Source organism: Lolium perenne, chromosome 3, assembly GCF_019359855.2.
Source record: "Lolium perenne isolate Kyuss_39 chromosome 3, Kyuss_2.0, whole genome shotgun sequence".
NCBI classification, from domain to species: Eukaryota; Viridiplantae; Streptophyta; class Magnoliopsida; order Poales; family Poaceae; genus Lolium; species Lolium perenne.
In genome coordinates this window covers 350,942,641-351,014,729 of record NC_067246.2, presented here as the reverse complement: position 1 = coordinate 351,014,729, position 72,089 = coordinate 350,942,641, and the positions used below count along the sequence as shown (strand labels likewise).

General features: G+C 44.9%; 3 protein-coding genes across 5 annotated transcripts; 1 reads left to right on the top strand and 2 right to left on the bottom strand.

The window, feature by feature from the left end:
- The first annotated feature begins 26,712 nt into the window (after positions 1 to 26,712).
- Positions 26,713 to 29,485, top strand: LOC127346233 (uncharacterized). Its single transcript, XM_051372784.2, has 3 exons — positions 26,713 to 27,186; positions 27,303 to 27,446; positions 28,527 to 29,485. The coding sequence occupies exons 1-3, from the start codon at positions 26,855 to 26,857 to the stop codon at positions 29,152 to 29,154; spliced, it is 1,104 nt and encodes a 367-aa protein (XP_051228744.1). The 5' UTR covers positions 26,713 to 26,854; the 3' UTR covers positions 29,155 to 29,485.
- A 15,302-nt stretch (positions 29,486 to 44,787) lies between these two features.
- On the bottom strand, positions 44,788 to 48,865 carry LOC127346234 (uncharacterized). Of its 3 annotated transcripts, XR_007879407.2 has the most exons (5): positions 48,459 to 48,865; positions 48,127 to 48,284; positions 45,577 to 46,989; positions 45,345 to 45,504; positions 44,788 to 45,139 (listed from the first exon to the last, which is right to left on the bottom strand). XR_007879407.2 is itself a non-coding variant. In XM_051372786.2 (4 exons), exons 1-3 carry the CDS (start codon positions 48,707 to 48,709, stop codon positions 45,384 to 45,386), a joined length of 489 nt encoding a protein of 162 aa, XP_051228746.1. In that variant the 5' UTR covers positions 48,710 to 48,865; the 3' UTR covers positions 44,788 to 45,139; positions 45,345 to 45,383. The 3 variants fall into 3 exon arrangements, 1 of the variants encoding a protein (XP_051228746.1); XR_007879406.2 differs by lacking the exon at positions 45,577 to 46,989 and having other exon boundaries at positions 48,459 to 48,864; XM_051372786.2 differs by lacking the exon at positions 45,577 to 46,989 and having other exon boundaries at positions 45,345 to 45,463.
- Positions 48,866 to 50,402: 1,537 nt separating this feature from the next.
- On the bottom strand, positions 50,403 to 52,033 carry LOC139838338 (putative F-box/LRR-repeat protein At3g58880). The gene is made up of 2 exons (XM_071827747.1): positions 51,086 to 52,033; positions 50,403 to 50,750 (listed from the first exon to the last, which is right to left on the bottom strand). Exons 1-2 carry the CDS (start codon positions 52,031 to 52,033, stop codon positions 50,403 to 50,405), a joined length of 1,296 nt encoding a protein of 431 aa, XP_071683848.1.
- Positions 52,034 to 72,089: the final 20,056 nt, after the last annotated feature.

The window sequence follows — 72,089 nt, the reverse complement described above, 5'->3', positions numbered from 1 at the left end:
CCAGGGGTAGACTACTCACACATCACTCCGGAGGCGACCATGGCGGCGTAGAGTCCTCCGGGAGATGATCCCCCTCTCCGGTAGGGTGCCGGAGGCGATCTCCTGAATCCCCCGAGATGGGATTGGCGGCGGCGGCGTCTCAGTAAGGTTTTCCGTATCGTGGCTCTCGGTACTGGGGGTTTCGCGACGGAGGCTTTAAGTAGGCGGAAGGGCAGGTCAGGAGGCGGCACGAGGGGCCCACACCACAGGGCCGCGCGGCCAAGGGGGGGGGGGGGCCGCGCCGCCCTAGGGTGTGGCCACCTCGTGGCCTTACTTCGTCTCCTCTTCGGTCTTCTGGAAGCTTCGTGGCGAAATAGGACCCTGGGCGTTGATTTCGTCCAATTCCGAGAATATTTCGTTACTAGGATTTCTGAAACCAAAAACAGCAGAAAACAAGAATCGGCACTTCGGCATCTTGTTAATAGGTTAGTTCCAGAAAATGCATGAATATGACATAAAGTGTGCATAAAACATGTAGATAACATCAATAATGTGGCATGGAACATAAGAAATTATCGATACGTCGGAGACGTATCAAGCAACACACCAGTAGCACTGGCTCTTGCATAAAGCAAGGAATACTCACAGTAATCATGCCAGGTGACATAGGCGTCCCCAATGGGCCTGCCGAAGATGGTACTGAAGGAGATATGCCCTAGAGGCAATAATAAAGTGGTTATTATTTATATCTTTATGTTTATGATAAATGTTTATATATCATGCTAGAATTGTATTAACCGAAACATTAGTACATGTGTGATATGTAGACAAACAAGAAGTCCCTAGTATGCCTCTTAAACTAGCTTGTTGATTAATGGATGATTAGTTTCATAATCATGAACATTGGATGTTATTAATAACAAGGTTATGTCATTGTGTGAATGATATAATGGACACACCCAATTAAGCGTAGCATAAGATCTCGTCATTAAGTTATTTGCTATAAGCTTTTGATACATAGTTACCTAGTCCTTATGACCATGAGATCATGTAAATCACTTATACCGGAAAGGTACTTTGATTGCACCAAACACCACTGCGTAAATGGGTGGCTATAAAGGTGGGATTAAGTATCCGGAAAGTATGAGTTGAGGCATATGGATCAACAGTGGCATTTGTCCATCCCGATGACGGATAGATATACTCTGGGCCCTCTCGGTGGAATGTCGTCTAATGTCTTGCAAGCATATGAATGAGTTCATAAGAGACCACATACCACGGTACGAGTAAAGAGTACTTGTCAGGAGACGAGGTTGAACAAGGTATAGAGTGATACCGAAGATCAAACCTCGGACAAGTAAAATATCGCGAGACAAAGGGAATTGGTAATGTATGTGAATGGTTCATTCGATCACTAAAGTCATCGTTGAATATGTGGGAGCCATTATGGATCTCCAGATCCCGCTATTGGTTATTGGTCGGAGTGAGTACTCAACCATGTCCGCATAGTTCTCGAACCGTAGGGTGACACACTTAAAGTTGGATGTTGAAATGGTAGCACTTGAATTATGGAATGGAGTTCGAATATTTGTTCGGAGTCCCGGATGAGATCCCGGACATCACGAGGAGTTCCGGAATGGTCCGGAGAATAAGATTCATATCTAGGATGTCATTTTATGTGAAATAAAATGTCGCGGAAGGTTCTATGGAAGGTTCTAGAAGGTTCTAGAAAAGTCCGGAAGAAACCACCAAGGAAGGTGGAGTCCACATGGGACTCCACCACCATGGCCGGCCAGCCCTAGATGGGGTGGAGTCCCAAGTGGACTCCACCATAGGGGCCGGCCACCCCCCACATGGGAGGTGGGAATCCCACCTTTGGGTGGGAGTCCTAGTTGGGCTAGGTTTCCCCCTCCTATGGAAGGTTTTGGTTTCGGGTCTTATTCGAAGACTTGGACACCAACACTTGGGATCCACCTATATAATGAGGGGCCAAGGGAGGGGGCCGGCCACCCCAAGACCATAAGCTGGCCGCCCCCCTTGAGTGGCCGGCCACCCCCTCCCAAACCCTAGCTTTGCTCCTCCACTCCATATTGCCCGCGTAGCTTAGCGAAGCTCCGCCGGACTTCTACACCGCCACCGACACCACGCCGTCGTGCTGTCGGATTCAAGAGGAGCTACTACTTCCGCTGCCCGCTGGAACGGGGAGGTGGACGTCGTCTTCATCAACAACCGAACGTGTGACCGAGTACGGAGGTGCTGCCCGTTCGTGGCGCCGGAACCGATCGTGATCAAGATCTTCTACGCGCTTTTGCAAGCGGCAAGTGATCGTCTACCGCAGCAACAAGAGCCTCCTCTTGTAGGCTTTGGAATCTCTTCAAGGGTGAGACTCGATACCCCCTCGTTGCTACCGTCTTCTAGATTGCATCTTGGCTTGGATTGCGTGTTCGCGGTAGGAAAATTTTTGTTTTCTATGCAACGTTATCCTACAGTGGTATCAGAGCCGTGTCTATGCATAGATGGTTGCACGAGTAGAACACAATGGTTTGTGTGCGTTGATGCTCTTGTTATCTTTAGTTTGAGTACTTTGCATCTTTATGGCATAGTGGGATGAAGCGGCTCGGACTAACTTTACATGACCGCGTTCATGAGACTTGTTCCTCGTTCGACATGCAACTTGTATTGCATAAGAGGCTTTGCGGGTGTCTGTCTCTCCTACTATAGTAAAGATTCAATTTACTCTTCTATTGAAAACATTAGTATCAACGTTGTGGTTCATGTTCGTAGGTAGATTAGATCTCTCTCGAAAACCCTAAACCACGTAAAATATGCAAACCAAATTAGAGACGTCTAACTTGTTTTTGCAGGGTTTGGTGATGTGATATGGCCATAATGTGATGATGAATATGTATGAGATGATCATTATTGTATTGTGGCAACCGGCAGGAGCCTTATGGTTGTCTTTAAATTTCATGTTGAGTAGTATCTCAAAGTAGTTGTAATAGTTGCTACATGGAGGACAATCATGAAGACGGCGCCATTGACCTTGGTGCTACGCCGACGATGATGGAGATCATGCCTGAAGATGATGAAGATCATGTCCGTGCTTTGGAGATGAAGATCAAAGGCGCAAAGACAAAAGGGCCATATCATATCACATATGAACTGCATGTGATGTTAATCCTTTTTATGCATCTTATTTTGCTTAGATCGCGACGGTAGCATTATAAGATGATCCCTCACTAAAATCTCAAGATAATAAAGTGTTCATCCTTAGTAGCACCGTTGCCAAGACTTGTCGTTTCGAAGCATCTCGTGATGATCGGGTGTGATAGAATCAACAAGTGCATACAACGGGTGCAAGACAGTTTTGCACATGCGGATACTAAGGTGGCCTTGACGAGCCTAGCATGTACAGACATGGTCTCGGAACACGTGATACCGAAAGGTAGAGCATGAATCATATGGTTGATATGATGAACACTTTGAGTGTTCGCCATTGAAATCACACCTTGTCTCGTGATGATCGGACATAGGTGCGGTGGATTTGGTTCGTGTGATCACTAAGACAATGCGAGGGATATTGTTTTGAGTGGGAGTTCACCTAGGGTTTTAATTATGTTGAATTAAAATTTGAACTCAATTTGTCATAAACTTAGTCTAAACTATTGCAAATATATGTTGTAGAGATGGCGTCCCCAATCAATTTTAATCAGTTCCTAGAGAAAGAGAAACTTAAGAGCAACGGTAGCAACTTCACCGACTGGTTCCGTCATGTGAGGATCTTCCTCTCTGGCGGAAATCTGCAATTTGTGCTTGATGCACTGCTAGGTGACCCTCCTGCAGAAGATGAAACCGATGAAGTAAAAGCTGTTTACGCGACTCGGAAAACTCGGTACTCTCAAGTTCAGTGTGCCATCCTGTGCAGTCTGGAATCCGATCTTCAAAAACGTTTTGAGCACCACGATCCTCATGAGTTGATGAATGAGCTGAAAGCTATATTCGAGACTCATGCGGCCGTGGAATGCTATGAAGCATCGAAACATTTCTTCAGCTGCATGATGGAAGAAGGCAGCTCCGTTAGTGAGCACATGCTCGCCATGACCGGGCATGCAAAGAAACTCAGTGACTTGGGAATAGTGATTCCTAACAGACTGGGGATTAATCGTGTCCTTCAATCACTGCCACCAAGTTACAAGAACTTTGTGATGAACTACAATATGCAGAACATGAACAAGGAGTTACCTGAACTCTTTGGCATGCTAAAAGCTGCTGAGATTGAGATCAAGAAAGAGCACCAAGTGTTGATGGTCAACAAGACCACCAGTTTCAAGAAACAGGGCAAGTCTAAGGGAAAATTCAAGAAGGGTGGCAAGAAAGCTGCCACGCCTCCTATGAAACCTAAGAACGGCCCTAAGCCTGATGCTGAGTGCTATTACTGCAAGGAGAAGGGACACTGGAAGCGTAATTGCTCCAAGTATCTGGCTGATCTGAAGAGCGGCCTTGTCAAGAAGAAGAAAGAAGGTATATCTGATATACACGTTATAGATGTTTATCTCACTGGTTCTCGTTCTAGTACCTGAGTATTTGATACTGGTTCGGTTGCTCATATCTGTAACTCGAAACAGGAACTAAAGAATAAACGAAGACTACTGAAAGATGAAGTGACGATGCGCGTTGGAAATGGATCCAAAGTCGATGTGATCGCTGTCGGCACACTTCCTCTACATCTACCTTCGGGATTAGTTTTAAGCCTAAATAATTGTTATTTTGTACCCGCGTTGAGCATGAACATTATATCTGGATCTTGTTTAATGCAAGACGGTTATTCATTCAAGTCTGAGAATAATGGTTGTTCTATTTTTATGAATAATATCTTTTATGGTCGAGCACCACAAAAGAATGGCTTATTTCTGTTAGATCTCGATAGTAGTGATACGCATATACATAACATAGATGCTAAGCGAATTAAACTTAATGATAATTCTACTTATATGTGGCACTGTCGTCTTGGTCATATTGGAGTGAAACGCATGAAGAAACTCCATACTGATGGATTACTTGAATCACTTGACTTTGAGTCACTTGATAGATGCGAAGCATGTCTAATGGGAAAAATGACAAAGACTCCATTTTCTGGTATGATGGAGCGAGCTACTGACTTATTGGAAATCATACATACCGATGTATGTGGACCAATGAGCATAGCATCGCGCGGTGGTTATCGTTATGTTCTAACCTTCACAGATGATCTGAGTAGATATGGGTATATCTATTTCATGAAACATAAATCCGAAACTTTCGAGAAGTTTAAGGAATTTCAAAGTGAAGTAGAAAATCAACGTAACAAGAAGATCAAATTTCTACGATCTGATCGTGGAGGTGAATATCTGAGTTATGAGTTTGGCATGCATTTAAAGAAATGCGGAATACTTTCACAATTGACACACTTTGGAACACCTCAACGAAACGGTGTGTCCGAACGTCGTAATCGAACTCTTTTAGATATGGTTCGTAGTATGATGTCTCTTACTGATTTGCCGTTATCATTTTGGAGTTATGCATTAGAGACAGCCGCATTCACTTTAAATAGAGCACCATCAAAATCCGTAGAAACGACACCGTATGAATTATGGTTTAATAAGAAACCTAAGCTGTCGTTCCTGAAAGTTTGGGGTTGCGAAGCCTATGTAAAGAAGTTACAACCGGACAAGCTAGAACCCAAAGCGGAGAAATGCGTCTTCATAGGATACCCTAAGGAAACTATAGGGTACACTTTCTATCACAGATCCGAAGGCAAAATCTTTGTTGCTAAGAACGGAACCTTTCTTGAGAAAGAATTTCTCACTAAAGAAGTGACTGGAAGAAAAGTAGAACTCGATGAGATTGATGAATCTATACTCGTTGATCAGAGTAGCGCAGTACCGGAAATTGTACCTGTACCGCCTACACCGGCAACAGAGGAAGCTAATGATAATGATCATGAAACTTCGAACGAGGAAACTACTGAACCTCGCAGATCGACAAGGGAACGTGCCACTCCTGATTGGTATGATCCTTGTCTAAATGTCATGATTGTGGATAACAATGATGAGGACCCTGCGACATATGAAGAAGCGATGATGAGCCCAGATTCCAACAAATGGCAAGAAGCCATGAAATCCGAAATGGGATCCATGTATGATAACAAAGTATGGACTTTGGTAGACTTACCTGATAGCCGAAAGGCTGTCGAGAATAAATGGATCTTCAAGAGAAAAACAGATGCTGATGGTAATATTACTGTCTATAAAGCTCGACTTGTCGCAAAGGGTTTCCGACAAATTCAAGGAGTTGACTACGATGAGACTTTCTCACCTGTAGCGAAGCTAAAATCTGTGAGGATTTTGTTAGCAATAGCTGCATTTTTCGATTATGAGATTTGGCAGATGGATGTCAAAACGGCGTTCCTTAATGGAGACATTGAGGAAGAGTTGTATATGGTACAACCCAAAGGTTTTGTCGATCCTAAAAATGCTGACAAAGTATGCAAACTTCAGCGTTCAATCTATGGACTGAAGCAAGCATCAAGAAGTTGGAACCGACGCTTTGATAAGGTGATCAAAGACTTCGGGTTTATACAGTGTCATGGAGAGGCCTGTATTTACAAGAAAGTGAGTGGGAGCTCTGTAGCATTCCTGATATTATATGTAGATGACATATTATTGATCGGGAATGATATAGAACTATTAAGCAGTGTTAAGGGTTATTTGAATAATAGTTTTTCAATGAAAGACCTTGGTGAAGCATCGTATATATTAGGCATCAAGATTTATAGAGATAGATCAAGACGCCTAATAGGGCTATCACAGAGTACATATCTGGACAAGATTCTAAAGAAGTTTAGAATGGACGAAAGTAAGAAAGGGTTCTTACCTATGTTACCAGGCAAGGTATTGAGTAAAACTCAAGGACCGGCTACGGCAGAAGAAAGAGAAAGGATGAGTAACATCCCCTATGCCTCGGCAGTAGGATCTATCATGTATGCCATGCTATGTACTAGACCGGATATAGCACATGCTGTTAGTTTGACTAGCACATATCAAAGTGATCCAGGAATGGAACACTGGACAGCGGTCAAGAATATCCTAAAGTACTTGAAAAGAACTAAGGATATGTTTCTTTGTTATGGAGGTGACCAAGAGCTCGTTGTAAACGGTTACACCGATGCAAGTTGGAACACTGATCCTGATGACTCTAAGTCACAATCTGGGTACGTGTTTATATTGAATGGTGCTGCAGTAAGCTGGGCAAGCTCGAAGCAGTGCACGGTGGCGAAGTCTTCAACAGAATCAGAGTACATAGCGGCTTCAGAGGCTTCATCAGAAGCGGTATGGATGAAGAGGTTCATTGTAGAGCTCGGTGTGGTTCCTAGTGCATTGGACCCATTAATCATTTATTGTGATAACATGGGTGCCATCGCCAATGCACAAGAGCCAAGGTCACACAAGAGGCTGAAACATATCAAGCTGCGTTACCACTCGATTCGCGAGTACATCGAAGATGGAGAAGTAAAGATTTGCAAAGTACACACTGATCTGAATGTAGCAGATCCGTTGACTAAAGCTCTCCCTAGGGCAAAGCATGACCAACACCAGAATGCCATGGGTGTTAGGTATATTACAATGTAATCTAGATTATTGACTCTAGTGCAAGTGGGAGACTGAAGGAGATATGCCCTAGAGGCAATAATAAAGTGGTTATTATTTATATCTTTATGTTTATGATAAATGTTTATATATCATGCTAGAATTGTATTAACCGAAACATTAGTACATGTGTGATATGTAGACAAACAAGAAGTCCCTAGTATGCCTCTTAAACTAGCTTGTTGATTAATGGATGATTAGTTTCATAATCATGAACATTGGATGTTATTAATAACAAGGTTATGTCATTGTGTGAATGATATAATGGACACACCCAATTAAGCGTAGCATAAGATCTCGTCATTAAGTTATTTGCTATAAGCTTTTGATACATAGTTACCTAGTCCTTATGACCATGAGATCATGTAAATCACTTATACCGGAAAGGTACTTTGATTACACCAAACACCACTGCGTAAATGGGTGGCTATAAAGGTGGGATTAAGTATCCGGAAAGTATGAGTTGAGGCATATGGATCAACAGTGGCATTTGTCCATCCCGATGACGGATAGATATACTCTGGGCCCTCTCGGTGGAATGTCGTCTAATGTCTTGCAAGCATATGAATGAGTTCATAAGAGACCACATACCACGGTACGAGTAAAGAGTACTTGTCGGAGACGAGGTTGAACAAGGTATAGAGTGATACCGAAGATAAAACCTCTGACAAGTTAAATATCGCGAGACAAAGGGAATTGGTAATGTATGTTAATGGTTCATTCGAGCACTACTGTAATCGTTGAATATGTGGGAGCCATTATGGATCTCCGTATCCCGCTATTGGTTATTGGTCGGAGTGAGTACTCAACCATGTCCGCATAGTTCTCGGGCAACCGTAGGGTGACACACTTAAAGTTGGATGTTGAAATGGTAGCACTTGAATTATGGAATGGAGTTCGAATATTTGTTCGGAGTCCCGGATGAGATCCCGGACATCACGAGGAGTTCCGGAATGGTCCGGAGAATAAGATTCATATATAGGATGTCATTTTATGTGAAATAAAATGTCGCGGAAGGTTCTATGGAAGGTTCTAGAAGGTTCTAGAAAAGTCCGGAAGAAACCACCAAGGAAGGTGGAGTCCACATGGGACTCCACCACCATGGCCGGCCAGCCCTAGATGGGGTGGAGTCCCAAGTGGACTCCACCATAGGGGGCCGGCCACCCCCCACATGGGAGGTGGGAATCCCACCTTTGGGTGGGAGTCCTAGTTGGGCTAGGTTTCCCCCTCCTATGGAAGGTTTTGGTTTCGGGTCTTATTCGAAGACTTGGACACCAACACTTGGGATCCACCTATATAATGAGGGGCCAAGGGAGGGGGCCGGCCACCCCAAGACCATAAGCTGGCCGCCCCCCTTGAGTGGCCGGCCACCCCCTCCCAAACCCTAGCTTTGCTCCTCCACTCCATATTGCCCGCGTAGCTTAGCGAAGCTCCGCCGGACTTCTACACCGCCACCGACACCACGCCGTCGTGCTGTCGGATTCAAGAGGAGCTACTACTTCCGCTGCCCGCTGGAACGGGGAGGTGGACGTCGTCTTCATCAACAACCGAACGTGTGACCGAGTACGGAGGTGCTGCCCGTTCGTGGCGCCGGAACCGATCGTGATCAAGATCTTCTACGCGCTTTTGCAAGCGGCAAGTGATCGTCTACCGCAGCAACAAGAGCCTCCTCTTGTAGGCTTTGGAATCTCTTCAAGGGTGAGACTCGATACCCCCTCGTTGCTACCGTCTTCTAGATTGCATCTTGGCTTGGATTGCGTGTTCGCGGTAGGAAAATTTTTGTTTTCTATGCAACGTTATCCTACAGGTACCTGATACGCGTACAGCACGCGTCCGTTGGAAACCCCAAGAGGAAAGTGTGATGCGTACAGCGGCAAGTTTTCCCTCAGTAAGAAACCAAGGTTTATCGAACCAGTAGGAGCCAAGAAGCACGTTGAAGGTTGATGGCGGTGAGATGTAGTGCGGCGCAACACCAGGGATTCCGGCGCCAACGTGGAACCTGCACAACACAACCAAAGTACTTTGCCCCAACGAAACAGTGAGGTTGTCAATCTCACCGGCTTGTTGTAACAAAGGATTAGATGTATAGTGTGGATGATGATTGTTTGCAGAAAATAGTAGAACAAGTATTGCAGTAGATTGTATTCGATTAAAAGAATTGACCGGGGTCCACAGTTCACTAGAGGTGTCTCTCCCATAAGATAAATAGCATGTTTGGTGAACAAATTACAGTTGGGCAATTGACAAATAGAGAGGGCATGACAATGCACATACATGATATGATGAGTATTGTGAGATTTAATTGGGCATTACGACAAAGTACATAGACCGCTATCCAGCATGCATCTATGCCTAAAAAGTCCACCTTCAGGTTATCATCCGAACCCCTTCCAGTATTAAGTTGAAAACAACAGACAATTGCATTAAGTATGGTGCGTAATGTAATCAATAACTACATCCTCGGACATAGCATCAATGTTTTATCCCTAGTGGCAACAACACATCCACAACCTTAGGGGTTGCTGTCACTCCCCCAGATTTAATGGAGACATGAACCCACTATCGAGCATAAATACTCCTTCTTGGAGTTAAGAGTAAAAACTTGGCCAGAGCCTCTACTAATAACGAAGAGCATGCAAGATCATAAACAACACATAGATAGATTTTTAATCAACATAACATAGTATTCTCTATCCATCGGATCCCAACAAACACAACATATAGCATTACAGATAGATGATCTTGATCATGTTAGGCAGCTCACAAGACCCGACAATGAAGCACAATTAGGAGAAGACGACCATCTAGCTACTGCTATGGACCCATAGTCCAGGGGTGAACTACTCACTCATCACTCCGGAGGCGACCATGGCGGTGAAGAGTCCTCCGGGAGATGATTCCCCTCTCCGGCAGGGTGCCGGAGGCAATCTCCTGAATCCCCCGAGATGGTATTGGCGGCGGCGGCGTCTCTGGAAGGTTTTCCGTATCGTGGCTCTCGGTACTGGGGCTATTATCGACGAAGACTTAAGTAGGCGGAAGGGTAGGTCAGGAGGCGTCACGGGGGCCCCACATGCTAGGGCCGCGCGGGCCACCCCTGGGCCGCGCCGCCCTAGTGTGGCGGCGCCCCGTGGCCCCACTTCGTCTCTCCCTCGGTCTTATGGAAGCTTCGTGGCAAAATAGGCCCCTGGGCATTGATTTCGTCCAATTCCGAGAATATTTCCTTACTAGGATTTCTGAGACCAAAAACAGCAGAAAACAGCAACTGGCTCTTCGGCATCTCGTTAATAGGTTAGTGCCGGAAAATGCATAAATATGACTATGCATAAAACATGTAGATATCATCAATAATGTGGCATGGAACATAAGAAATTATCGATACGTCGGAGACGTATCAGCATCCCCAAGCTTAGTTTCTGCTCGTCCCGAGCAGGTAAACGATAACAAAGATAATTTCTGGAGTGACATGCCATCATAATCTTGATCATACTATTGTAAGCATATGTAATGAATGCAGCGATCAAAACAATGGTAAATGACATGAGTAAACAAATGAATCATATAGCAAAGACTTTTCATGAATAGTACTTCAAGACAAGCATCAATAAGTCTTGCATAAGAGTTAACTCATAAAGCAATAATTCAAAGTAAAGGTATTGAAGCAACACAAAGGAAAATTAAGTTTCAGCGGTTGCTTTCAACTTGTAACATGTATATCTCATGGATATTGTCAACATAGAGTAATATAACAAATGCAATATGCAAGTATGTAGGAATCAATGCACAGTTCACACAAGTGTTTGCTTCTTGAGATGGAGAGAAATAGGTGAACTGACTCAACATAAAAGTAAAAGAAAGGCCCTTCGCAGAGGGAAGCATTGATTGCTATAGTTGTGCTAGATCTTTGGTTTTGAAAACAAGAAACAATTTTGTCAACGGTAGTAATAAAGCATATATGTTATGTAAATTATATCCTACAAGTTGCAAGCCTCATGCATAGTATACTAATAGTGCCCGCACCTTGTCCTAATTAGCTCGGATTACCTGGATTATCATTGCAATGCATATGTTTTAACCAAGTGTCACAAAGGGGTACCTCTATGCCGCCTGTACAAAGGTCTAAGGAGAAAGCTCGCATCGGATTTCTCGCTATTGATTATTCTCAACTTAGACATCCATACCGGGACAACATAGACAACAGATAATGGACTCCTCTTTAATTCGTAAGCATTCAACAATTATTAATTTTCTCATATGAGATTGAGGATATTTGTCCAAAACTGAAACTTCCACCATGGATCATGGCTTTAGTTAGCGGCCCAATGTTCTTCTCTAACATTATGCATGCTCTAACCATTCTAGCGGTAAATCTCCCTTACTTCAGACAAGACGGACATGCATAGCAACTCACATGATATTCAACAAAGGGTAGTTGATGGCGTCCCCAGGAACATGGTTATGGCACAACAAGCAACTTAATAAGAGATAAAGTGCATAAGTACATATTCAATATCACAATAGTTTTTTAGGCTATTTGTCCCATGAGCTATATATTGTAAAGGTGAAGAATGGAAATTTTAAAGGTAGCACTCAAGCAATTTACTTTGGAATGGCGGAGAAATACCATGTAGTAGGTAGGTATGGTGGACACAAATGGCATAGTGGTTGGCTCAAGGATTTTGGATGCATGAGAAGTATTCCCTCTCGATACAAGGCTTAGGCTAGCAAGGTTATTTGAAACAAACACAAGGATGAAGCGGTGCAGCAAAACTCACATAAAAGACATATTGTAAACATTATAAGACTCTACACCGTCTTCCTTGTTGTTCAAACTCTTTACTAGAAATTATCTAGACCTTAGAGAGACCAATTATGCAAACCAAATTTTAGCAAGCTCTATGTATTTCTTCATTAATAGGTGCAAAGTATATGATGCAAGAGCTTAAACATGAGATTTTAGAATTACTACATGTATCATTTTCCGTTTCCAACCATATAACAATTTAACGAAGAAGATTCAACCTTCGCCATGAATACTATGAGTAAAGCCTAAGGACATATTTGTCCATATGCAACAGCGGAGCGTGTCTCTCTCCCACACAATGAATGCTAGGATCCATTTTATTCAAACAAAAAAAAACAAAAACAAACCATCGCTCCAAGCAAAGTACATAAGATGTGATGGAATAAAAATATAGTTTCACTAGAGGAACCTGATAATGTTGTCGATGAAGAAGGGGATGCCTTGGGTATCCCCAAGCTTAGACGCTTGAGTCTTCTTGATATATGCAGGGGTGAACCACCGGGGCATCCCCAAGCTTAGAGCTTTCACTCTCCTTGATCATATTGTATCATCTCCCTCTCTTGATCCTTGAAAACTTCCTCCACACCAAACTCAAAACAACTCATTAGAGGGTTAGTGCACAATTAGAATTCACATGTTCAGAGTTGACACAATCATTCTTAACACTTCTGGACATTGCACAAAGCTACTGAAAGTTAATGGAATCGAAAAATCCATCAAGCATAGCAAAATAGGCAATGCGAAATAAAAGGCAGAATCTGTCAAAACAGAACAGTTCGTAAAGACGAATTTTATTGAGGCACCAGACTTGCTCAAATGAAAATTCTCAAATTGAATGAAAGTTGCGTACATATCTGAGGATCACTCACGTAAATTGGCATAATTTTCTGAGTTACCTACAGAGAATTAGGCCCAGATTCGTGACAGCAAAGAAATCTGTTTCTGTGCAGTAATCCAAATCTAGTATGAACCTTACTATCAACGACTTTACTTGGCACAACAATGCACAAAACTAAGATAAGGAGAGGTTGCTACAGTAGTAACAACTTCCAAGACTCAAATATAAAAATAAAAGTGCTGTAGTAAAAACATGGGTTGTCTCCCATAAGCGCTTTTCTTTAACGCCTTTCAGCTAGGCGCAGAAAGTGTGTATCAAGTATTATCAAGAGACGAAGTGTCAACATCATTATTTGTTCTAATAATAGAATCAAAAGGTAACTTCATTCTCTTTCTAGGGAAGTGTTCCATACCTTTCTTGAGAGGAAATTGATATTTAATATTACCTTCCTTCATATCAATGATAGCACCAACAGTTCGAAGAAAAGGTCTTCCCAATATAATGGGACAAGATGCATTGCATTCAATATCCAAGACAACAAAATCAACGGGGACAAGGTTATTGTTAACGGTAATGCGAACATTATCAACTCTCCCCAAAGGTTTCTTTGTAGAATTATCAGCGAGATTAACATCCAAATAACAATTATAGATTTTCTTAGGCATAACGGAAATACTTGCACCAAGATCACATAAAGCATTACAATCAAAGTCATTGACCTTCATCTTAATGATGGGCTTCCAACCATCCTCTAGCTTCCTAGGAATAGAAGTTTCGCGTTCTAGTTTCTCTTCTCTAGCTTTTATGAGAGCATTTGTAATATGTTTCGTGAAAGCCAAATTTATAGCACTAGCATTAGGACTCTTAGCAAGTTTTTGTAAGAACTTTATAACTTCAGAGATATGGCAATCATCAAAATCCAAACCATTATAATCTAAAGCGATGGGATCATTGTCCCCAAGGTTGGAAAAAATTTCAGCAGTTTTATCACAGGCAGTTTCAGCAGTTTTAGCAGTTTTAGGCAGTTTTTCGTGTTTTGCATTAGAAGTGGAAACATTGCCAACACCAATTATTTTACCATTAATAGTAGGAGGTGCAGCAACATGTGGAGCATTAGCATTAATAGTGGTGGTAATAGTCCAAACTTTAGCTATATTATCTTCTTTTTCATTTTCTTCTTTTTCCCACCTAGCACGCAATTCGGCCATCAATCTTATATTCTCATTAATTCTAACTTGGATGGCATTTGCTGTAGTAACAATCTTATTATTATGATTTTCATTAGGCATAACTTTTGATTTGAAAAGATCAACATCAGCAGCAAGACTATCGACTTTAGAAGCAAGTATATCAATTTTCCCAAGCTTTTCTTCAACAGATTTGTTAAAAGCAGTTTGTGTACTAATAAATTCTTTAAGCATAGCTTCAAGTCCAGGGGGCATGTTCCTATTATTGTTGTAAGAATTCCCATAAGAATTACAATAGCCGTTGCCATTATTATAAGGATATGGCCTATAGTTGTTACTAGAATTATTCCGGTAAGCATTGTTGTTGAAATTGTTATTTTTAATGTAGTTTACAACATGTTCTTCTTGAGCAACCAATGAAGCTAACGGAACATTATTAGGATCAACATTAGTCCTATCACTCAAGGAAGAGGTTTCTTCGACAGAAATTACCTTCTTACCTTGTGGAGCTCTTTCCGTGTGCCATTCAGAGTAATTAATCATCATATTATCAAGAAGCTTTGTTGCTTCGCCAAGAGTGATGGACATAAAGGTACCTCCAGCAGCTAAATTCAATAGGTTCCACGAAGAAAAATTCAGTCCTGCATAAAAGGTTTGGATGATCATCCAAGTAGTCAGTCCATGGGTTGGGCAATTTTTAACCAAAGATTTTATTCTTTCCCATGCTTGTGCAACATGCTCATTATCCAATTGTTTAAAATTCATTATGCTACTCCTTAAAGATATAATTTTAGCAGGGGGATAATATCTACCAATAAAAGCATCCTTGCATTTAGTCCATGAATCAATACTATTCTTAGGCAGAGATAGCAACCAATCTTTAGCTCTTCCTCTTAATGAGAAAGGGAACAATTTTAATTTTATAATGTCACCATCTACATCCTTATACTTTTGCATTTCACATAATTCAACAAAATTATTGAGATGGACAGCAGCATCATCAGAACTAACACCAGAAAATTGCTCTCGCATAACAAGATTTAGTAAAGCAGGTTTAATTTCAAATAATTCTGCTGTAGTAGCAGGTGGAGCAATAGGTGTGCATAAGAAATCATTATTATTTGTGATTGTGAAGTCACACAACTTAGTATTTTCAGGAGTACCCATTTTAGCAACAGTAAATAAAGCAAACTAGATAAAGTAAATGCAAGTAACTAATTTTTTTTGTGTTTTTGATATAGCAAACAAGACAGTAAATAAAGTAAAACTAGCAACTAAATTTTTTTTGTATTTTGATTTAGTGCAGCAAACAAAGTAGTAAATAAAATAAAGCAAGACAAAAACAAAGTAAAGAGATTGGAATGTGGAGACTCCCCTTGCAGCGTGTCTTGATCTCCCCGGCAACGGCGCCAGAAAATCTGCTTGATACGCGTACATCACGCGTCCGTTGGGAACCCCAAGAGGAAAGTGTGATGCGTACAGCGGCAAGTTTTCCCTCAGTAAGAAACCAAGGTTTATCGAACCAGTAGGAGCCAAGAAGCACGTTGAAGGTTGATGGCAGCGAGATGTAGTGCGGCGCAATACCAGGGATTCCGGCGCCAACGTGGAACCTGCACAACACAACCAAAGTACTTTGCCCCAACGAAACAGTGAGGTTGTGAATCTCACCGGCTTGCTGTAACAAAGGATTAGATGTATAGTGTGGATGATGATTGTTTGCAGAAAACAGTAGAACAAGTATTGCAGTAGATTGTATTCGATTAAAAGAATGGACCGGGGTCCACAGTTCACTAGACGTGTCTCTCCCATAAGATAAATAGCATGTTGGGTGAAAAAAAAAACTTGGGCAATTGACAAATAGAGAGGGCATGACAATGCACATACATGATATGATGAGTATTGTGAGATTTAATTGGGCATTACGACAAAGTACATAGACCGCTATCCAGCATGCATCTATGCCTAAAAAATCCATCTTCAGGTTATCATCCGAACCCCTTCCAGTATTAAGTTGAAAACAACAGACAATTGCATTAAGTATGGTGCGTAATGTAATCAATAACTACATCCTCGGACATAGCATCAATGTTTTATCCCTAGTGGCAACAGCACATCCACAACCTTAGGGGTTGCTGTTACTCCCCCAGATTTAATGGAGACATGAACCCACTATCGAGCATAAATACTCCCTCTTGGAGTTAAGAGTAAAAACTTGGCCAGAGCCTCTACTAATAACGGCGAGCATGCAAGATCATAAACAACACATAGATAGATTGATAATCAACATAACATAGTATTCTCTATCCATCGGATCCCAACAAACACAACATATAGCATTACAGATAGATGATCTTGATCATGTTAGGCAGCTCACAAGACCCGACAATGAAGCACAATTAGGAGAAGACGACCATCTAGCTACTGCTATGGACCCATAGTCCAGGGGTGAACTACTCACTCATCACTCCGGAGGCGACCATGGCGGTGAAGAGTCCTCCGGGAGATGATTCCCCTCTCCGGCAGGGTGCCAGAGGCGATCTCCTGAATCCCCCGAGATGGGATTGGCGGCGGCGGCGTCTCTGGAAGGCTTTCCGTATCGTGGCTCTCGGTACTGGGGCTATTGTCGACGAAGACTTAAGTAGGCGGAAGGGCAGGTTAGGAGGCGTCACGGGGGCCCCACACGCTAGGGCCGCGCGGGCCCCCCCTGGACCGTGCCGCCCTAGTGTGGCGGTGCCCCGTGGCCCCACTTCGTCTCTCCCTCGGTCTTCTGGAAGCTCCGTGGCAAAATAGGCCCCTGGGCGTTGATTTCGTCCAATTCCGAGAATATTTCCTTACTAGGATTTCTGAAACCAAAAACAGCAGAAAACAACAACTGGCTCTTCGGCATCTCGTTAATAGGTTAGTGCCAGAAAATGCATAAATATGACATAAAGTATGCATAAAACATGTAGATATCATCAATAATGTGGCATGGAACATAAGAAATTATCGATACGTCGGAGACGTATCAGTACCCGGGGTTTACTGAAGGCCCACAGGTCGAATAATATGAAGTTTGGAAGCCCAGTTAGTTATTAAGGAAAGATAGAGTTGTATTAGGAAAGTAGATATTTGTAACTTTACGGGTTGAACTCAGAGAGTCTCCCGGAATTTGTAAACTTGTGTAATACGAAACCCTCGACTCCATGATACGTCTCAAATGTATCTATAATTTCTTATGTTCCATGCTAGTTTTATGACAATACCTACATGTTTTGCTCACACTTTATAATGATTTTATGCCTTTTCCGGAACTAACCTATTAACAAGATGCCGAGGTGCCAGTTCCTGTTTTCTGCTGTTTTTGGTTCCAGAAAGGATGTTCGGGCAATATTCTCGGAATTCGACGAAACAAAAGCCCACAATCTTATATTTCACGGAGGGTTCGAGAACACCGAAGAGGAGTCAAGGAAGGGCAGCAAGGGACCCACACCATATGGCGGCGCGGGTGGCCCCCTGGCCGCGCCAGCCTATGGGGAGGGAGCCCCCTGGCTCCTCCGACTCCGCCTCTTCGCCTATATAATCTCTCGTGACGTGAAAACCCTACATCAATTGATGAAACTCCAGAAAGACTCCAGGGGCGCCGCCGCCATCGCGAAACTCCGTTTCGGGGGACAGAAGTCTCTGTTCCGGCACGCCGCCGGGACGGGGAATTGCCCCCGGAGTCATCTCCATCGACACCACCACCATCTTCATCTCCGTTGCTGTCTCCCATGATAGGAGGGAGTAGTTCTCCCCCGGGGCTGAGGGCTCTACCGGTAGCTATGTGGTTCATCTCTCTCTCCCATGTGATCTTTATGTGATCATGAGCTTTGTATCACTATTAATCTATGTGCTACTCTAGTGATGATTATTAAAGTAGTCTATTCCTCCTCCATGATGTAATGTTGATAGTGTGTGCATCATGTAGTACTTGGCGTAGGTTATGATTGTAATCTCTTGTAGATTATGAAGTTAACTACTACTATGATAGTATTGATGCGATCTATTCTCCCTTTCATAGCTATTGTTGATAGTGTGTATGCTATGTTAGTACTCGGTCTTAATTGCAATGGTCTATTATGCACTCTAGAGGTTACTTAAATATGAACTCTGGATGTTGTGGAGCTTGTTTACTCCGGCTTGAGGTGTGCTTTTGTAGCCCTACACAATGAATGGTGTTTGTTATCCAACAAGAGAGTGTAGAAAGTAGCATTTATTTATTCAGTTATGTGATCAATGTTGAGAGTGTCCACTAGTGAAAGTATGATCCCTAGGCCTTGTTTCTAAGCATTGAAACACCGTTTCCAACAAGTTCTACTGCATGTTTACTTGCTGCATATTTATTTCAGATTGTTATTACCACTCATATTCATCCATATCACTTGCATTTTACTATCTCTTCGCCGAACTAGTGCACCTATACATCTGACAAGTGTATTAGGTGTGTTGGGGACACAAGAGACTTCTTGCATCGTAATTGCAGGGTTGCTTGAGAGGGATATCTTTGACCTCTACCTCCCTGAGTTCGATAAACCTTGGGTGATTCACTTAAGGAAAACTTGTTGCTGTTCTACAAACCTCTGCTCTTGGAGGCCCAACACTGTCTACAGGAATAGAAGCGTGCGTAGACATCACTCCACCTCCTATATAAGGGGGAGTCGAGGGACAAAGAGATGATCGAATCATTGTTAGCGTAACCCTAGTTTTCATAAGCAGTCGAGTACTTTTCCGGCTGAAACCCTCGAGATCTACTTGCCCTCTACTTCCAACTAAACCCTAGTCTACAATCCGTAGGCATTGACAAGTTAATCCCTTGTCAATTGGCGCCGACCGTGGGGATTAGAGGCGACAAGGGGCTGATCTCGATGACACGTTCAAGATCGTCAACTTCTTCGGTAGCAAGCAACGCAATGGATAGAGGTAAACGGATCGAAACTGATCTAGTCGATTTTGTTCCTCACCCACCCTCCCGTTTGGATGCATATGCGTATCTGGAGGAACCCATGGAGATGATGTTCGGAAAGTTTCACTTCCGCGTCGAGAAAGAAGGATCATATCGTCTCGAGTTTTCGACTTCGTCGGGACTGCCGGTGGTCGATTTCGATTTTTCGGACTCGACGTCATCAATCGAGTCAGGCGATGAGGAGATTTCGCCGCCACACTTCATCAACACTATGGCAGGCGAAAAGGGTTGCCAAGATCTTCGGCGACATGTCCTTTGAGTCGTCTGCGGACTCTGATATAAGCAGCGACTCGGACAACATCGACAGCTTCAACTTCATCGACAGATACATTTTGAACATCTTTTTTAATAAAGGATATGGCTGTGTGCATCTATTGATGCAGAGGCCGGGGCCATGCTCCCATATCGAAAAAAAACTGGCATATTTTGTACGGAATCGGTGATGATCTAAGGTGAATCGATGATGATCGTGGTCCATTTTCTCTGAATTTTGCGGCGAATGCGAAATTTAAATTTACAGTTCAGTTGTGCGTGTTATGTTCTGCGCGATGAGATTTTGAACTGCAAAAGAGAAAATTCTTGGGCATGTATCCGTGTTCTAAAAGGAGAAGTTTTACGGGGTCTACGGGAGGGTGCTCTAATTTTAGTTTTCTACCATGAAATTGAATGATCATTCAATTTCACCCTCCCGTTTGATACTGTGCCGTTTTCCTGAAACTTGTTTCCTGTTTTCCTACATGCAACTACTGATATTATCAACTAATGTGAAACAGCTAATTGACAAGAATTTCTTAAGTTATACATTGCTTCTTATGTCAATGGTCTAGACATTCTTATTACCTCTGTCATTTCTTCATGCATATAACGGCTCTTATTTTCACCCTATCTGACAACGAGCAGGGTCACGTAGGGCGACCCCCGGGAGGCCTCTAGCGACGATGAGCGGCTGGCGGGGGGAGGAAGGGAGAAGACAATATTTCAATTTTAGGTCAAATATGAAAGGATTTCAATACATTCAGGACTTTTTACTTGTTTGATTATTTTTCTCAGAAGAGTCTGTTATTTTGGGTAAATATTTCATGTATATCTCTCTTTCTTCATGTTTGTTTTTCTAGCATCATAATTTATTTGGATGTACCAGTATGTCAAGGTGAACGGTCTAGCTGTTTTGTAAGAAAAAAATATGGATCACACCTCACTCGCCCTCACAGAGGATGGGTCGGGGCCCTCTCTTCCTCCATGGTAGTGGGGCACCTCGATAGGATTTGGTCTGGCGAGGCTTCCCGTGACGGACGTAGCGGGCGCTGGAGGCGGCTCTTCCCTGGCTCTGGGTGCCCCGTCCCAGATGGGTTCGACCGGGTCTATGGGTTTGAGCGGTCTGGCGCTTGTCTGTGGAAGAGCTTCCTGATGGTGGTGGTGGTGGTTGCCTCCGGCGGCGGGCCATGGCGGCGGCAGAGGTGCAGGATGGGACGGGACGATTGGGTGAAAACCCTAGGTTGCTTCTCCTTTCCTTCTCCGCGATCCCATCTGTCGCTGGTGGAGGGCCGACTGGCTGCAGGGCATTGCCCATAAGTGTGCTATCTACGCCTGGTGTCTCCTCGTCGCCTCGGCTGGCTTGGGATGGTCGGCGCTGTTGGGGCCCGACCTGAATAAAGGTGGCGGTCCTAGGGTTGCTCTTGTGTGAAGATGAATACCTCCATGAGGCTTGTCCTTCATGATCTGGCCAGAGTGTTGAGTTTCGGAAGGCACCGCCAGCGAATGTAACAGTGCACATATTGTCTGGAGTTTGCTGAACTGGGTGGTATTCGGTTGTGCGCACCCATACTTTTATTCCGACCGTTTTGTTTTGGAGGCAGTGGCGCAAAGCTCTATTCTTTCTTGCCATCGGGAGACACTTTGGTCCATGGTGAAGTCAGAGGTGGAGAATATCATGATGGCCGGATTGGAGTACTAGAAATGGAGGTCTAAGTCTATGTGTTGTTGAGGTACTTCCTTGGTGTTCCGGGCTTCGTAGCAGCAGTATGAAAGTGGGGGTGGTAGCACATGCGAAGTTAAGAGTCATGACTTTCAGGATGAAAATCCAAGGTCTGGCCAATTAATTGGTTGTGCGTGACAATGACCTTGTTGAAGGCATTATTTGAAAACGCATATTATCTCCAGGGTGAAAACTTAAGATATTTGATCGTGCGACAACAGCGATGGTGCATTGTTTCCTTCTTGGAGGGCGTCGCTTTTGAATTCGGGTGTTGTCTTGGTGGTGATTGTATTGTTGTTGCTAGTGCTAGAATGGTATGGCGGGACTTTTATTTCATTGTTTTATTTCTTTTTTTATTGTGTGCATCCGTACTATTATTAGTATATTGTATTGTTACAGAGGGTGGATACTTTTGGTATTAATATGTTCCTTTTATCAAAAAAAATTAGCAACCAATGCCTTTCTCAATGCGCGTGCAACGTCTATGCGCGAACGCCCCACTGAGCAGCTACTTGAACAAATCCCCCAACCCACGGGTTCAGTTTGCAGTGTCGATGCGGTGCGCGTCCGGCTGGATATATAGACGCGGTGTGGTGTAGTTTTGCAGAGTAATACAACCTCTATTTATAAAAAAATCGGAATTTTGTATAAATTTAGATATATGTACACACTTCAATGTATAGATACATTTTAATTTAGAAAAATCTTCAACATAATTATATGGATTGAGGAAGTATTTTGAATCACCATGGTTTGGGAAACTAAGTCAGCATCAATTGGTGTGGGTTGGACTAGGTGTGGGCTTTGCCCCATTCTCACCTTGAACTTCTTGGGTGCCTTTTATTTTATTTTCTTTTCTTTCTCCAGTTAGTACATGGTAATTTCGATGAGAAAAAAAGACATTTCTTAGTTAATTCTCTATATACCTAAGTATACTATTTTCTAAATACTTGTATACTTGCGCGAATTTGAAGTCTGGGTGGATCCCCTTTATTCCCTTTTGCATAAATGGTCGAAGGAAAGGTTGATGAAAATAAATTGTTGGAAATACTGTTTTAGAAGAATTATTAACGATAGTTATTTCCGAGTCACAAAAAAATATATCCAGATTATTAATGCTTTCAGAGAAAAATATATGCAGAAAGATGATAAGCTTTTTTTGCGAAAATTCTACCGATCTATTAATAATCGCTAAAAGTAGTGCATATTTTTTCTTGAAATAATAAAAGTTACAAATAGGTACTTGGACCATCTAGCACGTGACATAACGTCGTCCTCATCCCTCCATTATCGAAGCTGATAAAACTTATCGTAATAGATCTTTTTATAGTTTCTAAACGACCAACACATTAAAACAGCACTATCGCTAACGATAACAACCGTATATCGGAAGAGTCTGTTGTATATAAATACACTGATTAGTCTATTTCTACCAGTTCAGACTTTTGGTTTGATAATTGACTAGTGCAACAATCTTTCAGGGTATCACGCAATATTAAAAAAACAAAACAAAAAGATTCTGCGGCTTGCACCGAACTCACGCTATTGCCTAAAATAGTCTAGACGTGAGGGGGTGTTGAATATTAATAGATTGTCTAGTCTATTTCTATGAGTTCAGATTTTTGATTCAATTGGCTAGTGCAATATCTTTCATAATCACCTTAAGACCTCAGTCGACAAGCAGTGCTTGCACCACGTACTTGGTATCCCAGTGGCAGTGGGTACGTACGTACTGCTGTTTGTACATACATGGATGCAAGTGCATATGTATATAAGTTGACTTGATCTCTGCGATTAATTCTGGTATTTTCTTGTGAAGCAGGAACTGACAGTTACAGCAAAAGGCAGATCTCGCAATGCAACTCTGAATATATAGTAGGGTAGTAGCAGCCGGCACACCTTATCGTTTGGCAGAGATGTCTAGCGCAGAGATCGGTCGACATATATATACGGTCCGTATATTCATATTCGCCGTGTATACGTACATATGTCTGTTTCCAACACGTGACACGAGCAAACAAATACAATACGACCGACATACTTATTGGTACGTTTGCAGATGGTCCTGCTATACGCGCGTACGTACATATCTTTCGTGTAGCTAGCGATCCATGGGCACATACGTACGCGCGCGTTGACCCTTTGCTAGATCTGCATCGATGGATCGATCGATCGATCTACTGTGTACTTACATAATTGATCAATGGAGGATATGTACATGGAGTAATCCATGCGAAGCGAGCCAACACGTAAGACAAAGCAGCACTGCAGCGATGGTCCACGTACGTACGCGCAGGTCAATCCATGCATGCCAACTCGGGCTGACCACGTACGTATACACGGCCTGACGGATTGGAACATGGCTGACTCTGCTTGCAGGCACGCTGACCTCTCATTCCATTGAATGAAGCTGGCGCTGCCGTGGCTCCATCCGGCGCCGTGTCGGCATCACAGGTGTGCATGTTACTCCAGTCCGTCACACACGACACACAAGGAAATTAATCATGCATGCACGCACAGCAGCATATGCTGCATGCATGCATGGGGCACGTTGACATGCATGGGGTGCCCTAGGCTGCAGGGCGTCAACACCTTGTCGTATCCACTGTCCGCCTCTCCAAGGTCTCTAATTATTTCGATTTGGCTTGGCCCTCTCTCTTAGCGAGCGATATGATTACATCAACAACCCAATGTCAACTCCTAATGCAAACAAGCAGATCGAGCATGCATGGTACGGGTCCATTGGTCGACCGCTCGAATCTGCCAGCTTCCATGCATCCATCTATCTTGTACGGTTTGACACATATAAAACCGCTAATTCTCAGTAATTTTATCTGTTATTTTTAGAGGAACCACCTATTTCATTAATAAAATGATCAAGTTACGTCAACAATGGAAAATAAAATGCAAACATGGAGAAATCAAGCTATCCTAAAAGATAGAAAATTACATACACATTCCATTCCTAGGATTTTCTGCACTTGCCCAAGCTATATCAGGCGCCACCAAGCTCCAACGCCGCCCAGTAGCAAGTTGGAAGGGACCCCGAACCTCCACCATTGTCATATCCAAAGAAGCATCATCGCCAACAAGGTTTTGTGTGTCGATGAACCCTAACTCTAGCTATTAGGCCATAACAGAGGATGAACTCAGCCCCTCCCTCCTACCGCCGTAGCATCAAGTGGAGGGAGAAAGGAACATCGCCCAGAAGTTCATATGAGTTGATGCCATAACACCACCACATTATAGGCCAAATGCCACCATTTTTTGTTTTCGGGATGTAAAATCGACCAGAAATTTGCAAGTTTCTATAGAAAACACTAAACATCGATTGTGAGTGCATTGACGCTATTTCTGATAGTGCGGGCCACACTTCACGTTGGTGTGATGGTGGTAGATAATGAAAGTTAGATCTTAATAGTAGGTAGGCCCCAGTGGCATGAACTAGACCGCTTTTTTGCGATCAAAGCCGGACCGATGTCTGATCATACTATATTTACATTCTTTCTTGAAAAGACGGCAAAGGCTCGCACATCCTCATCTCCCATATATAAAAAGTAGTAAAGTTTTCTAGGAAAAATATTTAGTGACGTTGATGCCGGCCCTAAGCAACGTCTTAAGAAACCACATATCTTATTTATTTATTTTATTGGTATATATGTGCTGAAGTATATTCATGCGTGCATTCTTGGCCATGGATCTTTCCAGCTAGCTAGGTCTCAAGGAGTAATCAAATTGCCAAAAGAGTCAAACTCCAAATGCAAGACGCCAAAGTATATGTGTAGCAGTTTCCGATTGGATTTGGTGGGTGATAGGGTTCACAAGAATGCTACCCAATTTGATCGTCCAGCTTGCATGCATGTCGATATAATATCACAAAAAATGAAAAATTAAGGTAAGACATATGGATCGCCCAAATATCCCCTCTTCCCCTATTTCTAGCACTAGCTTCATAATCCTTGTGTAGTGTGTGAGAGATCACCAGGTTGCATGCATAACCATTTAGAGAGAGTTGAACCTTCCAAGATGCCAGAAAATTTATGCTACAATACCAAAATTGTCATATGGCTACTTAATTGGCACACATGCAAATTAAGGCCATGTACAATGTGTTCGGCCAGGGTGATTAAGAGAGGCTTGTCTTCGTGCCCGCATTTACACATGTTGCCTAGGCAGCTTGTAGGCCTCTCTTTAGGACAAGAAAGGGTATGATTAGGTGCAAGATCAGCTTTGCATTTGCTCCTCCCTTCAGTGTGGTGGTTGCTATGTGGATAGAGACCCCTATCCAGGACCCTGATTAACCTTCCTCTGAAGTTTAGGGCCTTGTTTTATGGGCACTGCCCTAGTTAGGCAGGGGCAGTTCAAGTAGAACCCTCCCAGCACCACAAGCTTTTGTAGTTAATCACTACCCTGTCTGAAATGGATATTAGTTAGAGTTTAGCTATGTAGTCACTTTTGTTTTTTTGCTTGTGTGCTGTTCAAAGCATTTACATCAACTTGGGAAGCCATCTACCTTACATAGAAAGTTACCATCTTTTGCTAGTCACTACTTCTTTTGTTTTGCTTAGCCTCTGCATAATTTTGGGGAAACCATATAGCTAGCTTTGAGAAGAAAAGATAGTATAGCACCATGCATGCTTATGTGCTGCTGAAAACCTGAATTACTTCACATTTTACCGCAGTTTTTTACCTATTAATTTAGTGCTTAAAACATATGCTGACAGTACAGTTCTTCAGTTGGAATAAATCTGCACGCATGCAAGTTGCCCTTACTTTTTTCGATTTGGTAGGATGCAGAAGAATGTTGACTCAAACTGGCGAAAAGTTTTGCATATATACACTGGGCCAATCATATGTGCAAACGCTTTAGTGGTTGACAATTGCATTAGTTACATACTTTGGGTCAGTTGCTTCGATCCTCGATTGTTCTTGTCCATAATAACTTAATGTGAGTGTGTGCTCTAATATAAACATCCATCTTTGCATGCACCGTCCCAACTGCAAACCAACCCCTTAGCTTAATTGCTTGATAAAGCTACTAGACCATTAGGGGATATCAAATCAAATTAGGGTGCACACCTGCTACTTGATCCTTCCCTAGTGGTAGTAGAAGTAATAGTAGTTTACTATGGTGAATAATAATCTAGCTAGGTGTATGTAATTAGTCAACACCCGAGGGCATAACAGTCATTTTGGCATTGAGTGAAAAGTCCCCTTATATATACACCCTGCCATGGCAGGGACTGGGTTGGTGCAATCAAAGCCGCCAGCAAAGCAAGTCGAAGCTCCAACAGTCTCTTGTTGCTTACGTCTGTCAACAATCTGTCGAACAATCTCTAGCCATTACGGCAACTCATACAGATATAGTTAGCTAGTAGCAGAGGAAGCAAGGAGGGCGGCCGGCCATGGAGGAGATGGCTGACGAGAGCAGCCAGTACCATTGGCACGACGACTTCAGGTTCGGGGACGAGCTCATGAGGGAGCTTCTCGACGCGCCGGCGATGGTGGCCGGCGCTGACAATTCTTCTTCCAACAAGGGTGCTGATGAGGACGAAGAACGGGAGGAGGATGGACCGGCAGGAGCTCGGCGCCGGGAGTCGATGGTGAACAGGCTCATCTCCACCGTCTACTCCGGGCCCACGCTCAGCGACATCGAGAGCGCCCTCTCCTTCACCGGCGTCAGTGCCGACTCGCAGCAGCTCCTCGACGGCCGCAAGTATTACAGCTCCAGCCCAGTGTGCGTTCATATTTCTGTCTATTTTGAATTGTTGTTTATCTATCTACGCGAAGAACAATCATAATTTCACATGATCAATTGCTTGCTCAATTATATGCGTGGATAAACATCTTCAGGGTTTTCTCGCCGGACAAGGTGCTTAGCAAGATGGAGAACAAGTACACGATGAAGATCAAGAGCTGTGGCAGCGGGCTAGCCGATGATGGGTACAAGTGGAGGAAATATGGCCAGAAATCCATCAAGAACAGCCCCAACCCAAGGTACAAATTCGGCAATCTATCTATCTCCTCATGAAAACCTGTAGTCCTTAATTTACCTAGCTAGGTAATCTTGCATGAAATGTTTATTTACTATTGCAACCACTTGTCATAAACACCAAGCACACACACACACTTGATGGTGTAACTTTCAGTTGACATATGAGACGCAACATGCATATTTACCTTTTTTTAGGGAACATGCGTATTTACCTGGTTTGTGTTCAGTTTTCAAAGATGGATTCAGACACGTCACCAGCGCAGCCCAAATGAGACAAACTCCAAGCATTCGGACAATTACTCTGGTGAACCAAATAAAGGCAGAGCTAGCTAGCTATGCACTGTCCTTACTTAATTCCCATAACCAAAAATTCCCTGGACAACAGCGTCTTCCTCGGCCCTGCCACAATATATGGTCATACCCAAACTTGATTTATCAGCCATGTAAGGGATTTGCAAAGGTTGGTAGGTGCATCATGCATGCAGATGGAATTAATTAATTGTAACCTTAAATACTTAGCCCCCACAAATTGCCATGAGCGAGCTAGCTAGCTGTCTCTGTGGGAATAGTTATACATAGTACTAAGCACCGCTATCTCCGTGGCAAATATAGACGACTTTGTAGAAAATATATAGTCAAACTTCACTAGTTTTTTTTTTCATTTAGCTTATGAAGAAAAAATGCTAAAATTGGTAAAACAAAATAGGTATTGACCATAGACTAAATGTTGACGAAATCTTAGTCTGACATGTCAATTGATGGGATTCTGTCGTACATGTAAATAAAAGTTAAAATAAAAATCATGTTCAGTAAAAAAAACTGTTCTTTTTACATGTTTTAAATCAAAAAAAAAAAATTTACAATAAACAGAGAACTTATAAATCATATGGTTAGACATGTCTCGAAAATTATCTTAGTGTTTTTGATTTACAAAATATATTTTCGGTAAAAAGTAGTGGGTCAACATAAATCTGGAAGACCGTGTCAATGTAGAACCCACATTTTTGTGATACGAAAGGAGTAACTACTTCCCATGTCAAGCGAACCGTGGAAGGAAAATTTATTGGATTTTGATGTGGCAGGAGCTATTATCGGTGCACGAACCCCCGGTGCAACGCCAAGAAGCAGGTGGAGCGCGCCGTCGACGAGCCGGACACGCTGGTCGTCACCTACGAAGGCCTCCATCTCCACTACACCTACTCCCACTTCCTCCAGCACCCGACCCCTACTCCCTCCGGCACGGCCGCCGCAGCGGCCAAGAAGCCCAAGCTGCACCTGCACACCGCCCCCGCAACAACGACTACCTCGCCGCCGCCGGCCATGCCGCTCGACGGTGCCGTCGTCCCTGCCGGCGCTGGAGGAGACAGCAGCAGCGATAGTGGTGGTGGTCATAACGTGGCCGCTGAGGCAGGCTTCCTGCTGGAGCAGGCGGTGCCCAACTGCTCGGCGTCGTCGTACATGTTCGACGGCGGCTTTGCTAGTGGCGAGGAGCGGATGTTGCCGAGCGGCGGCGGGCTGCTGGAGGACATGGTGCCGCTGCTGGTCCGGCGACCGTCGTGCAACTCCGCGGCCACCACCACCACCACTAGCTCGTCGGGATCGCCGGCAGGGGCGCCTGTGTCGTCCCCGTCTCCATCCACGTCGTCGTCAGTGTCATGGACCCCGGCGTCGCCGTACATCGACATGGCCATACTCTCCAACATCTTCTAGCTGACTAGTAAATTAAATAACTTGTGTTGTGCATGTGTGCACCAAGGGTGCCCCAGTGTGTGATTAGTAGTAGTATCTAGCTAAATAGCCGTTGCATGCATAGTTGTTTAATCTCCCAAAACTGTGAGGATTTGTGTTGTAAGCAGAGTAAGATTAGTGATTTAGTACAGGGTGCTGAATAATTGTGTGCATACATCTGGCGTGCGTGGCGGTGCAATGATGTAAAAGCATGTTGCAAAAAAGTAATTGTAACACCCCAACTTTTGCAACCTTGTTTAGTTATCCTTAGTGCAAAAATTAGGGGGAACAAAAACTTTTTCTCTAGACTAATTAGATGAATTGCCTTGATATGTTTGTTATAATGAAATGCTTTGATCTGCTGGTAGATGAATCGTCTTGATTTGCTTGTTGAGTTTTGTCTTGAGCTACCTCAAAGAACAACACCTCTAGTGGTAAAATGATCCTTGAATTCAAAACTTGGGATCATCTGCCCCTTAATACATCCTTCTCTCTTACCCTAGTCAAAAACCCTAAGGCATCATAAATTTGGCTAAGTCCCAAAATCTGTTTAAGGTTCCATTTTGGAACCCCTGGATTAAGCTACCCTTTGCCATAAAGGGTAATGCACTTGGTCCTAGGCCTACCTTATCATGAGCACTTCCCAACCATGTTCTTGCCTTGAAACAAATCTCTCTTATACCCACTTATCCTTGATGATTTTGAAGCCAAGTCAATAAGATGTTTTGATAGGCTTAAAATGTTCCAACTTTGGCAGTTGTATTCTTAAGCACCCACAACTGTTATTGGTAAAATGAAGGCATGGATCTCATCTATGCGACACCCTCTACAACTTCCACGTCTTGCATGCCCCGTTCTACCTTTGCAACCCATTTATTTAACTTGATCTTATACCCTACCCAGTATTGCACCACTAGATCCCATTTCCAACTTTTATACCTTGTTTTCTTTGATTGATGTTCTAATCTTCAACACATTGGTGTAGAAATGATATCTAAACGCAAATCATCTTCCACACTTGAGAACACTTGTTGTTCCTCCTTTCTTTTGGAGGAATTCCCTAAACCCTATACCCCTCTTTTTGACTAGCAAAATAATTCTCGTTTTTCAAACCACTCCCAAATTACCTCATATTTGAAGAAACACCCTTCGGCACCTTATGCACCCATCTGATCTTACCATCTTTTTAAATATCCACCAAAACATGTTTGGACCCGTTCACTCAATCTTCAAGTGGTTCACCTCCATTTTCATCTAGTTTTCTAAATAGTCCTTCAAATCAATTCTAGAACTTCATCTACCACCATCATCATCACCCCTCACCAACTCGATATTACCCATTGAGGATATTTTTGCTCCACCTTTACTTGGCCATAAGGGAAGGCCGAACTTGTCTTGTGTGCATGACAAAGTGCTATCTATTGTCCCTCTCCACTTCTCTCTCCCATCTTGCTTCACTAATGGACAACCAAGACCTGCACCACCAGCATTACATCCTTACCACGTTGGAAAGAGAGGAAGAGGGAAGACCCGAGGCAATCTTGCCAAGATTGAGCATGCTTATGGTAAGATCTTGGGAAGATCTTTACTTGCAGCCTACCCCTCCTCCCTCCACTCAAAGCCAACGAGCAGCCAGCCCTCACACGACCCCAGGACGTCATGAGAGCCCCCCCCCCCCTACCTAGCCCTAGCCTTCTCTTTCCCTTCCCAATGCCCTAAATGGCATAGGCTTTGACCAACAGCCCTAGGACTGCAACCCTGCGCCCCTAACCATGTCCAGAACCTCTCCCTGGATTCCTGCGGGTCATTAGTACCCTTACCTCGTGCCCAACGCATCCCTACACTCCTGCCCGAGCCTGCCATGGACGTGGTCACCTTCTTCTTGGTTAGCAGCGACCTGAGCACTCCAGCCCCCGATGCCGCGCCAGGGAGACGTCCTGGCACCCCTTTCCCCGATGCGCACGCTCCCGAGGCCAGCGCTTCCCCACAGTAGCCTCGCCATGCTCGCCACGGGCGTGATCACCACGCCACAATGTGGTCACCGCACACCCCCGCCTGCTGCCATCCCTCCCTATAAAAGGGCCTCCCCGCTCACTCCCTTCCCTCACACACCACCCCACTTCCCCCTCCACCCCCTCTCCCCACGCCCTGGAGATCAGCAGCGCCCCCTGGCCCCTGCTCGCCGGAGATAGACGCGCCGGCCATGGTCACCGCAAGGTGGCGGGTGAAGCTCGCGCTCACCCCGGCCCCGTTTTCCTCTCCCTCTTCCTTCCTAGACGTTCACCACCTCCTTCTCTTCCTAACCGACCCTTTTTCTCCGCTCAGAACCGCCGGTAGCCGTCGCCCTCATCGCCGTCCAGGAGCTACTGTGAGGAGATCGCCCACGGGAGGAGCAGCTGCGGCCGAGGAGAGCTGCCGAGCTCGCCCTGGGGCCGCCCCGACGCGCCACCACTCCGCCCAGCCCTCTCCGTCGCCCGCCCGCCGCCGGTACGTCTCCAGCCGCCGCCGTTTCCCTTCCAGAAGCAGCGCCGCTGCGTGCGTGGTCGAGGAAGGAGACGGGTCGCCCGTCTCATGCGTGCGCTGCGTGGCCTGCATGGCCACGTCAGCCCATGCACCGGCCTGGCCCGCCTGGGCCCTCTCCTCCTTTTTTCCTTTATTTTCCACACGCCAGCTGGAAAACCCCCACCTGGGCCGGCCCAACTCACCACACCCGCACGGCCCAGAACACCTTCCCGCCCGAACTATTCATTTAAACTTTGAAAATTGATGTTAATTTGTGTTAAAACCAGAGGCAATCAAATGTGAATAACTCGAGATCTACCAACCCAAATCCAATGAAACCAATTGCATTAGTTCATAAATTTAATAATCTTTCCAATTCCGCTGGTCCCATATTTTTCGGATTTTTGTACAATGTTTGGTAAATTAAACTTGTTCTATGTGTACTGCAGACTCTAACAAATTCCTAAAATTGTAGGATTAATATTTTTGGGTAAATCCAATTTGGTTAGCCTTGTTTTAATACTGGCTATCTAAAAAAAAATGTTGTTAGTCTCTGATCATGCACATTTGTTACTGTTAGTAATAGTGTGTGTATCACATGAATTGTGGAAATAAAACTTAGTGTTTATTAAAAATCTTTGACCACCTCGTTTATTAAAATTGGACAACCTTTGTTACATTCTTGCAAAACAAAACCTACTGATACTTAAACCAAGTTCTATTGTTTTGCTTAAGTTTCAAATAGTGTGGTGTATTGCTTACTTGCTTTTATTGGTAGTGTTTTATAAGCAAAATAAAATAGGAAGGATAATTTTCTTTTTTTTCAAAAAATGTTTGCAAATAAAATATGAATGTTTTCGATGCCAAACCAATGCACTTGTCTTCTTTGTGATGTTATCTACCAGGGGATAATTATTTTGTGCCATGGTGATACCAAGAGAGGCAATTGCTAAGTTGTAATACTCTCATACCTTTACTAGGTAAATAAAATGGGTTCTCTTTTAGTTGCTTTGTAGTATATATAAGTCCTTAATATGTTAGCCTTAGTAGAGTGGTTAGCTTTTGATTGTTGATTGTTGCATGCTTGTTATGATTGGTGCAATGTGTTGATTGTGTTCTTTTTATATTTTCCGGCGATAGATGCGAACAATTTCAGAGAAGAAGAAGAAGTGGATCGGACAAGGATTTTATTATATTGTTGGAATTCTTATATTGATGAAGTTGAAGAAGTCCAGGGACAGACAAGCCAAGGCAAGCCATCTTTTGATCTCTGAATATTGAATCACATATTGTGGTTACCTTGTTATTATTCTTGTCTCTCGATCTATCTTGTGTTGCATCTACTTATGTTGATAAGAGCATTCTCACCGCGAGCATGTTGATTCTATTTGACACCTCACCTACAATCCCCTTTAGGGAAATGGTGGTCATTATCATGATCTTGGTGTACCCTCTAAGTGTGAGGGGTATGCCCACTTATCTTGTGTGTGTCGACCTCTTGACACCCTTCTTGAACCCCTTGTTGATGTTCTGCATACTTACTCTCGAGTATGTTGAACCCCTTGTTGATCTTATGCATGCATACCCTGAGCATGTATGCCCCCTTAACCATCTATTTTATCATCTTCTTAGTGGTATGACGATTAACATCATGACCCCTGTTTAATCATCCTACTTATATTGTCCCTACGCATGCTTATCCTAAGTATGTATGATCCCCTTGACACCTCATTTATCACCTCCTTAATGGTATGATGGCTAGCATCATGCCATTGTTGTCTCTTAGTTCTTACATGAAACTATAGGTTGGGAACCCCTTGGAAAAATACCTTGTTGAAAAGAACTTTTGAAAAACCTTGGGTGAGTTGGACTTACCTAAGTGTGTGTTTATGAAAGAAAAGGATCTTGGCAAAGATGGTTGGAAAGAGAATCTTGTTTATGAAAACTTTGGTGCCTAAGTATTCACCCGTGACAATTAACCCGCGCAACCACATTACCCTGGAGTGGGACGGGGCTTAGCTCGTAGTTTGTTCTTCTTAACATGGGACACCGCACAACTATATAAGGGTAAGGTTACCCCTGAATCCGGATTGTCGTTGGTGGAGACAATAGTATAACGGGAGGCCTTCGGGGCTGACCCGTCCGGAAGACACTATGGGTCTCCTGGCTTGGCGGTGGAGCCACGCTCCAAGTGAGGTGAGCTGCCACGGTGCCGGGGAGGTACATACGCCATAGGGTAGGATCCCGTGCTAAGACGAATAGGTGAAAGGCTATGTCCGAGTTTTTGTCATGGCATAGTTGATATGCGGGGATGATGCCCACATGATGAACTCGGGGATCTTGTGGGGAAAGTGTGCAAACTCTGCAGAGTAAAATCTATTCGAATAGCCGCGTCCGCGGTCATGGACGGTTGGAATGGCTGTTGCTTAGCCTGATGAGTTTTTGGTTTACAAAAATTGTTTGGAAAATGAAAGAAAGGAACTTGTTTTCGGAGTACCGGAAGGGTACGGGAATGGTTTGGTTGACCATATGGAGATGGTCGGAAAGGAAATAAACTGGGTTACTCCCTTCCTAGTGTTTTATGTTGCGGAACTCTTTTGAAGTATCTTCTTCAACAAAAATATAGAGATGTCATAGGATATCTTTTGAAGTATCTTCTTCAACAAGGATATAGAGATGTCATAGAACCCTCTTAGTGTCCCCTTCAACTGTGATGTGGGATGCTATGTCCACAAGAGAAACTGATTCTCTTTCACATGTTATATCCACCAGAGAACCTATTCTTCTTCTCTTGTCTTCTTTAGTTAGAATTGTTATCACCTTCTTGATGGTTTGCGAGTACAATTCAAATGTACTCACGGCTTTGTCCCTGGCTATTTACTTGGCCAGACCTGGAGGACTTCGACAGATGAAGAAGGAGTTGACGACGTCTATGCGAGCTAGGAACGTCTTCCCGATCGGTTGCTCCGTAGGGTTAAGGCAGATGACTTGGGCTTTGCGCTGCTGAAGTGATTCCGCTACTCTGATGATTAGATTAGGCCCTTCGAGGCTATAATGTAAAGGTTGGTCATATGACCTTATTGTAATTTTCTTATTCCGTTTTGTAAAGGATAATGTAATTTGATATCAGTTCGGTTATGTGTTCACGGCACACTGATCATGGGAACGTGAACTGTATACATAACAGGGTATTTCGGACAGCTAGTCCGGGGTCCCCACAGAGCTGGTATCAGAGCTATCCTGACTGTAGGAGACCTTAGTTAGCATGGACGTTAGTTAGGAAACAAGTACTTGGGAAAAACTATTTACAAAACAAATTCTTTCTTTAGTCGGAAGCATAGCTTCTACTCCTCTTATTTATTCAAAGCTTCTAAATTCTTATCTCTCCGCTTTATAAAAGGGTTTGAAAATTCTTACTCTATTGTCTCATCCAATTCAAACCTACATATTGGACGATGTCCCCAACCCAGACCGGAGACTCGAACTCGAAGATGGATCAACCTTTTATGAAGTCTCAGATATCTCCAACAGCAGCTATTGAAGATTTGATGCCGACTTAGCCGTGCTCATGTAGGGATGATAACATCACATCTTTGGTTGTCACCAAAGTCTGTCGATGAGCTGACCTTGTTCCTCCATGGACTTGCACTTTTTGCAGTCGTTTGGGATCAAGTCCTCAGTTCTTGACTAGTACTTTTTAGGCCAGCCACCAGAAGTTGCCGCCTTCGGGAGCACCTCAACAGCTACCTCTTCGAAGATCTCATATTTCCGGGATGTCGAGACTAGAAGTTCTACACAGTTTTCTCCTCCGCCTCATCATCAATGACTCAACACCCGACCCCTTCACTACCAACTGCTACAAGGATCCAAGTTGAAGCTGATGTTGACGATATGAAGACGTCAACATATGCGACCAGCCCCAAACCTATAGGATGGATAGGACAAAACTCAATCGCTTTGATTGAGCTACCCCTACGTAGTAGGCATCCTTGGGTACTTAGAGTACCATGTCTGGTGTGATGATCGCTTGTAGTTCCTCGTGTGTTGCCTTGAGTGTTTTTATCTGTTTGTTGTGTGCATGATTGTCTTGATCCTTCGGTTTGAAAAACACCCTCGGTGTGATAACCTAGCTTAGACAGCCTCCCTAAGATGTTTTTACCCTCATCAACCACGCTGTTAGAATACTAACTGCTAGTTACTGGATAAGTTAACTCTGTTAACCATCGATTCTCAACCGTCAGAGAAACTAACCCAGACCCCTATCCACGCCGACTACTTTCAAGATCTGCTGGAGCATCTCTACTACGCCAAGAAAGCAGAAGCCCCTACCTTCAAGAGTGACTGCACCTCTGCAAGAAGACATACTGACTTGGTCTAACCTTGGAGTATATTCACGTTAACCTCGAGGATATCTTCTTGAAAATACCCTCTAACACGCCGTCTAACAAGCTGAGCGAACAATTGCGTCAAAGCCAGACTACATCAACATGGTTTCTCTGGTCCTCCTCAAGTGAAGCTCCTGAAGATACCTGAAGACTCAAGGTTAGGTGTACCTTACCCGCCCACTTCTTAATTTGGTCAACACCGACCCTCAAGCTGAAGATTGTCTTCGACGACCTCTGTTGTTGCTTCATATGGATACCAACTAGGCATTTCTTCAACTTACTAACTCGCCGCGCGTCCCCTATGGTTTAGTTAACACCATGAGTGCCTCTTGAAGTGGTGGTCTGCACGTCGCCCCCGAAGATTCTTCAGTTGAACAAGGAAGACCGACGACTTCTTCAGAAGCCCCAGACAGAACCACAAGGCAGAAGCTCAGAGTTTTTCCGAAACCCGACGAAAAATCTTAAGGGTGGAAGACTTCGTCTTCCACTAAAAGTTGGAGCTGACCCTAACATTTTAAACCTTTCCAACACACCGTTGGAAACGTGGGATGCACTAACCCCTCTTGAAGCCGTGGACTACAAAACGCCCTCTGAAGATGTTTCAACTCAAGACAAGAGACCGAAGACCTCTTCAAAAAGCGCCCAACAAGACTCCATGGCCGAAGCTTAGAGTTTTCAAAACCCCCGGTGAACAATTTTAAGGGTGGAAGACTTAGTCTTCCACTAAATTTTTAGCTAACTCTAAAAAGTTTTCAGCCCTGCTCAAGTACCTTTGAGTACACTAACCCTCCCACTGTCTTGAACCTCCGTCAGGATCGCGAAGAAGCTACAGATCCAACACCTACATGGAGTAGTCAACCTCTTCATGAAGCTCGCCATCGGCAAGAATCCATCATGTCTACCAGAAGACGAAGCAACGACCTTCTCTACAACGGCACATCTACAAGAGAGTGGAGTCTAACTTTAGTTAAGCTTTACCACCCCTCTAGTCCTACGCTTAGTAATCTCGGGACGAGATTATTTTAAGGGTGGAAGAGCTGTAACACCCCAACTTTTGCAACCTTGTTTAGTTATCCTTAGTGCAAAAATTAGGGGGAACAAAAACTTTTTCTCTAGACTAATTAGATGAATTGCCTTGATATGTTTGTTATAATGAAATGCTTTGATCTGCTGGTAGATGAATCGTCTTGATTTGCTTGTTGAGTTTTGTCTTGAGCTACCTCAAAGAACAACACCTCTAGTGGTAAAATCATCCTTGAATTCAAAACTTGGGATCATCTACCCCTTAATACATCCTTCTCTCTTACCCTAGTCAAAAACCCTAAGGCATCATAAATTTGGCTAAGTCCCAAAATCTGTTTAAGGTTCCATTTTGGAACCCCTGGATTAAGCTACCCTTTGCCATAAAGGGTAATGCACTTGGTCCTAGGCCTACCTTATCATGAGCACTTCCCAACCATGTTCTTGCCTTGAAACAAATCTCTCTTATACCCACTTATCCTTGATGATTTTGAAGCCAAGTCAATAAGATGTTTTGGTAGGCTTAAAATGTTCCAACTTTGGCAGTTGTATTCTTAAGCACCCACAACTGTTATTGGTGAAATGAAGGCATGGATCTCATCTATGCGACACCCTCTACAACTTCCACGTCTTGCATGCCCCGTTCTACCTTTGCAACCCATTTATTTAACTTGGTCTTATACCCTATCCAGTATTGCACCACTAGATCCCATTTCCAACTTTTATACCTTGTTTTCTTTGATTGATGTTCTAATCTTCAACACATTGGTGTAGAAATGATATCTAAATGCAAATCATCTTCCACACTTGAGAACACTTGTTGTTCCTCCTTTCTTTTGGAGGAATTCCCTAAACCCTATACCCCTCTTTTTGACTAGCAAAATAATTCTCGTTTTTCAAACCACTCCCAAATTACCTCATATTTGAAGAAACACCCTTCGGCACCTTATGCACCCATCTGATCTTACCATCTTTTTAAATATCCACCAAACCATGTTTGGACCCGTTCACTCAATCTTCAAGTGGTTCACCTCCATTTTCATCTAGTTTTCTAAATAGTCCTTCAAATCAATTCTAGAACTTCATCTACCACCATCATCATCACCCCTCACCAACTCGATATTACCCATTGAGGATATTTTTGCTCCACCTTTACTTGGCCATAAGGGAAGGCCGGACTTGTCTTGTGTGCATGACAAAGTGCTATCTATTGTCCCTCTCCACTTCTCTCTCCCATCTTGCTTCACTAATGGACAACCAAGACCTGCACCACCAGCATTACATCCTTACCACGTTGGAAAGAGAGGAAGAGGGAAGACCCGAGGCAATCTTGCCAAGATTGAGCATGCTTATGGTAAGATCTTGGGAAGATCTTTACTTGCAGCCTACCCCTCCTCCCTCCACTCAAAGCCAATGAGCAGCCAGCCCTCACACGACCCCAGGACGTCATGAGAGCCCCCCCCTACCTAGCCCTAGCCTTCTCTTTCCCTTCCCAATGACCTAAATGGCATAGGCTTTGACCAACAGCCCTAGGACTGCAACCCTGCGCCCCTAACCATGTCCAGAACCTCTCCCTGGATTCCTGCGGGTCATTAGTACCCTTACCTCGTGCCCAACGCATCCCTACACTCCTGCCCGAGCCTGCCATGGACGTGGTCACCTTCTTCTTGGTTAGTAGCGACCTGAGCACTCCAGCCCCCGATGCCGCGCCAGGGAGACGTCCTGGCACCCCTTTCCCCGATGCGCACGCTCCCGAGGCCAGCGCTTCCCCACAGTAGCCTCGCCATGCTCGCCACGGGCGTGATCACCACGCCACAATGTGGTCACCGCACACCCCCGCCTGCTGCCTTCCCTCCCTATAAAAGGGCCTCCCCGCTCACTCCCTTCCCTCACACACCACCCCACTTCCCCCTCCACCCCCTCTCCCCACGCCCTGGAGATCAGCAGCGCCCCCTGGCCCCTGCTCGCCGGAGATAGACGCGCCGGCCGTGGTCACCGCGAGGTGGCGGGTGAAGCTCGCGCTCACCCCGGCCCCGTTTTCCTCTCCCTCTTCCTTCCTAGACGTTCACCACCTCCTTCTCTTCCTAACCGACCCTTTTTCTCTGCTCAGAACCGCCGGTAGCCATCGCCCTCATCGCCGTCCAGGAGCTACTGTGAGGAGATCGCCCACGGGAGGAGCAGTTGCGGCCGAGGAGAGCTGCCGAGCTCGCCCTGGGGCCGCCCCGACGCGCCACCACTCCGCCCAGCCCTCTCCGTCGCCCGCCCGCCGCCGGTACGTCTCCAGCCGCCGCCGTTTCCCTTCCAGAAGCAGCGCCGCTGCGTGCGTGGTCGAGGAAGGAGACGGGTCGCCCGTCTCGTGCGTGCGCTACGTGGCCTGCATGGCCACGTCAGCCCATGCACCGGCCTGGCCCGCCTGGGCCCTCTCCTCCTTTTTTTCCTTTATTTTCCACACGCCAGCTGGAAAACCCCCACCTGGGCCGGCCCAACTCACCACACCCGCACGGCCCAGAACACCTTCCCGCCCGAACTATTCATTTAAACTTTGAAAATTGCTGTTAATTTGTGTTAAAACCAGAGGCAATCAAATGTGAATAACTCGAGATCTACCAACCCAAATCCAATGAAACCAATTGCATTAGTTCATAAATTTAATAATCTTTCCAATTCCGCTGGTCCCATATTTTTCGGATTTTTGTACAATGTTTGGTAAATTAAACTTGTTCTATGTGTACTGCAGACTCTAACAAATTCCTAAAATTGTAGGATTAATATTTTTGGGTAAATCCAATTTGGTTAGCCTTGTTTTAATACTGGCTATCTAAAAAAAAATGTTGTTAGTCTCTGATCATGCACATTTGTTACTGTTAGTAATAGTGTGTGTATCACATGAATTGTGGAAATAAAACTTAGTGTTTATTAAAAATCTTTGACCACCTCTTTTATTAAAATTGTACAACCTTTGTTACATTCTTGCAAAACAAAACCTACTGATACTTAAACCAAGCTCTATTGTTTTGCTTAAGTTTCAAATAGTGTGGTGTATTGCTTACTTGCTTTTATTGGTAGTGTTTTATAAGCAAAATAAAATAGGAAGGATAATTTTCTTTTTTTTCAAAAAATGTTTGCAAATAAAATATGAATGTTTTCGATGCCAAACCAATGCACTTGTCTTCTTTGTGATGTTATCTACCAGGGGATAATTATTTTGTGCCATGGTGATACCAAGAGAGGCAATTGCTAAGTTATGATACTCTCATACCTTTACTAGGTAAATAAAATGGGTTCTCTTTTAGTTGCTTTGTAGTATATATAAGTCCTTAATATGTTAGCCTTAGTAGAGTGGTTAGCTTTTGATTGTTGATTGTTGCATGCTTGTTATGATTGGTGCAATGTGTTGATTGTGTTCTTTTTATATTTTCCGGCGATAGATGCGAACAATTTCGGAGAAGAAGAAGAAGTGGATCGGACAAGGATTTTATTATATTGTTGGAATTTCTATATTGATGAAGTTGAAGAAGTCCAGGGACAGACAAGCCAAGGCAAGCCATCTTTTGATCTCTGAATATTGAATCACATATTGTGGTTACCTTGTTATTATTCTTGACTCTCGATCTATCTTGTGTTGCATCTACTTATGTTGATAAGAGCATTCTCACCGCGAGCATGTTGATTCTATTTGACACCTCACCTACAATCCCCTTTAGGGAAATGGTGGTCATTATCATGATCTTGGTGTACCCTCTAAGTGTGAGGGGTATGCCCACTTATCTTGTGTGTGTCGACCTCTTGACACCCTTCTTGAACCCCTTGTTGATGTTCTGCATACTTACTCTCGAGTATGTTGAACCCCTTGTTGATCTTATGCATGCATACCCTGAGCATGTATGCCCCCTTAACCATCTATTTTATCATCTTCTTAGTGGTATGACGATTAACATCATGACCCTTGTTTAATCATCCTACTTATATTGTCCCTACGCATGCTTATCCTAAGTATGTATGATCCCCTTGACACCTCATTTATCACCTCCTTAATGGTATGATGGCTAGCATCATGCCATTGTTGTCTCTTAGTTCTTACATGAAACTATAGGTTGGGAACCCCTTGGAAAAATACCTTGTTGAAAAGAACTTTTGAAAAACCTTGGGTGAGTTGGACTTACCTAAGTGTGTGTTTATGAAAGAAAAGGATCTTGGCAAAGATGGTTGGAAAGAGAATCTTGTTTATGAAAACTTTGGCGCCTAAGTATTCACCCGTGACAATTAACCCGCGCAACCACATTACCCTGGAGTGGGACGGGGCTTAGCTCGTAGTTTGTTCTTCTTAACATGGGACACCGCACAACTATATAAGGGTAAGGTTACCCCTGAATCCGGATTGTCGTTGGTGGAGACAATAGTATAACGGGAGGCCTTCGGGGCTGACCCGTCCGGAAGACACTATGGGTCTCCTGGCTTGGCGGTGGAGCCACGCTCAAAGTGAGGTGAGCTGCCACGGTGCCGGGGAGGTACATACTCCATAGGGTAGGATCTCGTGCTAAGATGAATAGGCGAAAGGCTATGTCCGAGTTTTTGTCATGGCATAGTTGATATGCGGGGATGATGCCCACATGATGAACTCGGGGATCTTGTGGGGAAAGTGTGCAAACTCTGCAGAGTAAAATCTATTCGAATAGCTGCGTCCGCGGTCATGGACGGTTGGAATGGCTGTTGCTTAGCCTGATGAGTTTTTGGTTTACAAAAATTGTTTGGAAAATGAAATAAAGGAACTTGTTTTCGGAGTACCGGAAGGGTACGGGAATGGTTTGGTTGACCATATGGAGATGGTCGGAAAGGAAATAAACTGGGTTACTCCCTTCCTAGTGTTTTATGTTGCGGAACTCTTTTGAAGTATCTTCTTCAACAAAAATATAGAGATGTCATAGGATATCTTTTGAAGTATCTTCTTCAACAAGGATATAGAGATGTCATAGAACCCTCTTAGTGTCCCCTTCAACTGTGATGTGGGATGCTATGTCCACAAGAGAAACTGATTCTCTTTCACATGTTATATCCACCAGAGAAACTATTCTTCCTCTCTTGTCTTCTTTAGTTAGAATTGTTATCACCTTCTTGATGGTTTGCGAGTACAATTCAAATGTACTCACGGCTTTGTCCCTGGCTATTTACTTGGCCAGACCTGGAGGACTTCGACAGATGAAGAAGGAGTTGATGACGTCTATGCGAGCTAGGAACGTCTTCCCAGTCAGTTGCCTGTAGGGTTAAGGCAGATGACTTGGGCTTTGCGCTGCTGAAGTGATTCCGCTACTCTGATGATTAGATTAGGCCCTTCGAGGCTATAATGTAAAGGTTGGTCATATGACCTTATTGTAATTTTCTTATTCCGTTTTGTAAAGGATGATGTAATTTGATATCAGTTCGGTTATGTGTTCACGGCACACTGATCATGGGAACGTGAACTGTATACATAACAGGGTATTTCGGACAGCTAGTCCGGGGTCCCCACAGTAATTATCTCAGTGAAATATAAGTTGTATGTTAAGTATTTCTTTTTATACTTTGCACTGCATTCTATTTTTTAATATGTATTTTTGAACAAGGAGAGGCCCCGAAGAGCCTACATAGTTGCATTAATATCAAGGGTGGTATACATTTTACACAAGGACCCTATAAGAGACTAATATTACAACAACATAGTTGCAAATTATGGAAAGTGCCATGGACTAGATATGGGAAACGCGTTCGAGTCTACCACAACCGCCTAGAGTCGTTGATAAGGAGCTTCAACGTGTAACTAGCAGCATCGGCACCGGAGACTATGCCACTTGGGATGACACCGCCGTAAGATGCCCCATCGAAGATAGATCTGTCTCCCATTTAGCTTGCTTGTAATTGGGAGGAAAAACTGGATCAACGTCGGGAAAAAGCCAGCGCCAGAACACCAAGAGGTCGCCTTTCAGTTAGAAGGGCAGCAACAGGACACCAAGACGCCGTTGAAAGATTGCCGAGGAAGAACACCATGGAATAGAAGCTATGAACCTTCCCTTCACGGCCCCAGGATCGAGCAGAGCAGCCAAAAATTCAACCCCGACTCCTGCTTCACCACCATGGTGTGTCAGGATGAGAGGATTAGATGCGGGCTGATGGCTGCCATGGATCGGCTACTGGTTGTCCTAGGCAGTTGGTTGTTGAAGGCTCATGAAAACGACCACTTTATATCCATCTAAATCCTTATATTTCATTAAAGTGTGAAGCAAATATCTTCCTAGACCCACTAATAAGTGCTAATCGATGCCAAGATGTGTAATTCTTCTTCTTCTTTTTTTTTGCTGAAATGAAAGTATTTAGGAGAAAATTAAGGAATATTAATGAAGAATTGCGAGCTGGAGATGTCACCAAGTCAATAAGTGTCTAGAGTTGAGTCGCAAAATTTTTAACGACCATTGGTACTGTCAGGCCCACCCGTACGACCTGGCCGTACCATGTGTCGATGGATTTGCATCATCAAATCCAATATAAATTGTGAAGGCACCTAGGGTGTTCGATATACTCACATAGATGTAAACCACATTCCACCGCATAGTCATGTCCGATTTCAACCAAATCCCCGTTGCCTCCACCATTGACTTCAACACCTCCTCATCATAATCATCATCATCATTATTTTTCCCTCTACTTGTAATCTTGATTCATTAATGATTGGTGGTATTGTAAGACTAATCATCATTCATGTTTTTGAGATTTAAAATACAATATTTATGATTGTTGATCTAATCATGTGTGAGTAGTCCTCTCGGGTTATGTGATGAGCCCTAGTCTGGCAACATTATGTGCATCTAATTACTTATGTGATAGAGATTCTTATCTATTCGCCGATCTTTTTATCTCAATCTTAAAGCAACTTTGACACATACCCGAACCAGAGATATCGCTAAAGGCAGTTAGGTTTGATTAGAATTAGTTGCACAATTCAATGTCATGCTCAAGTGACATCTTTCATGGTTCGATAGTGTGATTATCTTCTAGAGAGTAACGATTACATCATCAAACTTAAGGTTATTGTCTGATCTATGTTAATACCACGACTTCACGTGATGTGTTGGAACTTGGAATGATCAATTGATCCATAAAACCCGTGGCCTGCGGCATTATGGGCTTATTACGATGCATCAGCCATGTTATATTGCATCTTTACATTGATTTATATATATATATATATATATATATATATATATATATATATATATATATATATATAGAGTGCGGATTTGCTATGTTTGTAAGTAGTTGAGGGTGTAATCGGAACCACTCATTCGCATTGAGATCCGCACTCTTTGGTTCAAAAAGATCTGGATTCTCTAGTTTCTATAATTCGCGCGCTATAACAAGTAATGTCAGATCTACCTTTTCGCTGGCACATATCCCACTTAGGAAACCTAGTCTGGTCCAGACTTTGTCTTCACTGGTGTCCGTTATATTCCTTTTCCCCTAAATTCCGGTCACGAGTATTCAATACACACACTTCTCTAATCTTTTCATTAGTACTATATTGATAGCACATGCATGTGCCGACTGCTGCACCTTGCTCTTCTGAGTTTGGACGCGTCCGCTTGGCAGATTTGGTCACACATGACAGAGAAAGATTGACCTAGATTAATCAAATTGATTCTATTCTCGCGGGCATAAAATAAAATCAATTAGAGGTGGGTTAAACTAAACCAGAAGACATATATTTTAGATTGACACAGGCAGTGAATTAATCAGCACAACATGAGCTTTTTAAAAAAAAAACTGCAAATCACAATCTGCTTACACTTCTTGGCAATTGGATATGATGAGACGAAAAGCTCCAGGCATAGAAGAAACTGGAAACAGGAAAAGGATCCCATTCAAAATAATTCGGAGCCTACACTGATCTTGCAACGGTGCTCAGTATATTCTCATTCGGTGCATCTCACGACCTACACTAAAAATTTGCCCCTGGGTGAGAGAACCTGGGTCGGCAGCCTGCTCACCTCTCCAAGTTTGACTCAGGATGGACTGGCATCACCATCTGTTTCCTGTTCAATTCCAAGAAGATAAAGCATGATTCTTATATACTAGTTCAGATCATCTTTTTCATACAAGTACTGTAACTACAGATAATTTAACCCTGTTAAGATAATAATTGCGACTAGACAAAGATCATAAAAGTGATACAAGTTAAGGATCACGCTAGACTTTTTTTTATCTGAAGCAATGAAGGGAATCTCAGAATCTCATTACCACGGCGCATGCCTTATTTGACAGAGGTGCTTGATCAAATCAATGAACGGAGCCCAACGACATGTTATATGGTGCCTTCCCAATCTGCTCCCCTCGCTGTCGTAGATGCACTTCCCTCACTGCCACCAGATGACAGTCCAGCCATAACATCATCTTCATTCTGCACATCTTGCCTTTTCTCAAAAATTGTGCATAAAAAATACAACTTGCACAAAGATCGGTAGTAGCTAACCTACTGAACGCTAGGTGCTGCCTAAACTGAACGGTAGGTGTGTGTGCGCACTTCACATAAGAAATGGTGCTTTCAGAGATCGTATCCATGAACAAATGATGGAGCACCTCAAAGTTGCAAAACTCTAATATTTGAAGATATCTGATCACCTAGCTCATGAACAAAAATTACTAATTAATTAGCTCAGTTTCACATTAAGCTCATCAGCAAGTCTCTCTCTTCCCTCATTTTGAGAAAAACAAATTACCTGCCCGTGTTCATTATGCCCCAATACTGACAAAGGTAGAAGATCAAATAAGAAACGGTGTTGTTAACAGGAAACATTAGAGTAACCAATTTTGTTTTTTCTCCAAATAAAAATCTGGCAAACAAAAGGATGTAGGTATTTGCATACAATTTATAAGAAGAGCCAACCACCCAAACAAAAGGAGCTTGTTCATTGACATGAACGGTGCTTGGCGCATATCTAATGGGTTCCCTCTTCAAAGTGAGGAGTAAACTGAGACAAAACTTCAATTCTGTTGGTATGTTTGAATGTCACCAACTTAGTTTTCCCATTAACAAGCAGTCCCAGTTAACGTGGTCAGATTTAAGTTCAATGGAAGTTAAAGTGTACATCAAACAGACTTTTCACCATCGAACAAATCCGTCGGTGACTATTCTCAACACCATCTAGTGTGTTTTCACAAATTACCTGCCCTTGTTCATTATGCCCCAATACGACAAAGGTAGAAGATCAAATTAAAAATATCAAATTAAGAAACGGTGTTGTCAACAGGAAACATTAGAATAGCCAATTTTGTTTTTTCTCCAAATAAAAATCTGGGAAACAAAATGACTTAGGTATTTGCATACAATTTATAAGAAGAGCCAACCACCCAAACAAAAGGAGCCTGTTTATTGCCATGAACGGTGCTTGGTGCATATCTAATGGGTGCCCTCTTCAAAGTGAAGAGTAAACTGAGATAAAACTTCAATTCTGTTGGTATGTTTGAATGACACCAACTTAGTTTTCCCATTAACTAGCAGTTCCAGTTAACGTGGTCAGATACAACTTCAATGGAAGTTAAAGTGTACATCAAACAGACTTTTCATTGAGATTTCATTTGAATAAAAACACCATTGAACAAATCCGTCGGTGACTATTATCAACACCATCTAGTGTGTTTTCACAAATCTGGAATAAAAAAACAGTGCCACATCAAAATAATCAATTTGGTTTCATTTTCCTATTCAATGCTGCATAAAAATAATCAACGGAGCCCTTCCGTAAACGGTGCTCGGTGCAGGCAGATGACTCGCTCGTCCTTGTCCAGCATCAACTCGACGCCGCGGGGATGGGCGACACACTTCACGGGTAGAGAGGCGATGAGGTTCAGGAAGGAGAGACAATGCCGGCCAAACAAAAGGAGCCTGCACATTGGCAGGCCAAGTTCTTTTGCTTAATTTCTTAATTAAGCCAATTCAGTTGAACATGACAATTACATAGATCCTGGAGGCTATCATCATAGAAACTACATAGAAGCGACATTAATAAGAGCCCACCTGATCATATGGTGCCCAATACAAATTAAAAACGGTGCCCAATGCATTTAAAAACAGTGCCCAACACATACAAACAGGATTTGGAATTTGGAATTAATATAGAGTGTGCTAGGGGGCCAGGGTTCAGCCTTAGTTTGATGCAAAAATTACTTAGAACAAATATATAAAAAATTGCTAAAAATGCATAACCATAACTACAGTTGCTAAAAACCACATTGTAATTCTAAAATAAAATCTTTTTCTCGGATGGGTTCCTATACAAAATAAAAGGGTGCCTGTGTTTTCCACAAATGGTTCCACGCATACATTATAATGGTGCGCCTGTTAAAATGTCTTGTATGCTGCTTCTAATTTCGAAGACACAAGGATCACCCAGTCAGTTGCACCTCATGGTCGCTGATCGTAAAAATGAAGATCTATTTTGTGTAAGAATAAAGATCAACAAAAAATGGCGAGACAAGGTTCCATTATATTTGTTTAAATTTGGCAGCTTACTAGTACTCAAAATTTACAAAAGGTGAGGCGCTAAACTTTGCGTATGAATTTGACTTGAGATGATAAATTCTAGGAAGACGTAGTATGCAATTCGAGGGTATCATTATATTTTTGTTTGTGAGGAGGGTGCTTGAACCCTAAATAATATCCTTGTAGCATACAGATTCAATGAACCCATACGTGTGGTGCAGAGGTAAAAAAAAAATCTAACATAATCACAATCCTCAGTTCCTCACTAAAATAAGCATTCATATAAAAACAATGTGAATACGCATCAAAAGATTACATGTGGTTGCAAATATTTGTATAAAGTGCACTATCTAGCATGAATTGGACAAACAACGATTTATTTAACTCCTGCAGGAGGCTATGTTGCAAATGAGCTGGCCACTTTCGTAATGATCTCAAACTTTTGCTTCCCATGAAACTCGCATTACATGCACTCCTATGCTAAATCTACAACCGAGAGTTATACAGTTACAAACTACATACAGTGGGGATGGGGCTTACCGATCGTGGGGGTGGTGGTGACGATCTGGCCCAGCATGAGCTTGTAGAGGATGGTGGTCGTACCGGCCGCATCGAGACCGACCATGAGGATCCTCATCTCCTTGGCGAAGAGGCGGCTGAACAGCTTCGTGAACGTGAGCCCCATCTTGGCTGCTGCGCTGAAACAAGAAAACGAATTTAAGGTGACAGCGTTGACCCCATAGATCCACACATACACGAGCTCGCTACAAGAAGAAGATACGACCGAATCAAGCCAAGGCGGCTAGATCTATGGGTCGGGATAGGCCGAACGGGGGACTCGTGACGCCATGGACCGAGGAGGCAGGGGTCACCTAGGCAAGTCGTGCCTACCACCCATGATGCCCCCTTCCTTGGCGACGCGGCAGGGCTCCCATGGCGATGCACCACCTCCATCCAGCGCTGCGGCGGGAGGAGCTAGATGGTGGCGAGGAGAACGGTGGGAAGCAGGAGAACCGGGGCCGGTAGCGAGCAGGGGCGTGTGCGGGCCGGAGCGCTGAGGCTGGCGACGAGCAGGAGCACAGGGGGGCGGGGGCTTACGGCGTGGAGATCGGGGGTAAGACATGTTGCTCGCAGAGACTAAACAAGATCGATGAAAAACTGAAGAGACTACTAGATCGGAGAAGAGAAGGGTGCCAAAGCTTTGGCTAAAACGGCACTGAATCGAAACTATCACGAGACTGGCGACCTAGGGATTTTCGGGCAGAGCGTCACGGTAGGGAGGCAGGCCTAGCACTGGCTGATACAGCAAACGGGGCCCAGTTCAGCCCAAAGAGGAAATCCCAAACACCTCCACTAAAGAGAGAAAAGAATGGAGGGAAAGTTTGAGCCAGTCCATAATGGGAATCTCAAAGCAACACCAACAACTATGATTGCCACCACCGGGGAGACACAAAGTAGAAAAGCTTTTGTCTATATATATATATAGAAATATATATATATTGCTACATGTGAGTTTCATTTTATCTTTTAAATCACATCTACTAACGCACACTGCATGTGAAACCTTAAGACCATATCTATCTCCAACCATTGATAAACAAACATCACAAGAAAACCATTGATCCGGTAAAACAAGAGTTAAGCGAACACGAGGAGTCTTGTTTGAGTTTTCTTACACCAAAATCAATCTTTCAGCTTCCTGGGCCACTTGCAGAAAGTCAGAGCCCATGTCCCGTAGGACACTGACATAGGCACTGTGGCTGACTGTCCACACGTCGTGACAGGACGATCACCACAAAGTCGATCATACCGCCGACCAGAGAAGCCATGCTGCTAAAGTCCGACACTATGGATGTACAATGCCACCAACTACGTGATGTTGGACCACTGTAGTCATAGGATGGAGCATCCGGTTAGGCCCATGCCCATCGCCCACCCGGAGGCTCACATTAGGGTGCCACCAGGGTTTTGACCATGTTCTCTCTCTCATGTACCTTGGGCACCGTGATTATAATGTAAGTCACGAAGCTCTTTGTAGGAGGAGGAAGGAACAACTAGAAGACATAGAAACATAACCCATGGGGGATCGACCAACCGAGGAAGAAGGAAACATGTAACACAACTCTAGCCAAGGAACAATAGCTTCTCCCTCGTGAGATCATACAACTCAAGAAGCAACTCTATATTACGGTGCATAGAGATTTTTACATGAGTCGGGGTTGTACCTCCAGGGCGAGGGCCCTAGACCTGGGTACATCATCGTGTACTTGTGCCCAATCCTGTAGCTGGAACCCGTCGCTCACACTCTTTGCTCCGCACCACTCTCTTAGCCATCCCGTGTCATCTACCGTGCCGATACCAAAACATATATGAAGGAAACAAGAGGCGTATACTTCGCCTAAACAAAATAGAAAGAATAGGCCTCACAATGCAATGACTGATCATTCCCCTAAGTTGATGTGGCCCCACCAGAATAGCATGAGACCTCCGAAAACACCTTTTTGTATCATCATCAAGACGCATCACCCCCTCTTCTATATTTTTAGTAAAATTTCACAGTAGGGATGCCCATTCCGCGCAGTCAAATATGATTTTGCCACATCTAGTTTGATTGCACAAACAAAAGATTTTCCTTGCTTCTTCTTCCTTAGATAGTTGTGTGCACTAGCTCTCGGGCAGCCGGTAAAAAAGTCATGCAACCACAAACACACACTTATTCGTTCCATCGAAACAATTTTCTATAGAGGGTTTAACATTTCCATTTAGCACCTACCCCACAACTCATTCACAACGTTCACTTACATTTAGTAACTTGATCATGCACCTTGTGTCCACTCGTACTCCAACGTCACCGTGGCATTAGCAGCACGGCGAGCGGTCCACTTTCCCCTGCCACGGGGAAGACTCGATTCCAGCGATTCCACGAGCATTAGCTCTTGGTCATCACACCAGGGTTCAATAGATGTCTTGGCTGTGACGGTGATGCTCTCCAGCACCGGCGCGCTCGCAAGCAGCAACCGCGCCATGTCGAGGCAGTAGTGCTCCTGTCCAGAGAAGCTGCCCAGCTTCACCTTGCGGAGGTGCTCCAACGAGAGCACGTCGTCTTTCCAGCTCCCACGGAGGTCGCAGTCGCCGCACCCCTCCCCGCATGGAGTATGATAGTACTTCATTTTGTAGCGATAGATTCGATTCAAAAGGGAAAAATACATACAAATTAGCGACGTTAGGATGATGTTGATTGTCGAGGTGGAGGTATTCGAGGTTGTCGCATCGCGCTAGGAGGCTGGCCACCGTTGCTCCCAAGCTGTGGCTGCCTTTTGAGGAAAAGTATATGGTCAGATCTTTGACGCCGGATAGCTGGGGCATCCCTTCCATTGTCATCTTCTGGCTTCTGTGCAAGTAAAGAATATACGGGAAAAGTTGTCACGTGTATGAAATTTTATCTGGCAGATATGGGAACACGTACAACGTTAGCTAGTTATAAAAGGATGAGACGTACATCGGGACCAAATAGGCATATCGTGTGACCATGGATGGGGCGGCATTCGTGCAGCAGTTTGATCGCGTAGTATTGGACTCTGAGCCAGCCGAACTGGAGGGAGGTTTTGAATCTCTCCAGCGCGGGTGCCCGGACGGTAAGGCTGGTGTGGTCGTCGTGGAGGTACTGCATGAAGAAGCCTTGGGCATGGAGCAGTGTGAGCCGCGGGGTGTCCACGTCCAGCCGCCTCACCTTGAGGCCGGACAGGTCAAGGGTCTCCAGGGCTCCGCCGTGGAGCCGAAGATGGTGCAGTCCGGACAGGCCCGAGAGCGTCAGCTTCCGCAGCGTCGGGCAGCACGACGGCGAGGACAGCAGGTGGCCGAGGCGGGGGCCGTCGTCGTCGGAGAAGCCTATGCCGCCGAGGGTCAGCTCCGTCAGCTTGTGGAAGTCTACCGCGGGAGGGAGAAGGAGGGTGGCTCCGTCCAGCTCCAGCCACATCTTGGTCACCCTCGTGGTGGTCGGCAGCTCCAGCCACATCTTGGTCACCCTCGTGGTGGTCGGCAGCTCCACCCGGGACGGCCGCCAGTCGGACACTCCCTCCACATTGAACAGCAGGGATCCCACCGTGTGACGCATGGCCCGGCGGAGCCACACGTCGGCCCGCGACTTGCCCGGCCAGTGCCAGGCGTACAGGTCGAGCCTGTCGATGTCGGCGCCGGCGCCGCGGCAGGCGCGGCGCGCGAGGACCTTGTGCACGAAGTCGTTGAACCGCGCGTCATCCCCGTCGTCGTATGTGCTTCCGGGCTTATGCTGCAGGATGCGGAGCACGGGGGCGCGCGTCCAGAGGTGGCGCCACCGCGTGGAGAGCACGGAGGTGCAGACCACGTCCCGCGCGTTGTCCGACAGGAAGCGGAGGACGTGGAGGAGGAGGTCGTCGCCGAGGTCGCTGATGTGGTCCACCGACGGCATCGTCGTTCGTTAGTCGTCGTCGAGTCTCCTCCTCGTCAGGTTACCTGCTTCGTGCCCGGAACGAAATCGATTCTGCCCGTGAAGAAAAAGGGAAGGCACCGACACCGCGTAAACAAATCTGGACTCTCCGTGCAAAAATAGGAAAAAGGAAAACACGAATCAATTCAGCGAGACCTGCAGCGCAGCCCAGCCCGCCCAACTAATGGACTAAGAGCATCTCTAACAGAGTCCGTAAAAGTGTAAATCGAAAAACGCAAGTTCAATCTTCCGAAAACGTGTTTACGGATTGCAAAACAGCTGGCGCAGAACAGACCCTGTAAACTAAAACTGAAAAACTGAATATTCGAAAAGAAGTCATCTTCTTCACGAGAACACCTTCCTTTGGATTCGGGTCATGAATAGTTACGCCCAGCCCAATGCTTTACTAAATGGCCTAAAAGGCCCAATCTCTCGACCACCCCCTCTCTTCGAAACTGAGAAATTTACAAAAACCACAACAATTGAGCTCACCACAACAACAAAAAAAAAAACATCACAATTGCGTTTGGTGAAAAAAAAACCACCTGTATTGGGTAAAAAAAATTCAAGAAACACTAAACCTCCTGATAAGCCGTGCTAATGAGGTTCTGATCGGTAAGACCCATGATAAGGCTCATGTGGCACCGCTAGAACACCCAGGGTGACAGACCGTGAAGGGTGCTAAACTCTAGGCACTAAGATTTTCTTCAGTCTAAGTTATTTACAAAAAAGTGCTTGATTTGTAATTTTCTGTTAAAAAGTATAATTGCACTTTCTGCTAGAAATACGCAACTATACCGAGTTGCACTTTGGACTGCAGTTGCACTGTTCTGAGGTGACTGAGACTTAAGAAAATCCCAGTCAACTTAGACATAGACACGTCCTTTTTGAAAATCTACATTGGATCCGCATGTCAGCTTACATGTTGTCCCTACCTTTCCCCCACTCTCGCTCTCTTCTCTTCTCAACCGACGAGAGGGTCACCAGCGGTCTCCTAAGCTCCATGCGCCATCATCTAAGAGCAACTCTAAGAGACACCTTAAACTACAAACCTCAAATATGTTGATAGAGGGCACCCCAAATGTTGTTTACAGGCTGAAAAAACGTCGCAGGCCACACACCGCAGAAGGAGTTCCTAAAATACCATATTTACTATTTTGGCTTTTTTTTAAAACAAAAATCCTCTTCTTCAACCCTACACGGAGGACGGGTCGGCGCCTCGCGCCACGTCGAAAAAACGGCGACGTTCACATTTTGATGGAGGCGTAATGGTGGTCGTCGCCAAAGGCCAGACGCCATCCGAATGCACACGCGGCGGCCCAACTCCCCCGTGTGGCATCAATGGCTCTTACTGCTTTAAAAACCCCGTCGACACCGTCGTCTCCGCCCAAATACTCCCAACCCTAGCCACCGCCGCCAGTCAAATCTATCGGTGGTGACATGAAACACAACTACAAGGCCGGCGGAAGCGGCTCTGGCGGCGAGTGCTCGTGGCAGATCAACCTCAACGAGGCGGAAGTGCTCTATCGGCACCATATCCAGGTGCTGACGGAGTACTTTCTGCCGCACGACTGACACATGTCACCCACCGGCTACGCAGTGCCGCCCCTCCTCCGGGATGGACCGGAGCTGCGCTCACTCATCGAGGAGAGGCGCACGCAGATGCCACTGATAGAGCGCCACCGGCCGGAGTGCTCGCCGACCAGCCCGAAGTGGTGCCACGTCTTCCAGGTGGAGCGCGACGTTGAGGACGCTAGGTCCGTCGGCCCTGACGCTGGCTGCCGAACCTGGTGGTACGGCCGCAATGTCGACAGGACACTTGCAGCATACGGCTACCGCCCACGGATCTACGGTGTCAACCCACCTCGTTGGCCCGTCTACTTCCCGCAGGTACATGGCATGGCGCCGTCGCCTACGCGTGCACCGCCGGCTGGCATCGGGAAGCTCGCGCTCCTGTTCATCGGGATCTGGTGGCCGACAGCACTCCGCACCGTACGCGAGGCCATCCAGCGACGTCGTCATCCGCGAGAGACCGATGCATCTCCTCCACACCGGCCATCAGGATGGCACCGGTGAAGAGGGAGGTGAAGACGGAGGTGAAGAAGGAAGTCCCGGGCTCGCTTCCACGTGGGCACCTCCACCTACGCCGCCCCAAGGAGGAAGCGGTGCACCCTCCGCCGCCGGAGAAAAAATGGTGGGAAATGGAGCTCGAGGCGCAGGCGGCCTGCCACGGCACCAACGACCCTGAGGACGCGCCAGGGAAGCACCACCTCGTCGGCCGCTCCATCGACGAGGACTATCGGCATGTGAGTATGTGACCTAGAGTGCGCGGGAGGCGGAGCTGTGGTCCGCGAAGGACTACGGCAATTTCGTCTTGCTGTAGCCGCTCCTTCTCCAACATCGGCGCCAAAAGAGGAGGATGAGTACAAAGAGTTCTCCGGGGACAACAACCACAGCGGCGATTGCACATACATCGGCAACTACAGCACCTTCAGTCGCTAGTGTTTTTATTTGAATTCAGAACATTGTTGTACAACCTCGCTAGAAATCGAATGAAATCCGCCGTACTTAATGTTTTCGATCTTGTTTTTTTTTTGTGATCCGTATTTGGAGTGGGCTGGTGTGGGAAAATCTTCTCCATATAGAGGTAAGTATCACTAGTAGGAAAAGCCTCATCAGTGGCGCACCAAAAATGGATTCTGTGGCGCATGGGAGCTGCGCCACAGAAACGTCGCCACAAAAATAAGGTTTCTGTGGCGCACCTTCCCGTGCGCCACAGAATTAAGGTTTCTGTGGCGCACTTGTTCTTAGGTGCGCCACAGAAACGCGTGCGCCACAGAATTGGTTTTTAGTGCGCCACAGAATTTGCTTGTATTATACACGATTTTGTTCTGCCTGCTATACACATGCAGTTTATAGACAGCAATACAGATACACAGGTTATATACAGCAACATTCAGATATAATATAAATATCATGTACATTGCACAGATATAACATAGACATCATCATCACATTACTTAGAACCCGATCGAGATACATATATAGTGGCAAGTGTCAAATGTTTTGCATACAACTCTTAATTCATACAAAATTCACAATTTCAAGATACAAAGTAGTCTTCATCCGGTTCCTCCTTTGCTCCGTCATCTCTACCCACCAGGCTCGCTTGCATCGGGGTCCTTCATCCAGTTCCTACTATGATGAAAATGGAAGAAAGTGAGACCAACAAGTCCGATGCACAAGAGAAATGGAATAAATGCCTCATACATTGTTGGTCAACACAAATATTAACATTCAGGGACGGTGTAAGTGAGACCAAGTCCGATGCACAAGAGATTGATATTTGTGCTATCTTACCAGGCTCACTTACGCCGCCCCCGAGTGTACGGTGACCAAACATTTTAATCATCGGCATTTTGAAAATCTCAAAGCAAATGGAATGACAAAATGGAATAAGTGCCTCATACATTGTTGGTCAACACAAATATTAACATTTAGAGATGGCGTTAGTGAGACCAAGTCCGATGCACAAGAGATTGATATTTGTGCTATCTTACCAGGCTCACTTACGCCACCCCCAAGTGCACGGTGACCAAACATTTTAATCATCGGCATTTTGAAAATCTCAAAGCAAATGGAATGACAAAATGGAATAAGTGCCTCATACATTGTTGGTCAACACAAATATTAACATTTAGGGATGGGGTAAGCGAGGCCAGGTAGGATGCACAAGAGATTGATATTTGTGCTATCTTACCAGGCTCACTTACGCCACCCCCAAGTGTACGGTGACCAAACATTTTAATCATCGGCATTTTGAAAATCTCAAAGCAAATGGAATGACAAAATGGAATAAGTGCCTCATACATTGTTGGTCAACACAAATACTATGGTCGAAACCATAGTTGCGGTATACACCGCCGTATACTTTGCGAAGGGCCCCCTTTCCCGGTTGGCGTTCCGTCAACGGGTGCTTGACGACACAACAACGCCGATCTGCATCTCCGGCGCAGAACCACGCCGATCCCTCGCTGTCCGATGCGTGAACGAGTCCTTGATGCAAAGACCGTGCCGGCCTGCCCAGCATTATGCCGGGCCGTGTTGCCGCGCTTCAAACCGTGTGTCCACTGATCGACACGGCCTGAAGCACGACAACAGGGGTCGGCATGATGCTAGGGAGGCTGGCACCGTCTTCGCATTAAGGACTCGTTCACGTACTGGACGGCGAGAGAAGAAAAGTGGTGCTGCGCCGGAGAGGCATGTCGGCGTTGTTGTCTCGTCAAGGACTCGTTCACGGAACGGCGGCTAGGGAAAGGGGAGCTCGTCTACAAAGTATATTGCGGCGTATAGGTGACCAAACATTCTAATCATCGGCACTAAAATGGAAGAAAGAGCCAAGTGGTATCTCAACTAGATATCATATGCCTCATACTTTGTTGGTCGAAACAAATATTAACATCTCGGGATGGGGTCGGTGAGGCCAGGTAGGATGCACAAGAGATTGATATTTGTGCCATCGCACTGTGCTCACTGGCCCCACCCCAGAGTGTACAAGTGACCAAACAATTTAATCATCGGCACTAGCTAGAATGGAAGAAAGGCCAATGCAATTAAGAAGTAGCTAGTATGAACTAAATGGAATGCCTCATACTTTGTTGGTCGAAACAAATATGAACATCCCGGGATGGCGTTAGTGAGGCCAGGTAGGATGCACAAGAGATTGATATTTGTGCCATCACACCAGGCTCACTAGCGACACCCCTGAGTGTACACTTGACCTAACATTATAATCATCGGCACTAAAATGGAAGAAAGAGCCAAGTGGTATCAACTAAATGGAATGCCTCATACTTTGTTGGTCGAAACAAATATTAACATCCAGGGATGGAGTAAGTGAGGCCGGAGTAGGATGCACAAGATATTGATATTTGTGCCATCACACCAAGCCTCACTTGCTCCACCCCGAGTGTACGAGTGATCGACCAACCATCTAATCATCGACAAGTAAATCACTTGGGGTAATGTTAAAATGTTTGTCTCCATATTTGGGAGACATTTTTAATATTGAGTCTAGCTAATGGAAATCAAGAACTAGTCTTGATCTCCAAATGGTGATTAGAGGGAATTTATTCATCTTAAGCAACATTAGGGACAAATGGGATCATGCAAGGGACTTGGGTCATTTGGATCATAAGGCATCAATTAAGGAGGCAACCAGGGACAAAGGGAAACATTTGATGATCCATTATCATAGGCAACAAAGCAGCAACTTTTTCCCCTCTAATCTAGCTAGAGTCCTTAAAAGAAATCCATCATAAGCATGGTCAAATACACATATATAGCATGGGGCAGATGCTCCAAAGGGATTATATATTCATCACTTGGTAATTTGGAGAGCAAACAAGCAGTAGCCATATCACTCAATCCAATACTATAGTAATTTGGATCATAACGCATCAAATAAGGAGGCAACCATGGGACAAAGGGAAACATTTTATGATCCATTATCATAGGCAACAAAGCAGCAACTTTTTCCCCTCTAATCTAGCTAGAGTCCTTAAAAGAAATCCATCATAAGCATGGTCAAATACACATATATAGCATGGGGCAGATGCAGCCAAACAGCTCACTGTGCAGGTGTGCATGCCCAACAAAGACACACAAAGCCGGTGAGTCACCACATGCTTGCCAGGCCAAAATGGGTAGAATACCCGGCTTGTATCATCATCTGGCTACTAAGCCATTTGGTGGAAGCAAACGAAGATCAGCCGAAGGAAATCACCAAGGGAACATTGGTATGTCAAGATGGTGACACTACCAGAGAAATCCAACATGGATTAATCCCTAACTAGCCATCCAAACTCACCTAGCACCACACAGCTAGTTATACCATCAGTAATATAGACATTTAAATGTCTATTTTGTTTTCAACAAAGCAAAAGCTACCGGTAATCTAGTCATGGATCAACCAGATAGCATGAGAGAGTCACAACAACAGCCACAAGAAAGGGGAGCCACCCTTGGACAACATAAAGGCTGTCAGGGCTACCTCAAACCCATAGGAACATTCACTAAGCCACCGCATCATAACCCAATAGGGCTCAAGATGAGCTAGGGTACCCAATCAATGATTGGCAACCCTCTAGCTACATCCAAATCCATCCATGAGATCATTATCGCTCAGCGGTTCATCTCATTTATCTAATCAATCAAGTTAAACTAACCAGATAAATGAAATGCATAATTAACAAAGGCACCAGACTATTGCAAATGATCCAGAGGATACCACAGTAGCATACCATAGTAGCATTTCATGCATTTAAATGAACCAAATAGCATCAAAACCAACCAAATGTCCAACTAGCAAGCAATACCAAGTGAGCAAGTCTTCATTACCTTGTACAGGTTTAGACAAGGATTTATAGAACAAGTACAGAGAGGCGAGGCAAGAGGCATAGACAATTTCTATAAGCATATATAACACTCCAATTTCTATAAGCATAGACAATTTCATTGTCACATCTTTCTATAAGCATCACTAGCAGCAGCAGCAATGCATATGAACACCATATACAGTACGGTTCGTAACAATTTCATTGTCACATTGTACAGGTTCAGAACAACATATAGAACACTCCAATAAGCATCACTAGCAGCAAGCAATGCATATGAACACCATATGAAGCAAAACGATTAGGGGCAATGCATCCAGAGCAACAGCAGCAATACATCCCGGAGCGAGCATTTCGTCGTGCACGTTGTGCTCGCGCGGGGGAGGAAGAGGGAGGGGAGGGGAGGAAGAGGGAGGGAGCTCACCGACGACAACAACAGTTGTGGAGGAGCTCACCGACGACGACGGCAAGGGTGGAGGTCGCGGCGGCTCCTCCACCTTGACGCGACGGCGGCCCCTCCTCGCGGCGGCCCCTCCTCGCCGTAGCGGCAGCTTGTGCTGCAGGTGGCGGGGATGGGAGGAGCGTGGCGGCAGGCGGCCCTCGCGTAGGAAGGCGGCGGCGACGGCGACGGCGATGGCGACGACCATGGCGGCGCGCGGTGAGGAGAGGGGAGAGGGGAGAGGCGCGCGGTACGGATCAGAGGTGAACAGGCGTGGGCGGGGGAGGGCACGGGATGATATAGCTAAGTTCCCTTAGTTCTGTGGCGCACCGCAACAAGTGCGCCACGTAATCAAATACTTACGTGGCGCACCAAAGAAAGTGCGCCACAGAAACAGTAATTTCTGTGGCGCAGCGCACCGCGTGCGCCACAGAAATACGTACACTGATAATTGGGGGTGACAGGTTGTGGGGCCCGCCAAGTTTTTGTGGCGCATGGTCGGCTGCTGCGCCACAAAATTAAGCTATTTCTGTGGCGCACCTTGCTTGGTGCGCCACAAAAACAGTTTATGTGGCGCATTTTTAGTGGTGCGCCACAGAACTAAGCTTTTGCCTATAAGGGTTTTCCTACTAGTGTATGCCGGTGGCCTTGAAAGGATACTGACAGTGCATACCACTGCCGATGCCTATTTGGGGCCTGGCGGAGATGCTGTTAGAGCATCTCAAACCGTTGGGGCTCCCCGGGCCGAAATCCGGCGCTATTTACGAAACTTTAGCCCGGGGAGCGCGCCGAAGTTCTAGCGGTCTCCCTGGTAGGCACACCCGGGGTTCAGGTATTTTTAGAGAAAAACGTCCCTGGATAACAAATTTTATGCATAATTCAGCGAATTTGATCACTTTTGCCAAAATTTGGTTTATTTTTACAAATAAACGTTACAATTTAACAAAACAAGACAACTTTTCAAAGAAATCAAATGGAAACTAGTTGGTGTTGCCTCGAAGCGTCCATAAGTGCTCCACCAGATCATCATGCGTCCATAAGGCAAACGGACACTTCTTCCATTTCCAATGCATGCAGTCAATGCTTCCAAGCATCCCTGGAAATTCTCGAGCTTCATTGACAGCGAGGATCTTAGCAGTGTCTGAAGGAGATATGCCCAAGAGGCAATAATAAAAGTGGTTATTATATATCTTTATGTTTATGATAAATGTTTATATGTCATGCTATAATTGTATTAACCGAAACATTAGTACATGTGTGATATGTAAACAATAAAGAGTCCCTAGTATGCCTCTTAACTAGTTTGTTGATTAATGGATGATTAGTTTCATAATCATGAACATTGGATGTTATTAATAACAAGGTTATATCATTGGATGAATGATGTAATGGACACACCCAATTAAGCGTAGCATAAGATCACGTCATTAAGTTATTTGCTATAAGCTTTCGATACATAGTTACCTAGTCCTTATGACCATGAGATCATGTAAATCACTTATACCGGAAAGGTACTTTGATTACACCAAACGCCACTGCGTAAATGGGTGGTTATAAAGGTGGGATTAAGTATCCAGAAAGTATGAGTTGAGGCATATGGATCAACAGTGGGATTTGTCCATCCCGATGACGGATAGATATACTCTGGGCCCTCTCGGTGGAATGTCGTCTAATGTCTTGCAAGCATATGAATAAGTTCATAAGAGACCACATACCACGGTACGAGTAAAGAGTACTTGTCAGGAGACGAGGTTGAACAAGGTATAGAGTGATACCGATGATCAAACCTCGGACAAGTAAAATATCGCGTGACAAAGGGAATTGGTATCGTATGTGGATGGTTCATTCGATCACTAAAGTCATCGTTGAACATGTTGGAGCCATTATGGATCTCCAGATCCCGCTATTGGTTATTGGTCGGAGTGAGTACTCAACCATGTCCGCATAGTTCGCGAACCGTAGGGTGACACACTTCAAGTTGGATGTTGAAATGGTAGAACTTGAATATGGAATGGAGTTCGAATATTTGTTCGGAGTCCCGGATGAGATCCCGGACATCACGAGGAGTTTCGGAATGGTCCGGAGAATAAGATTCATATGTAGGAAGTCATTTTATGAGATTTAAAATGATCCGGAAGGTTCTATGGAAGGTTCTAGAAGGTTCTAGAAAAGTCTGGAAGAAACCACTATGGAAGGCGGAGTCCCAAAGGGACTCCACCTCCATGGCCGGCCAACCCTAGAAGGGGAGGAGTCCCAAGTGGACTCCCCTATGGGGGCCGGCCACCCCCCCACATGGAAGGGGGGAATCCCACCCCAAGTGGGATTCCCACCTTGGGTAGGTTTCCCTATCACATGGAAGGTTTTGGGTTCGGGTCTTATTCGGAGACTTGTAGTCCAACACTTGGGGCTTCCACCTATATAATGAGGGCCAAGGGGAGGGGGCCGGCCACCCCAACAACCACCAAGGTGGCCGCACCCCTTAGTGTCCGGCGCCCCCCTCTCCCCAAACCCTAGCCGCCCCGCTCCTCCACTTCCCGCACGCTTAGCGAAGCTCCACCGGATTTCTCCACCACCACCGACACCACGCCGTCGTGCTGTCGGATTCAAGAGGAGCTACTACTTCTGCTGCCCGCTGGAACGGGGAGGTGGACGTCGTCTTCTTCAACAATCGAACGTGTGACCGAGTACGGAGGTGCTGCCCGTTCGTGGCGCCGCGATCAAGATCTTCTACGCGCTTTTGCAAGCGGCAAGTGAACGTCTACCGCAGCAACAAGAGCCTCATCTTGTAGGCTTTGGAATCTCTTCAAGGGTGAGACTCGATAATCCCCTCGTTGCTACCGTCTTCTAGATTGCATCTTGGCTTGGATTGCGTGTTCGCGGTAGGAAATTTTTTGTTTTCTATGCAACGTTATCCTACAGTGGTATCAGAGCCGTGTCTATGCATAGATGGTTGCACGAGTAGAACACAATGGTTTTGTGGGCGTTGATGCTCTTGTTATCTTTAGTTTGAGTACTTTGCATCTTTGTGGCATAGTGGGATGAAGCGGCTCAGACTAACTTTACATGACCGCGTTCATGAGACTTGTTCCTCGTTCGACATGCAACTTGTATTGCATAAGAGGCTTTGCGGGTGTCTGTCTCTCCTACTATAGTGAAGATTCAATTTACTCTTCTATTGACAATATTAGCATCAACGTTGTGGTTCATGTTCGTAGGTAGATTAGATCTCTCTCGAAAACCCTAAACCACGTAAAATATGCAAACCAAATTAGAGACGTCTAACTTGTTTTTGCAGGGTTTGGTGATGTAATATGGCCATAATGTGATGATGAATATGTATGAGATGATCATTATTGTATTCTGGCAACCGGCAGGAGCCTTATGGTTGTCTTTAAATTTCATGTTGAGTAGTATTTCAAAGTAGTTGTAATAGTTGCTACATGGAGGACAATCATGAAGATGGCGCCATTGACCTTGACGCTACGCCGACGATGATGGAGATCATGTCCGAAGATGATGGAGATCATGTCCGTGCTTTGGAGATGAAGATCAAAGGCGCAAAGACAAAAGGGCCATATCATATCACATATGAACTGCATGTGATGTTAATCCTTTTATGCATCTTATTTTGCTTAGATCGCGACGGTAGCATTATAAGATGATCCCTCACTAAAATCTCAAGATAATAAAGTGTTCATCCTTAGTAGCACCGTTGCCAAGACTTGTCGTTTCGAAGCATCTCGTGATGATCGGGTGTGATAGAATCAACAAGTGCATACAACGGGTGCAAGACAGTTTTTGCACATGCGGATACTAAGGTGGCCTTGACGAGCCTAGCATGTACAGACATGGTCTCGGAACACGTGATACCGAAAGGTAGAGCATGAATCATATGGTTGATATGATGAACACTTTGAGTGTTCGCCATTGAAATCACACCTTGTCTCGTGATGATCGGACTTAGGTGCGGTGGATTTGGTTCGTGTGATCACTAAGACAATGCGAGAGATATTGTTTTGAGTGGAAGTTCACCTAGATTTTTAATTATGTTGAATTAAAATTTAAACTCAATCTGTCATAAACTTAGTCTAAACTTCTGCAAATATATGTTGTAGAGATGGCGTCCCCAATCAATTTTAACCAGTTCCTAGAGAAAGAAAAACTTAAGAGCAACGGTAGCAACTTCACCGACTGGTTCCGTCATGTTAGGACTTCCTCTCTGGCGGAAATCTGCAATATGTGCTTGATGCACCGCTAGGTGACCCTCCTGCAGAAACTGAAACCGATGAAGTAAAAGTTGTTTACGCAACTCGGAAAACTCGGTACACTCAAGTTCAGTGTGCCATCCTGTGCAGTCTGGAATCCGATCTTCAAAAACGTTTTGAGCACCACGATCCTCATGAGTTGATGAATGAGCTGAAAGCTATATTTGAGACTCATGCGGCCGTGGAATGCTATGAAGCATCGAAACATTTCTTCAGCTGTATGATGGAAGAAGGCAGCTCCGTTAGTGAGCACATGCTCACCATGACCGGGCATGCGAAGAAACTCAGTGACTTGGGAATAGTGATTCCTAACAGACTGGGGATTAATCGTGTCCTTCAATCACTGCCACCAAGTTACAAGAACTTTGTGATGAACTACAATATGCAGAACATGAACAAGGAGTTACCTGAACTCTTTGGCATGCTAAAAGCTGCTGAGATTGAGATCAAGAAAGAGCACCAAGTGTTGATGGTCAACAAGACCACCAGTTTCAAGAAACAGGGCAAGTCTAAGGGAAAATTCAAGAAGGGTGGCAAGAAAGCTGCCACGCCTCCTATGAAACCTAAGAACGGCTCTAAGCCCGATGCTGAGTGCTATTACTGCAAGGAGAAGGGACACTGGAAGCGTAATTGCTCCAAGTATCTGGCTGATCTGAAGAGCGGCCTTGTCAAGAAGAAGAAAGAAGGTATATCTGATATACATGTTATAGATGTTTATCTCACGGGTTCTCGTTCTAGTACCTGGGTATTTGATACTGGTTCGGTTGCTCATATTTGTAACTCGAAACAGGAACTAAAGAATAAATGAAGACTACTGAAAGATGAAGTGACGATGCGCGTTGGAAACGGATCCAAAGTCGATGTGTCGCTGTCGGCACACTTCCTCTACATCTACCTTCGGGATTAGTTTTAAGCCTAAATAATTGTTATTTTGTACCCGCGTTGAGCTTGAACATTATATCTGGAACTTGTTTAATGCAAGACGGTTATTCATTTAAGTCTGAGAATAATGGTTGTTCTATTTTTATGAATAATATCTTTTATGGTCGAGCACCTGAAAAGAATGGCTTATTTCTGTTAGATCTCGATAGTAGTGATACGCATATACATAACATTGATGCTAAGCGAATTAAATTGAATGATAATTCTACTTATATGTGGCAATCGCTGCCTTGGTCATATTAGAGTGAAACGGATGAAGAAACTCCATACCGATGGATTACTTGAATCACTTGACTTTGAGTCACTTGATAGATGCGAAGCATGTCTAATGGGAAAAATGACTAAGACTCCATTTTCTGGTATGATGGAGCGAGCTACTGACTTATTGGAAATCATACATACCGATGTGTGCGGACCAATGAGTGTAGCATCGCGCGGTGGTTATCGTTATGTTCTAACCTTCACAGATGATCTGAGTAGATATGGGTATATCTATTTCATGAAACATAAATCCGAAACTTTCGAGAAGTTTAAGGAATTCCAAAGTGAAGTACAAAATCAACGTAACAAGAAGATTAAATTTCTACGATCTGATCGTGGAGGTGAATATCTGAGTTATGAGTTTGGCATGCATTTAAAGAAATGCGGAATACTTTCACAATTGACACCGCCGGGAACACCACAACGAAACGGTGTGTCCGAACGTCGTAATCAAACTCTCTTAGATATGGTTCGTTCTATGATGTCTCTTCTGATTTGCCGTTATCATTTTGAAGTTATGCATTAGAGACAGCCGCATTCACTTTAAATAGAGCACCATCAAAATCCATAGAAACGACACCGTATGAATTATGGTTTAATAAGAAACCTAAGCTGTCGTTTCTTAAAGTTTGGGGTTGCGAAGCCTATGTAAAGAAGTTACAACCGGACAAGCTAGAACCCAAAGCGGAGAAACGCGTCTTCATAGGATACCCTAAGGAAACTATAGGGTACACTTTCTATCACAAATCCGAAGGCAAAATCTTTGTTGCTAAGAACGGAACCTTTCTTGAGAAAGAATTTCTCACTAAAGAAGTGACTGGAAGAAAAGTAGAACTCGATGAGATTGATGAATCTATACTCGTTGATCGTAGTAGCGCAAAGATCGGAAGTTGTACCTGTACCGCCTACACCGGCAACAGAGGAAGCTAATGATAATGATCATGAAACTTCGAACGAGGAAACTACTGAACCTCGCAGATCGACAAGGGAACGTGCCACTCCTGATTGGTATGATCCTTGTCTAAATGTCATGATTGTGGATAACAATGATGAGGACCCTGCGACGTATGAAGAAGCGATGATGAGCCCAGATTCCAACAAATGGCAAGAAGCCATGAAATCCGAAATGGGATCCATGTATGATAACAAAGTATGGACTTTGGTAGACTTACCTGATAGCCGAAAGGCTGTCGAAAATAAATTGATCTTCAAGAGAAAAACAGATGCTGATGGTAATATTACTGTCTATAAAGCTCGACTTGTCGCAAAGGGTTTCCGACAAATTCAAGGAGTTGACTACGATGAGACTTTCTCACCTGTAGCGAAGCTAAAATCTGTGAGGATTTTGTTAGCAATAGCTGCATTTTTCGATTATGAGATTTGGCAGATGGATGTCAAAACGGCGTTCCTTAATGGAGACATTGAGGAAGAGTTGTATATGGTACAACCCAAAGGTTTTGTCGATCCTAAAAATGCTGACAAAGTATGCAAACTTCAGCGTTCAATCTATGGACTGAAGCAAGCATCAAGAAGTTGGAACCGACGCTTTGATAAGGTGATCAAAGACTTCGGGTTTATACAAAGGTCATGGAGAGGCCTGTATTTACAAGAAAGTGAGTGGGAGCTCTGTAGCATTCCTGATATTATATGTAGATGACATATTATTGATTGGGAATGATATAGAACTATTAAGCAGTGTAAAAGGTTATTTGAATAATAGTTTTTCAATGAAAGACCTTGGTGAAGCATCGTATATAGTAGGCATCAAGATTTATAGAGATAGATCAAGACACCTAATAGGGCTATCACAGAGTACATACCTGGACAAGATTCTAAAGAAGTTTAGAATGGACGAAAGTAAGAAAGGGTTCTTACCTATGTTACCAGGCAAGGTCTTGAGTAAGACTCAAGGACCGGCTACGGCAGAAGAAAGAGAAAGGATGAGTAATATCCCCTATGCCTCGCGATAGGATCTATCATGTATGCCATGCTATGTACTAGACCGGATATAGCACATGCTGTTAGTTTGACTAGCAGATATCAAAGTGATCCAGGAATGGAACACTGGACAACGGTCAAGAATATCCTAAAGTACTTGAAAAGAACTAAGGATATGTTTCTTTGTTATGGAGGTGACCAAGAGCTCGTTGTAAGCGGTTACACCGATGCAAGTTGGAACACTGATCCTGATGACTCTAAGTCACAGTCTGGGTACGTGTTTATATTCAATGGTGCTGCAGTAAGCTGGGCAAGCTCGAAGCAGTGCACGGTGGCGAAGTGTTCAACAGAATCAGAGTACATAGCGGCTTCAGAGGCTTCATCAGAAGCGGTATGGATGAAGAGGTTCATTGTAGAGCTCGGTGTGGTTCCTAGTGCATTGGACCCATTAATCATTTACTGTGATAACATGGGTGCCATCGCCAATGCACAAGAGCCAAGGTCACACAAGAGGCTGAAGCATATCAAGCTGCGTTACCACTCGATTCGCGAGTACATCGAAGATGGAGAAGTAAAGATTTGCAAAGTACACACTGATCTGAATGTAGCAGATCCGTCGACTAAAGCTCTCCCTAGGGCAAAGCATGACCAACACCAGAATGCCATGGGTGTTAGGTATATTACAATGTAATCTAGATTATTGACTCTAGTGCAATTGGGAGACTAAAGGAGATATACCCAAGAGGCAATAATAAAAGTGGTTATTATATATCTTTATGTTTATGATAAATGTTTATATGTCATGCTATAATTGTATTAACCGAAACATTAGTACATGTGTGATATGTAAACAACAAAGAGTCCCTAGTATGCCTCTTAACTAGTTTGTTGATTAATGGATGATTAGTTTCATAATCATGAACATTGGATGTTATTAATAACAAGGTTATATCATTGTATGAATGATGTAATGGACACACCCAATTAAGCGTAGCATAAGATCACGTCATTAAGTTATTTGCTATAAGCTTTCGATACATAGTTACCTAGTCCTTATGACCATGAGATCATGTAAATCACTTATACCGGAAAGGTACTTTGATTACACCAAACGCCACTGCGTAAATGGGTGGTTATAAAGGTGGGATTAAGTATCCGGAAAGTATGAGTTGAGGCATATGGATCAATAGTGGGATTTGTCCATCCCGATGACGGATAGATATACTCTGGGGCCTCTCGGTGGAATGTCGTCTAATGTCTTGCAAGCATATGAATAAGTTCATAAGAGACCACATACCACGGTACGAGTAAAGAGTACTTGTCAGGAGACGAGGTTGAACAAGGTATAGAGTGATACCGATGATCAAACCTCGGACAAGTAAAATATCGCGTGACAAAAGGAATTGGTATCGTATGTGAATGGTTCATTCGATCACTAAAGTCATCGTTGAATATGTGGGAGCCATTATGGATCTCCAGATCCCGCTATTGGTTATTGGTCGGAGTGAGTACTCAACCATGTCCGCATAGTTCGCGAACCGTAGGGTGACACACTTAAAGTTGGATGTTGAAATGGTAGAACTTGAATATGGAGTGGAGTTCGAATATTTGTTCGGAGTCCCGGATGAGATCCCGGACATCACGAGGAGTTCCGGAATGGTCCGGAGAATAAGATTCATATGTAGGAAGTCATTTTATGAGATTTAAAATGATCCGGAAGGTTCTATGGAAGGTTCTAGAAGGTTCTAGAAAAGTCCGGAAGAAACCACTATGGAAGGCGGAGTCCCAAAGGGACTCCACCTCCATGGCCGGCCAACCCTAGAAGGGGAGGAGTCCCAAGTGGACTCCCCCTATGGGGGCCGGCCACCCCCCCCACATGGAAGGGGGGAATCCCACCCAGGTGGGATTCCCACCTTGGGTAGGTTTCCCTATCACATGGAAGGTTTTGGGTTCGGGTCTTATTCGGAGACTTGTAGTCCAACACTTGGGGCTTCCACCTATATAATGAGGGCCAAGGGGAGGGGGCCGGCCACCCCAACAACCACCAAGGTGGCCGCACCCCTTAGTGGCCGGCGCCCCCCTCTCCCCAAACCCTAGCCGCCCCGCTCCTCCACTTCCCGCACGCTTAGCGAAGCTCCGCCGGATTTCTCCACCACCACCGACACCACGCTGTCGTGCTGTCGGATTCAAGAGGAGCTACTACTTCCACTGCCCGCTGGAACGGGGAGGTGGACGTCGTCTTCATCAACAACCGAACGTGTGACCGAGTACGGAGGTGCTGCCCGTTCGTGGCGCCGTGATCAAGATCTTCTACGCGCTTTTGGCAAGTGAACGTCTACCGCAGCAACAAGAGCCTCATCTTGTAGGCTTTGGAATCTCTTCAAGGGTGAGACTCGATAATCCCCTCGTTGCTACCGCCTTCTAGATTGCATCTTGGCTTGGATTGCGTGTTCGCGGTAGAAATTTTTTTGTTTTCTATGCAACATTATCCTACGGTGTCTTCGACAGTCGGTGATCTCAAGTAGAAGTCCCCGAACACTGCTATCACCGCCCTGCAGAACCGGTAGAAACAATCAAGGGCGGTGGACTCTGCCATCCGAAGATAATCATCTGCAGAATCACCAGGAGCTTCATATGCCAGCATCCGCATAGCCACCGTGCACTTTTGAAGGGCGGAAAACCCTGCCATGCCGGTGCAATCCAACTTGCATCTGAAATAGGAGCCGTAGTCTCGAAGGGCATACACAATTTTCAGGAAGAGCTTCCGGCTCATCCTGAAACGACGCCTGAAAAAAGCCTCACCGTGCAATGAATCGTCGGCGAAGTAGTCGGCGCAGAGCATGCAGTGCCCCTCCATTCGCTGCCTCGGCTTGCACTTCTGGCGACCAATGATAGACTCGTCGTACAAGCCGGACAGGCAAGCGAGGATGAGCAGGTGCTCCTCATCTTGGGTGGCGGCCGCCGTTTCTTCTTCAAGAAGCTCAGCGAACATCTGCTCCTCCTCCTCATCGGAGTCCATGTCCGGCCAGGCAGTTGGACGAACACCTTTCGGGCGTGTCGACGATGAGCGACGCGAGGGAGCTGCTCGGCGGTGGAAAATAGGCAGAGGGTGGAGGAACGACGGAATATAGGCTGCTGGGTGGAGAAATGGCAGAGTTGCGGCAACCCGCCGGCGGATTGCCGAGGGGTGGTGCCGGCGGCGAGAGAGCAAGGGAGGGGAGGAGGGATTTGCGTCGACAAAGTGGTGGGGTTCGTCTGTTCTCTCGCCGACAGAGCGGACCCGTTGTCGAGGGTACTCCTCGCCAATGCCCTCCGATAGGGGCTTAGGGTTGATGGAATCCTGCAAGCTGGCACGAGACATCGGTTCACAGACAAGCGGGGAGAGCAATTTACCCAGGTTCGGGGCCCTCGATGAGGTAAAACCCTTACGTCCTGCCTGTCTGTTCTTGATTATGATGATAATGGGTTACAATGGGGTGCCGAATAGTTCGGCTGAGATCTCGTCGAGATGGCTAATTGCTAAGGTGACCTAGCTGTAAGCTTTTGCTGGCTAAGATTGCTAGGATTGATCGTATCCCTCGGCAGCCCCTCTCCTGGCCTTTATATAGGAGGCCGGGTCTCAAGAGGTCTAACCGAATACGACTAGATTTACAGTAGTTTTAGATCCGATCTTTCCTTGTTTGACTGCTTCCTTGTCTTGCCCATCAAGGAACCTTCTGGTGCACCATCCTAGTGGCCCGCCTTGCCTCCGAGTGTCTTCATGGGCCTCCAACTAGATGGTACAGGATAGGGCAACATCGGTTACCCGAAGGGTAGTGCCCACGTCAGTAGCCCCGGAGTGTCTAGCCGAAGATAGTTCGGGTAGAGACTAAAACACGTCTCCTCCTGATGTTCTTCTCCTTCATTGTCCTTGTTCATCTTGAATCTGCTTCACCTTCTTCTATCGGGTGCGCGTCAGCGCTCCCGATGGGAGTAGCCCCCGAGTCTAGGTACGGATGCTTGCAATCCGTGCGTAGACTCAAGTTGTACCACTCGAATATTTCGTTCTGCCGAAGTTTTTTCTGCAAATCTTCATAGGTCATCCGATGTATTTTCTTTATGCAAGGGATAATGAGTAACGTGCCTAACTTTTGTTGGTTAACTGCCGATGGCAAAACAACGTTACCCTACACAGAATCAAGTCCCCGGGCATGATCCTGGAGTGCAAAAAACTTCTATCGAGTGCGCGTCACGCGCTCCCGATGGGAGTAGCCCCCAAGTCTGGGTGTGAGTACTTGTAACCGAGTGCAGACTCGAGCTATTCAAACAATTTTTCTTCAATCCCTTCTTCCTTCGACTGCTCATTCTATCGGGTGCGTATCACGCACTCCCGATGGGAGTAGCCCCCGAGTCTGGGCGCGGGTGTTTGCAGCTGGGCGCAGACTCAAGTCCTTCAACCGATAACTTTTCATTTTTCCTTCGAGTGCCTCAAGTTTTTTTATGACGTTACTGTTGACGTGTAACTGCTGTGGGCAGATTGACAGGACTTGACCTGACGGGCCCACCCTAGCTCTGCGCGGGCAGTTTTTAGGGCTTGACCAATGCACGCGTGGCGATCGAGGCGTCTCCTCGATTTTCGCACAACGTGGGAATAATGGGCCGCCGGTTCCACTCCTTCTTTAAGCACCACGTGTACAGTCAGATCTGCTCCACCTCCCACGACGCTTTGTGGAGTTATGGCCACGGTTTGGCACAAATTCTTACAGCATAAATAGGGGGCCTCCTCTCTTTTTTATCTTTTACCCCGTTTACTGCTCATCTTCTGTCTCAAGCCTTCCTGTTCCTCTGCCTCTTCATCAGAAGCTCCATTCACCATGGGCAAGAAGAAGAGCGGCAGTACCTCGGAGGCGGCCAAAGTTAGCCGCGATTGGAGCGCCTCCGCCATTTCCAACCGCGACATCAGCAAGCTTCGCACTCTCGGCTTCATCTCCGCATCTGAGGAAGACATTCGTCTTCCAGGTTCGGTTTCTCGCCCAAAGCCCCCGAAGGGCTTCACTGTCATGTTTGTTGCCTTCCTGTTTCGTGGCCTCTCTCTTCCGGCCCACGAGTTCCTTCGCTCCCTCCTTTTCTTCTATGGGATTCAGCTCTGGCAGCTGACCCCAAATTCCATCCTCCACCTCTCCATTTTTATTACCGTCTGCGAGGCCTTCCTCGGCATTGAGCCTCACTGGGGTCTTTGAAGGAAGATCTTCTATGTGAAGCGCCACAACGACAGTAATGGCCCCCCCGTTGTCGGTGGCGTTGGCTTCATCGTCAGGAAGGAGGTTGACTACTTCGACTACCCAATGAAGGAATCCGTCCAGGGCTGGCACAACAAGTGGTTCTCCCTCCCTTTGATGACGTCTTGGTAGCTCAGAAGAAGAAGTCTTGGCAAAATGCCCTTTCTCCCGAAGAAAAGGCGACAGCCGACGAACTGTTTGAGCAGATAATCACTTTGAAGAATACAGGAGGCCTGACGATGTGCGGCACTGAAGTAGTTTCAGTGTTCCTACAACGTCGAGTACAGCCGCTGATGTCCCGCCCTCACCAGTTATGGCTTTATACTGGCAAAGGCGACAAGTCAAGGGTCAACTCTGCCGACCTATCGGCAGATGAGCTTCGGGACGAGGTTCGTCGCCTAACATGCCTCAGTACGAAGGACACCATCGTCTTGACATCGGCTCGTCCTCCCTATGATTTCGACCACCTCCCGTCCGAGGTAATCTTACTGCTCCTCGCTTGCTGTTATTACTTCTTTTTCTGTTGTGCCTTACAAGTTT

Bases quoted from the DNA above. Each gene is read 5' to 3' on its own strand.
- LOC127346233 (XM_051372784.2), top strand. From the start codon at position 26,855: ATGGAGGAGATGGCTGACGAGAGCAGCCAGTACCATTGGCACGACGAC. The intron at 27,187-27,302 runs GTGCGTTCATAT...AAACATCTTCAG, and splicing joins TATTACAGCTCCAGCCCAGT to GGTTTTCTCGCCGGACAAGG. The intron at 27,447-28,526 runs GTACAAATTCGG...TTGATGTGGCAG, and splicing joins AAGAACAGCCCCAACCCAAG to GAGCTATTATCGGTGCACGA.
- LOC127346234 (XM_051372786.2), bottom strand. From the start codon at position 48,709: ATGTCTTACCCCCGATCTCCACGCCGTAAGCCCCCGCCCCCCTGTGCT. The intron at 48,285-48,458 runs GTGACCCCTGCC...TTCTTGTTTCAG, and splicing joins GGTAGGCACGACTTGCCTAG to CGCAGCAGCCAAGATGGGGC. The intron at 45,464-48,126 runs GTAAGCCCCATC...ATCTGGTGGCAG, and splicing joins CACCACCACCCCCACGATCG to TGAGGGAAGTGCATCTACGA.
- LOC139838338 (XM_071827747.1), bottom strand. From the start codon at position 52,033: ATGCCGTCGGTGGACCACATCAGCGACCTCGGCGACGACCTCCTCCTC. The intron at 50,751-51,085 runs GTACGTCTCATC...TACAAAATGAAG, and splicing joins TATGCCTATTTGGTCCCGAT to TACTATCATACTCCATGCGG.